This window comes from Balaenoptera musculus, chromosome 19 (genome assembly GCF_009873245.2).
Source record: "Balaenoptera musculus isolate JJ_BM4_2016_0621 chromosome 19, mBalMus1.pri.v3, whole genome shotgun sequence".
In the NCBI taxonomy this organism is placed as follows: Eukaryota; Metazoa; Chordata; class Mammalia; order Artiodactyla; family Balaenopteridae; genus Balaenoptera; species Balaenoptera musculus.
In genome coordinates this window covers 23408326-23480414 of record NC_045803.1, presented here as the reverse complement: position 1 = coordinate 23480414, position 72089 = coordinate 23408326, and the positions used below count along the sequence as shown (strand labels likewise).

General features: G+C 39.4%; 2 protein-coding genes across 2 annotated transcripts; both read left to right on the top strand.

Moving 5' to 3' along the window:
• Window positions 1–5812: 5812 nt before the first annotated feature.
• On the top strand, window positions 5813–5992 carry LOC118885841 (40S ribosomal protein S29-like). Its single transcript, XM_036834977.1, has one exon. The coding sequence runs from the start codon at window positions 5822–5824 to the stop codon at window positions 5990–5992; it is 171 nt and encodes a 56-aa protein (XP_036690872.1). The 5' UTR covers window positions 5813–5821.
• Window positions 5993–23599: 17607 nt separating this feature from the next.
• Window positions 23600–61916, top strand: SHCBP1 (SHC binding and spindle associated 1). Its single transcript, XM_036832304.1, has 13 exons — window positions 23600–23740; window positions 27114–27281; window positions 27457–27572; window positions 28995–29203; window positions 33585–33677; window positions 37320–37553; window positions 37645–37813; window positions 38126–38246; window positions 42959–43090; window positions 43766–43884; window positions 58595–58681; window positions 59049–59190; window positions 60749–61916. The coding sequence occupies exons 1-13, from the start codon at window positions 23632–23634 to the stop codon at window positions 61072–61074; spliced, it is 2025 nt and encodes a 674-aa protein (XP_036688199.1). The 5' UTR covers window positions 23600–23631; the 3' UTR covers window positions 61075–61916.
• The last annotated feature ends 10173 nt before the right edge of the window (window positions 61917–72089 follow it).

Below are 72089 nucleotides of genomic sequence, written 5' to 3'. Positions count from 1 at the left end.
CTACTTGTCTATAGATTTGTTTTTTCTGAGTATTTCATGTAAATGGAATCATACAACATGTGGCCTTTTGTCTGTCTTCTTTTTAACATAATGTTTTTGAGGCTCATTGATTTGTAGTATGTATCATAACTTCCTTCTTTTTTATCACTGAGCATTCCATTGCATGGGTATACCACATTTTATTTATCCACTCGCCAGAATGGACGTGTGGATTGTTTTCATTTTTTTTTGGCTATTACGAATAAAGCTTCTATGACCATTTGTATACAGATCTTTGTGTGATCTTATGTTTTCATTTCTCTTGGGTAGATACCTAGAAGTAGAATTGCTGGGTTGTATGGAAGTTTTAGGTTTAGCTTTTTAAGAAAAGGTCAAACTATTTTCCAAAGTGACTGCACCAGAAGTACTTGAGTATTCTGTTTTCTCCATATCCTCACCAACATTTACTATATCTGTCTTTTTTATTGTAGACATCCTAGTGAGTATGAATTAGTATATCATTGTGGTTTTTATTTGCATGTCTCTAAGGACTAATGATATTGAGCATTTTGTCATGTGCTTAATAGCCATCATATAGTTTCTTTTGTGAAATATATATTCAAATCTTTTGCCCATTTAAAAAATTGGATTGTTTGTATCTTTTTATTGAGTTGCCCATGTTCTTTGTATATTCCAGATTTAAGTCTTTTGTCAGATGTATGATTTATAAATATTTGGGAGATGGAAGTTTAAATCGAGAAGCTAATGGTTCCTACCTATTTCTTCATGCTCAGTGTGGGCCTTGGCATAACCTGGAAATGGTTAAAATCTGCTTTTCAACACTCTTACCTCCTGGGCTTATATCCTAGCAAGTTGTGTTTCCCTCTTCCCCAGAACCAGGTCCTTGCCTTAGTTTCCCTGGCTGCAAACAACAAAAACCAACTCTGTCTAAACTAAGCAAAAGGACATTTGTTGGAGGGACTTCTGGGGCTGTTGACCAAGCCACACTTAGGCCACATGCCTTCTCCCGGCTGTGCCAGGTGGTAAGGGGAAAGGCTTGGTCGCTTTGCCTTCTTCAGTGGGTGGTAGGATCCTTGATTTACGCTCCTACCAAGACTCCACACAGTGGAGGAGAGCTCATTCCCCAAAAGGAAATCAGGACATTGTTAAAATGGGGCAAGTAGATGCTGGGCAGCAAAAATGTAAAAGTGTCTACTTTACAGGATCCTCATCAGGGGAGGGCTGAGATTTCCTAGCAATAACTAGGCCACGTCTTGTAAAGAGGCTGGCTCTCTGCAGAGTTAAGAGGAGGCACCATTCTCTGGAACCTATTTCTCTGGCACTGGAGATTCTGAAAATAGTAAATATTTTTGGAACTTGAAGAAAATTCAATAAATAGAACCAATGAGCAGAGATTGGGGGGAGAAAATTTCCGCTCAGTGTAAGGATGGGATTTCTGATAGTCAGAGTTTTCCAATGATGGAATGAGCTTCCCTGGAGGCAGTGAACTCCCCAACACTGGAGGTGTGTGTAAGCCAAGTCTGGATGGGGTATTGCAGTGAGGAGAGGAATATGTCTTCTTATGGTTAATTTTATCTTTCAACTTGACTGGTCCAGATAGTTGATTAAATTATTATCCTGGGTATATCTGTGAGGGTGTTTCTGGATGAGATTAACATTGGATTTAGTAGACTGAGTAAAGTAGATTACTCTCCCCAATATGCGTAGGCCTCACCCAATCCATTGGAGGCCTGAATAGAAGAAAAGGAAGAGGAAGGGAGAATTCACTCTCTGCCTGACTGTCTTTGAGCTGGGACATTGGTCTTCTCCTGACTTTGGGCTTGAACTCAGACTGGATCTTATACTACCTGCCCTTCTGGTTTTCAGATATTCTTGCTTGCTGACTGCAGATTTGGGGACTTCTCAGCCTCCATAATTCCACAATTGCACGAGCCAATTCCTTCTTTTATAATAGGAGATATATAGATATACCTGGTTCTGTCTTTCTGGAGAATTCTAATATAATGTCACAGGCAAAATGGCAAGATGATCTCAGAGGTCTCCTCTGTCCCAAGAATCTCTGATTCTACAGTTTAGCTTCTGGAGCTGATTTGGCTTTGACAAGTGTGTTGCTTCCGATGTGTTCTCAGTCCTAGAGCATAATCAGAGCTCTGTTTCTGTTTTCCTTCCTTTGTTATGTATTTCTGAGTCTATTATTTCAAGACCTGTGCTTGAAATCACAGGGGAGGCTGTTTAGGAATACAGAGAGAAGTTGCTTGGCTCTGAGTCAGGCAAACAGGTGGAGACAAAAGCCTTTTGTGTTCTGTTATTTAGGGGGCATGAAAATGAACTTGGGTGAAGAAGCAGCTGTGGGATCCGCTGGGGCTGGAGTACAGGCTCAGTCCTCCTACATGTCCCTGGCTCTGTTGGCTTTTTCTCAGTCTCCTCTTTCTTCTCTGGCCCAGTTCAGCCTTAAGTGACCACCTCCCCTTCCCCCAACACACACACACTGGTTGCCTTGTCCCCAACTTGAGAGGACAGAGGTGAGGTAGGAGGCATATACCATTTCTATAAGAGGAGGAAGGAGGGGGGATGTGAGTGGTTTGGGTTTGGACTGCATTCATCCATGGGCCCTGTCCCTCTCATGATACCAACTGATGCCACTTTAGCCTATTGGTGACCTTCTAACTAGGCTCCAGTCCCAGCTCTGCCGCCAGTGAGCAATGTAGCCTCAGACAAGTCCCCTCCATTCTTTGAATGCTGATGTCTGATATGTACCAGGAGAGTTTTGAGTGGCTTTGAGTCAGTTCCACCTGGTGGCTAATTATGTGGGTTTTGAAGTCCTCCAGAAGAGGATTTCAGTCTTAGCTCTGAGATTCCCACCAGCTGTGGAACCTTAGTCACACTGAGTCTTAGTTTTTTCATCTGTAAAGGGGATGATAATAGAGGAATACTTCCCAAACGTGGCTGCTCACTTGGGGTTCTTAAAAAATACTGAGGCCTGATTCTCATCCCCAGAGTTTAATTGGTTTAATTGGTATGAGGTGTGGCTGGACATTGGGAGTTTTTAAAGCTCCCCAGGTGATTCTAGCATGCCGCAAAATTTGGGAACCACTGTAATAGTGGTTGGTTATGGGGATCGTATGTGAGAACCCGTGCAAAGCAGTTAGCATGGCACAGCAGCTCCAGCAAAGGCAGCTGTAGGAACAAAGAGATGACATCGTGTTCCACACAAAGCCTCCCCAAAGAAGTGGCCAACTGTGAGGTAATATAACATATGTATTGATCTCTGCCCCTGGTTCCTGGCTCAGAGCTCCTGAAACTCTTGTGACTTCCCAAGTGATAAGAGAACCGGGAGCATCTTTTGTTCTAATATTCGGTCTTTAACCCTGGTTCCTGATACAGAGCTCCTGAAACCCTCGTAATTTCCTTGGTGATAGGAATGTCTTTTGTTGTAATGAGGTGACTTTGGGTGGGCTCCTGGATGGCTCCTGAATGAGGGCTGGTCACCAGAAAAAACAAGCCACAATTAGAAGCTTGGAACTTTCAGCTCCACCCCCAACTCTCTTGAGAAGGGAGAAGGGCTGAAAATGGAGTTAATGATCAATCATGCCTACCTGACAAATCCTCCATAAAAATCTCAAGAGAATGGGTTTGGAGATCATCCAGGTTGGTGCACATGTAGAGGTACTGGGATGATGGCACGTCTAGATGGGGCACGGAAGCCTCATATCCTTTCCCCATATCTTGTCCTACACATCTCTTCCATTTGATGTTCATCTATATCTTTTATCATACTCTTTTAATAATAAAACTATAAACATAAGTAAACTATTTTCCTGAGCTCTGTGAGTGGCTCTAGCAAATTAATTGAGCCCGAGGAGGGAGTCATGGGAACCTCTGGTTTATAGTGGGTTAGTCAAAAGCACAGGTGGCAACCTGGACTTGAGATCGGTGTCTGAAGTTGGGATGGGGCAAGTCCTGTGGGACTGAGCCCTGAACATGTGGGATCTGATGCTATCTCTGGGTATACAGTGTCGGAATTTAATTAAATTGTAGGACACCCAACTGGTGTCACAGAGGAGTGCCAGTTGTGGGGAAAACTCCCTACACATTTGTTGAACAGCAGTGTCAGAAGTGAAGTATTTTGTGTGAATAGTAAAGGAGACACACAGAAGGGAAGACTAGGTGGCTTTATTCTTTTTCATTTCTTGTTTTCAAAAAAATATTTCAACTAAAATGTTTTTATTACACAAAATTTTATAAAAATTGAAAAAATACAGAAGTTATATAAAGTAAAAAGGGAAAGCTCGCTCTACCACCACCCTGCCTCCATACTCTTTCTATTCCATAGTACAGAGTTTGGAAGGTTTATTTTTTTGTGTTAAGTAGGTCATTTGTGTTTCCCGTTCTTGGATAAGTGGCCTTCTGTAGGAGACATTCTATGGGGCCCAGCAGCATGCTCCGCTCTGGTCACCAGAGCTATATGCTCTAGAAGTGACCCTATGTGGGCTGCATGGGCCCTTCTGTTGTGGTGGGGCTGAGTACTGTGGCTGTGCTGGTGAGTGGGGCTGGACCCCGGCCTGGTTGGCTGCCAGGCAGGCCTCATGCAGTGGCTACTGGCTCACTGGTGGGTGGGTCAGCTTCCCATGTGGCTGGCTGTGTAGCATGGGGGTCCCAGAACTGGTGCCATCCCACTGGTGAGCGGGTAAACCCCTGGTGCTAATAGTCTAGAGGGAAGACTCCAAAATGGCACTTTCTAGCACCAGTGTCCTCATGGTAGAATGAGCTCCCCAAAATGGTTGCCAGCAGCATTTATGTCCCCAGGGGGAGTCTCAGTTGTCTCCTGCCTCTCCTGGAGGCCCTTGAAGATCAGCAAGTGGGTCTGACCCAGGCTTCTTTCAAATTACTACCTCTGTGCTGGAACTCAGAGCCTGTGAGATTTTTTAGGTGACCTTTAAGAGTGGAGTCTCTGTTTCCTACAACCCTCTGGCTCTCATGTACTCAAGCCCTGCTGGCCTTCAAAGCCATCCATTCTAGGGGCTTGTCTTCCTGGTGCAAGATCCGTGGACTAGGGGGCCCAATGTGGGGCTCAGACCCTTTGTTCCTTGGGGGCAACCTCTGCAATTATGATATCCTCCAGTTGTGGGTTGCCAACTTTGAGGTGTGGGTCTTGATTGTACTGCATCTCCACCCCTCCTACACATCTTGTTGTGGTTTCTTCTTTATATTTTTAGTTGTGGAAAAATCTTTTTTGCTCGTCTTCAGGTCATTCTCATCAATTGTTGTCATTTAGGTGTGTCCATGGGAGGAGATGAGCTTGGGGTCATCCTACTCTGTCATTTTGGTCTCACCTCTGACTGGGTGTTTTTCTTCAATTCATCAACTGTTTTTCTTGCTCTGACTTTTTCACTGTATTATGCTGCTTTTCTTCTGCATTCTTAATCAGGCAGTCAGAACTTGTTTCCAAGGAAGAAGGTGGGGCTGTCTTTTAGAGAGGATATTGAGCAGGTGAGTGGAAAGGAACAGACTTCTCTCTGTCTCTTCACTCTTGGAATATGTTTTCCAAGGAGCACCAGCTCTATCTTAAATAAACTACCAGCTCTGTGTGTGTGTTAGCATCTGCCCCTGGAGAACAGCCTGTAACCAACAGCCCATGGAAGCCCAAAACCCTCTATACAGTTTCTATGTGGGACCTCGTGTCCTTTCTGCTTCCATGCCTGAAAATGTGCCACACTTTTAAAATTTGAAAGCTTGTAATTTATTATTTATTCAAATGCTAAATAACAGCTAATAATAAAAAAATCTTAGCACTTTTCCTCGTTGCAGCCGAGAGAGCAACATGGGTCACCAGCAGCTCTACTGGAGCCATCCGAGAAAATTTGGCCAGGGTTCTTGCTTTTGCCATGTCTGCTCAAACCAGTGCACTCTGCTCCGGAAATATGGCCTCAAGATGTGCTGCCAGTGTTTCCACCGGTACGCAAAAGACATTGGCTTCATTAAGTCGGACTAAGTGAACTTCCTTGAATGGGTCATCCAGGACATCTACCTTATGCAGAAACAATACTAGCTCTTTGTATATAAAATAAAAGTTTAAAAACTTCAAAAAAAAAAAAAAAAAGACTTAGCATAGTGCCTGGCACATAGTATGTATTCAATATATGGTAGCGTATTAGTATTATCATTATTCTGAGATGAGAAAGCCTAGTCCAGTTTGGAGTCATATATGTAAATCAAAGGCAATTATGACCTGAGAATGTTGCTGAGGGAAATATTTCTTTGAGGTTTTTGTTCTTTTAAAAGGGCAATTTGCACATATACGTTTTGACTTTGGCGTTTGAGGTGGACATAATTTTTTTAATGCCTATTCTAGACATCTAGAGTGGCATTTTGAGTGGCCTCTGCCCATCACAGCAGAATGAATGGCAACTGCCTGATTGAGGCTGCAGAAGAAAAGCGGTATAATACAGCATAAAAGTCAGAGCAAACTGTAGTGGGGCTGAGAAGATTGCAATTTAATGGGGCTCAATTATTTGATTACAATAGATCTTTCAGTTGCCATAGAAACAAAACACTGAAAAATGACACTGATGGGGCCAGGCAGGCACACATCTTTCAAAAAAAAAGACTAAATTAAATGATGCACAGAATGGCAACGAATGCTCCTGAAATTATTCTATCTGGATGGATAAATGAGAAAAGTATGTAGATAACAGGTAGGGTGAAAGGCAGACACTTAATGCAGGCTGATCAAAGCAACCTCTAAACTGCAAAACAAAATTGATGTTTGAATCTTGGGCTCCTTCTCTGTGACAAGATCCCAGGTGCTGGTTTCCTCTAGGACTGTGGATGAGTGAGCCATCGTGGGGGCTGGGGACAGAGTATCATCAAAACAGGAGTCTGGATGACATTGTGAGAGAGAGAGTGAAAGAGGGAGAGACAGAGACAGAGAAAAATTGAGACCTTGCTGTCAATACAGTTGACCCTTGAACATGGATTTAAACTGTGCAGGTCCACATATAGGCAGATTTTTTTCTATAGTAAATAATACTACAGAACTGACAAACTGTACTGAGAACCTTGAAGAAGTGCATAGCAGGAATTCTAATTTCAGGGATCTCTGTGCTGGGATTTTCATTACAGAGCCATTTACATTTGCAAAATTTTGAAGGAAAATACCCTCTAATGATACCAGTGAAAATTTATAGGTGCTTACTCTGGGTGTAAGCAGCTTTTGGCAGGAAAGAGCTCTCTGCAGGAGGTCCCTTTCTGTCTTATCCCTTTAGCAAAGCTATATTGTAACTAACCTTAAGCCAGGGGCCCTCATCCTCTACTCATCTCCAGCCAAAGCACACCTTTCAAGTCTTCTGATCACACAATATTTTGCCTAACCTGTTGGGTCTTTCCATAGACCAAAGAAGTAAAAATGAAGAATAAGTAATTAACAGATGACCAGATAGATCTCTTCCTTAGCTTCCCCTTCGGTAATCTTGTGAACAAACTGTGTGAACAAGATAGCATCTAAAGAAAGATCACAAGGAGTCAACAAGCCTGAACACAGTGGGAGACGGTGATGAATCTGATCTCCTATCTCAATGATTAACTGAGATTACTTCCCTATTCCCTTTAAAAACTATCACGACCAAGCAGAATCTTCAGAGTTGGTTTTGGGGACATGAGTCAACCTTCTCCCCAGATTGCTGGCTTTTCTGATTAAATCAACTTTTCTTTCTACCAACATTTGCCTCTGAAGTATTGATTTTCAAGTGGCAAACAGCCAGACCTGAATTCAGTAACAGTATTGGGTATTCCTGTGCCACGAGCTTCACATGTGTCCTCTTATTTAATCGTCCCGACAACCTAGGAGGGAGGTATTATTATTATCTCCATGCTACAGATGGGGAAACAGACCAGTGGAGGATAAGCAATATGCCTAAGGTCAATAAGTAAATGGTAGGATGTGAACTCAGTTCCATCTGAGTAGAGACTCTAAGCCTTTAACCATTGGCATTAAATGAATTATACTGTAATTATAAGGTAGAATAGTCTATAGACATTGAAATTATGTTTTTGAAGAATTTTAGTGACATAGGAAAATGTTTACTGTAAGTGAGAAAAGCAGGTCATAAACCTTGTATATTGCATAATTTCAACCATGTTATGTTATTTTTATAAACTTGCAAATGAAAAAGACAGGAAGAAAATTATGGCTTTTCTATACTGTCAAGTTTTTTTTTTTTTAAGTTTGTCAACTCTTTGCAGATCTGAGGCTGTGGGTATGGGTAATATCACGATATTTTATTGCAGTTAATTTCTTAAGACCAAACACATGTAAAGCCAGAGAAATGTTCAGAAACAAAAAGATCTTCTAAAGGTGGTGGCTCAGAGGCTGGGTGACTACCAGGATTATTTCCAGATGGAATGATGGTTACTAGCCAGGGGGACAGAAAGGGAAGGCTCTACAGCCTAGGGTGAACCCTTCTACTCAGGTCCCCAGGGCCCTCACAGCACCTTTCCTGATTCCCCCTCCTCCTCCTCTTTTCTCTCCTCCTCTTCTCTTCTTTGTCCTCTTCTTCCTCCACTCACTTCTTTCTCCTCCTCTACCCAACCTCTATTAGGCACTGAAGTCAGTCAATAGTTGTGAAATGGTCATCTAACTGAGTGGACGTCGCGTTTTTCCCTCCTCAGTATATATCTTTCCTCTTTCTGGTAACAGTGGGACCCTGAGTTCACTTTGCAAACTGTCTCTACCCACAGGGGCTGACGGGGTTGTCAATCAAGGTGCCTGCCCTCCCCTAGCCAGAGGATGGGCATGTGACTGAGCTTGGCTAGTTGAATCTGAATCTTGAGCAGATGACATAAGGATAGAAAATTGAGAAAGCAGATCATCCTGGAGAAGGCACCTCAAAGAGACTGCTCCCTTGAAACCCAGATCTTCCTTGGGACCTATCCTTCCTAAAGCCTTGTCCTTTTGCTTTTATGCAATTCCATAAGCTACCCCAGATGTTTCCAAGTTTTATTTCTGTTGTTGCTGAGTTTTGCTTCTGTTTGCCAGTCTGTTTCTGTTGCTCGCCACCACATAGCAACAGACATTGACTCAGTGGCTTTTTATACAGAGTCTCAATAACTTGCTTCAGACACACAAAGGAGAATCGGTTGTCATCTCCTCCTTTCTTCATTCTAGATCCTGTAGCCTGGACTTAATGGGCCTTGTTTCCAAATTGAGGAAAAGGTTGCAGTTTTGGCCACATATTGTCTGTTCACTGAGTGACCTTGTTCTGTGATCTCTCCTCTTGACTTTTTATCTGAAAAATTGGAACCAAGGCCAGATTAAGTGGTAGGCTGGCAAGGCAGCTGCCAATCTGGAGGGAAGTTACATCATTACCTGGAAATGTGGAACCAATGAGCTCAGGTTCCCCTGGGAGCAACCTTACAGAACTGGTGAGAAGCTAGTGAGTCTGCTCCACTGAGGGCAACATTGCCCTCTGAGTATGATTAAAACACTCTACCTTTTCTTTTTGGTGTTTTTGAGACACTCACATTAAAAAAGAAAAAGTCAGATGAAGTTTTTATTTCACATAATGCATGTCATAATGCCATTTACCTTTCACAAGTGATTCCTTTTATTATCTATTAAACCCTTTAATGTGATTCTATGCGGTTTTCTGGTTTGGAAAATCAGGAAAGAAAAAAGAACACTACAGGAAAGTGGGAAATGTTTTATTATTTCAGAGCCTTGACAATGAAGTGACTTGGTAGCAGTTAAAAAGAATGAGGTAGAATTCTAGGTACTAAGATGGGTTATCTCCAAGACATACTGCCCCAATACCAAGTTAAAGAGTAAGTTGTCGAAGTTATTTTCTTTTAAAAAAAATTAAAAGAACTCACACATACAAACAAATACTGTCCATTTTCTCAGGGTTTATATATATATAAATAAGAATTAAAGGCTTGGAAAGGTAAAACTCTTCCAAAATAATATGTTACCTCTAAGGGTGAAAAGAGGGGAATCAGAATTAGGAGAGGCGGTCAAGGGAACTTAACCTTGTTGGTTGGATATTTACAATGGGAATGTATTTATATGTTTCTGATGAAATTAAAAACAAAACTTAAAAAACAGTTAAAAACATAGCAGCTCTGGTTGAGGAGGAAAAAGTGCTGTACCCACTCCTGGAACTTTCTTGGATGTCTTTGGGTTGAGTTTAGTTCAAACTCTTTATTTTTCATTTGGGGAAACTGAGGCCAAGGAATTGTCTGAGGCTTGTGGTGTTATTTTCTTGAGATCAGACAAAACTCAGTGAAGGTTAGAGAAATGTCCAGAAACTCCCTCCCTTTCCCTGCACCACTTCCACCCTCAACCCTTTCCAGAATGGGACAGAGATTCTGATTGCAATGTGAGCAGACCTGCTTAAATTAAACAGGAGAATATTATCAGAGTGAAGGTTAGTGACCTAAAGATTAACAGCAGAGATGGAATTACCAGGAGAGGGATTGTGCTAGTTGTATCTGTTAATTTAGTGTCTCTGCATTGGAGAGATTAATGGGAGGAAGCTGTGCCCATCCTGTTTCCAGCTTGGAAGAGAGTGTGGTTCCTGCCTGCCCTCATCAACCCACAACCACAAGGCTCTCAGCAGAGTGACGAAGTGATGGGGAGTATAAATAGGGACCCAAGGCACTGTGGTTGGGCTGACGTCTGCCCTGGCAATGACGCTAACTGTTGTAGTGTTGGGACAAATTGCTTCCTCTCTCTGAACCTTAGTTTCCTTTTGGTAAAACATGTGGAGGAATATGTGTTTCATTCACTCTATGGTGATGGTGTGAGGACCACATGGGCTGCAAAGAAGCTTTGAAGAAGGAGTACGGTATGAGTCAGGACAGATGTCTTTGTTTGGAGGTGGCAGAAAACTGATTCAAAATTTGAAAAACAATATTTAAAAATGGAACTTATTGGCTCATGATATTAGAAAGATCATGTGTGTATGTTTGTGTGTGTTCATGCACAAGCATGCACGTGTGTGTGTGTGTATGTGTGTGTGTGAATCTGGCCTAGGCACAGGTGGACCCGGAGAATGAATTATTGTCCCTAGGAATCTTCTCTTTTTCTCTAGTTCTTGGCTTTGTTTTCTTCTGTGTCAGCTTCTCATTCAGCAGATTCTCCCATGGGCTGGCAAAGATGACTCTGGCACTGCTAAGCTTATATCATACTCACAGCTGGTGGTCCTAGTAAAAGGAGAAACTCCTCTTTCTGGATAGTTCTGGCAAAACTCCCGGGGAGAATTCTGACTGGCCAGATTTGATGATATCCCCATCCTTGAGCCAATCACTATGGCCAGGGAAATGGGGTTTCCCAAGTGGCTTGAGCTGGTTCGTGTGCCTATCCCCAAAGTGGATGGACTGAGCGAGGGTGAGGGGTGGTTCCCCAAAGAGGTGCTGAGCAGAGAGAAAACATAGAGCCACCATATGTCTGATGTCATGTCCAGCAAGAACTCATGGACTCTCCCCCTCCCCAATCTGTCCTGAGCCTGAGAAACGCCCCTCTCCCAGAGACCCAAGGCAACATTATAGTCTCCAATGATGAAGCAGCTGTTTAGCCTGCACAGTTTGGTCAGAGAGCTCTACTTGTTACTGTGGTTAGCTGGTCTGCCTGTTGCTGTGGGCTGGGAATACTCTTGGCCCCAAATGAACATAGAGCCCCCATGCTGAGCAAGAGTGTGGACAAGGGTTGTGGTCTTTACCCCGTGACACAGTTACCTGGCTGCCCATCAAAGAAAGAACATGTTGAAGATATGAGAGGGCATAACCATATTGTTTTGTAATTTTTAAAAATTATAACATTAAATATGATCCATCCTACTTTTTAAAGTAGATCGTTTTATATATAAAGCTGAAGTCCAACTACCACTCCTAATCTCATGACTCATTCCTATGACCAGTTTTATAAGTTTGACCTACTAAAAAAAAAAAAAATATATATATATATATATATATATAGCTCTGCCTCTGTCTTAGACTGTTTGGGCTGATATCCCAGAATGCCACAGACTGGGTGGCTTATAGACAACAGAAATGTATCACTCACAGTCTGCAGGCTGGAAGTCCAAGATCAGGGCACTGGCAGATTCAGTGTCTGGTGAGGACCCACCTCCCGGTTCATGGATGGCTGTCTTCTGGCTGTGGCCCCACCTGGCAGGAGGAGTGAGGATGCTCTCTGGAGTCTTTTTAAAAAGGGCACTAATCCTAGAACATGAGGTTTCTATTCTCATGACCTAATCACCTCTCAAAGGCCCCACCTCCTAACATCATCACACTGGTTGTTAAGTTTCAGCATGTGAATTTTGGGGGAACATTCAGATTCAGTCTATAGCAGCCTCTCTCAGTCCACCTTGCAGTCCAACATATAGCAGCAATGGTGCTGGTGGCCCTAGTATCATTGCTTTGGGCCTGGCTGGGGGCCCAAGCTGGCTGGGCCCCAAGCTTTCTTTTCATCTGACAACTCCTACTCCCAGTAATGCTGTCTGGTGAGCAGCTGGAGTCTCCCATATGCTATAAGAGGGCTCTTTGCTGGTCTGATTAACCACAGGCCCTACTTGTAAATGCTTTCCAGTGGGTAGGCAGAGGGGTGTGGCAACCACCTGATGGCCGCTCCTCCAGCCACTCCAGGTCCCCCCAGTTCAGCTGACAGGAGAGTCAAAAGTAGGAGAGTGTAAGCAGAGATTCTTAACCTCTTCTGTGCCATGGTCCCACTGGGTGGAGCTTCCTTTACAGAATAATATTTTTATGAGCACAAGTAAAATACATAGGATTACAAATGAAGCCAATTATAATGAAATGCAGTTATCAAATTGTTTAAAGGTTGTGATATAGTAATATATGTGCTATTTTCTTAACTCATCAAATAAGATCTCGAGGTAGTTTTAATGACTACAAAAAGTTCAGAGGAGAGCAGGCAAGGGAGGATACCTGGAGGATATGGGCTTGCCCTGTACCTTAAAGGATGGGTACGATTTGTAAAGACAAAGAGAATGGCTCATAAATACTGAGTGGAAGAGATGGGGTCAGTGTCAGAGAGGAGGTGACTCTGAGCTCAGGAGGACAGGACAGGACACAGAAACCTGGGGTATGTGAGTCACTTCAATCGGGGCCATTAAATTAATATTTTAACTGCTTTATTTTACTATCAATGCCCCTCAGTTACAAGTACCTGAAATAATGAAAAGGCATTCAATTAAAAATACTTCTGTCTCCAAATCAGATGCTTCATGAGAGTCTGCCCTGCTTTGGGATCATCAGATTGCATATGACACGTGGTGCTGCTCTGTATATGTTAGGCTTGGGCCAGTGCAGTGGGATTTCTTGGGGCTGAGCTAAAGGAAGGTGAAATAATGCCATATATCTGAGAACCAGAGAGCTGATAGTATAGATTCTGAGAATCAGGAGTGCTGAGGGTGGGAGAAGATCAGTATTCCAGCCCAGCACTCAGACAGAAGGTACTGCCACATTCTCTTCCCTTCTTCCACCTTCCTTCCTCCAAATCCTCCTTTCCTACTCCTTTTTGTTCTATTCAGGCCCTCAGTGGGTTGGATGATGGTACCCACTTTGGGGAAGGCAATCCTCTTTACTCTTGTGATTCAAATGTTAATTCTGGAAACATCCTCACAGACACATCCTGAAATAATGTTTAACCAGATATCTGAGCATATAAAACTGACACATAAAATTAACCATATCACAACTCCACCATTTTTCAATTAGGCACCCATACACAACTTCTGAAACCATACTTAATCTCCAAATAAAGGTAATAACAAGGTCATAATTTCATCTAACATGATACAACTATCTTGTGTACAACTGATAGCACACTAATCCCTTCCCCAGAAGAGGAGGTAAAGTCATTGAGTGATGTTTACTCTTCTTGCTATCCCATAACTTAAATACTATGATGTGAAAATAACAATATTTAAATACTATGATGTAAAGTCAATATATCTTATGTTACATGCTAGGGAATAGAAGAGGAAAGAAAACCATTTCTATATCTATATATCTATCTCTATATATGCACACACACGTGTATTTATAACAAAATAAGGAGGAAGTACTCATGATAATTACAGTCCTTGTTTCTGTAACTGGTCACACGGTCATTGCTGTTATTTATAATTACCTTCTTTCACTCTTCATGCCATATTCCTTTTGCCCTAAACAAACACTTCAGCTGGTTGTACTTCTTTACCTGGTGGGGTGACCCAAACGTTCATTCCTGAAGGATCTGGGTCAGTAGTAGCCCTGCCTAGATTGAGTTGTAGTTTTCCATTGACCCTAATTACAGGGCATGGTAAAAACTAAGAGACACCCAAGGGATCTCCTATATTCCAGACATACTCTTTTTTTTAAAATTGAAATATAGTTGATTTACAATATTAACTTTCGGTGTTCAGGAAAGTGATTCAGATAAATAGATAGATAGATAGATAGATAGATAGATAGATAGATAGATAGATAGATAGATACAGATAGAGATATACTCTTTCTTACTTCCATGGAGCAATAATGGAAGTAATCTCCATGGTGATCAGGATCAATCACCCCAGCCAGCACCGTAACTCCTTCTTTGCCTGTTGATTCAGAAGAATGAGGAGCCAGAAGTGCGTAGGTGGCAGCCTTAACTTCCAGTTCAATGGAATCATTGTTGTGTCTCCTGGTGGAAATATTCCTCCCTTCGGAACTAAGACCTCTAGGCCAGCAGAGAATAACATCATGGGAACAGGAAGCAGCAGAAGTTTTGCTAAGGGGTTGCTAGGTGTAATAGTGAGTGGTGCCACTGTCATGTCTACTCTTTCATTCCTGGACCCATGAATGCTGGCTATGGGAGAAATAGGACCATATATCAGATGCTGATTCAGAGCATATACAGCCTTCTGGAAACTTTGCCCCAGCCCTGCAATGTATTGTGCTATCACCTATCTTGTGCTGTAGTTGAGTCTTCATAAGGCCATTTTCTGTCAAACCAGCTGCTTCCAGATCATGGGGAACATGGTAAGAATTCCATGAGCATGGGCCTATTGCTGCATTTCTTTTGATGTGGAATGAATTCCTCGATTAGAAGCAATGCCATGTGGACTACCGTGATGGTGGATAAGCATTCTGTAAGTCCATGGATAGTGGTTTTGGCAGAAGCATTGCATGCTGGGAAGGCAAATCTGTATCCAGGATAAGTGTCTATTCCTGTAAGAACGAAATGCTGCCCCTTTCATGACATAAGCGGGCCAGTGTAATCAACCTGCCACTAGGTAGCTGGCTGATCGCTGTGGGAAATGGTGCCATATCAGGGACCCAGTGTTAGTCTCTGCTGCTGACAGATTGGACACCAAGCAGTGGCTGTAGCCAGGTCAGCCTTGCTGAGCAGAAGCCTATGTTGCTGAGCCCATGGGTAACCCCCATCCCTGCCACCACAGCCGCTTTGTTCATGAGTGCATTGGGTGTTCACATGAGTGGCTGGAAGAAAAGGCTGACTGGTATCACAGAATGGGTCACCCTACTCGCTTGATTATAAAAATCCTCCTCTGCTGAGATCACCCTTTGGTGAACATTCACATGAGACACAAATATCTTCACATGTTTTGCCCATTCAGAGTGGTCTACTCATAGACCTCTTCCCCAAATTTCCTTGTCACCAATTTTCCAATCACATTTCTTCCAAGCCCCTGACTATCCAGCCAAACTGTTGGCCATAGCCCATGAATCCGTACACAATCACAAAGTGAACCACAAGGTGCACTGCTTGAAGTCCTGCCTGCTGAGAGGGTTTCCCTTTACCACTGTCCTTCAGGGATGTCTGAGAGAGGGGCTGTTGTGTGGTGCCTGCATATCATGCAGAGCCATCTGTAAACCAGCCTCATGTCTTCTCTTCCATTGATAGTAGGGAGCTCCTCATGAAGCCATAGGTACAGGCTGGGAGAGAGAAGGCAGCTTAGCAGAAGTGGGGACCATGGGTATTTGGGCCACTTCTTCATGTAAATTATTTGTGCTTTCAGGGCCTGTGCAGGGCCAATCTGGTATATCCTGTTTCCTATTGATGATGTAGTGCTGCTGTGCACATCCAACTTTGTAGCTTGGTAGGTCAGATAAAAGTCAGTTCATGACGGGCAGCTCAGGTTGCATAGTAACTTGGAGGCCCATGGATAAGCATTCAGTCGCTACTAAGGCCTAGAAGTAGGCCAAGAGTTGTTTCTCAATAGGAGAGCAGTTATCTGCAGAGAATGGCAGGGCTCTGCTCAAACATCCTGAGGGCCTGTGCTGCGATTCACTTATAGGGGCTGTGAAGGGCTCCAAACAGCATCTCTATCAGTCGCTGACACTTCAAGCACCATTGGATCTGCTGGATCCTGAGGCCCAAGTGTCACAGCAGCCTGCATAAACAGCCTTACCTATTGCATAGTCATCTCCTGTTCTGGGCTCCATATAAAACTAACAGCTTTTCTGGTCACTTGGTAAATGGGCCCAGGTAACACACTCAAATGAGAGATATGTTGCCTCCAAAATCCAAAGAGGTCCACTATGCATTGTGCCTCCTTCTTGGTTGTGGGGAGGAGCCAGATGCAACAACTTATCCTTCACCTTAGACGGAATATCTTGATATGCCCTACACTATTGGACCCCTAGAGATTTCACTAAAGTAGAAGTTCCTTGAATTTTTTTATTGAAATAAAATTTATGTACAATATTATATAAGCTACAGGCAACATAAGTACTATATAGTGATTCACAATTTTTAAGGGTTACACTCCAATTATAGTTATTATAAAATATTGGCTGTATTCTCTGCTTTGTACAGTATATCCTTGTAGCTTATTTTATATGTAATAGTTTATATCTCTTAATTCCCTATCCCTATATTGCCCTTCCCCCTTCCCTCTCCCCACTGGTAACCACTAGTTTGTCCTCTATATCTGTGAATCTGCTTCTTTTTTGTTATATTTACTAGTTTGTTGTATTTTTTTAGATTGTACATATAGGTGATATACAGTATTTGTCTTTCTTTGTCTGACTTATTTCACTTAGCATAATATCCTCCCAGTCCATCCATGTTGCTGCAAATGGCAAAATTTCATTCTATTTTTATGGTTGAGTAGTATTCCATTGCATATATATATATATATATATACACACACACCACATTTTATTTATCCATTCATCTGCTGATGAACACTTAAGTTGCTTTCATATCTTGGCAATTGTGAATAATGCTGCTATGAACATTGTAGTGCATGTATCTTTTTGAATTAGTGTTTTTGGTGGGTTTTTTTTTTTTTTTTGGCTGCACTGGGTCTTCTTGCTGCGCGCCGGCTTTCTTTAGTTGTGGTGAGCGGGGGCTAGTCTTTGTTGCGGTGCTCGGGCTTCTCACTATGGTGGCTTCTCTTGTTGCGGAGCACAGGCTCTAGGTGCACAGGCTTCAGTAGTTGTGGCACGTGGGCTCAGTAGTTGTGGCTCACGGGCTTAGTTGCTCCTTGGCATGTGGGATCTTCCCGGACCAGGGATCGAACCCATGTCCCCTGAATTGGCAGGCAGATTCTTAACCACTGTGCCACCAGGCAAGTCCTGGAATGTTATCTTTTAAGGAGTTGTCTTGTTGATTATAGGAGAATGTTGCTCTTTATGGTTGAGCAGGTATTTCTGCCAAGGGGGGAGGTTTGGTCAATGCATAATGCAGATAACACAATGCGCAGTAGGAGGGAGTGAGGAGGCCAAAGGGCAGGGAAAAATTTTTATGTGTAAATTTTTTCTTGTCTCGCTATAAGATATGAATTTTATTTCACAATACTCATGTCCTGATTTACTTATTGATGAATGCTACAAACATTTATTGTGCACTGATTATGTGCCAGATACTGAGCAAGGCACTAGGAGTTAGTGATAAGAAAGCAAACATGTTTCTCGCCCTCATGGAGCTACTGTTTAAAAGGGAGAAAGGAATACAGAGGAGTGTAAATTGTGATAAATCTTATATAGGAAAAATGCAGGAGACTATAAAGTCAGTATTACTTTGATATCAAAACCAGACAAAGGCATCACAAGAAAACTACAGAAAATGTCTTATAAATATGGATGCAAAGATCCTCAACAAAATACTAGCAAATTGAATCCAGCAATACGTAACATGGATAACACCTTGGCCAAGTGAGATTTATCCTAGGGATGCAAGATTGGTTTAATATTTAAAAATCATTAACGTAATACACCACTTCAATAGAATAAAGGACAAAGGCCACATGATCATCTCAAGAGACACAGGAAAAGCATCTGATAAAGTTCAACACCCCTTCATGATAAACACTCAGTAAAACAGGAATAGAAGGCAACTTCCTCAGCCTGATAAAGTCAGGAAAAATCCACAGGTAAGATTATACTTAATGGTAGAAGAATGGATGCTTTCTCCCTAAGATCAGGAACAAGACATAGATGTTAGCTCGTGCCATTTCTATTCAACATTGTACTGGAGGTTCTTCTAGCCAGGGCAATTAGGCAAGAAAAAGAAATAAAAGACATTCAGAATGAAAAAGAAGAAGTAAAACAACTTCTATTTGCAGATGACATGATCTTATCAAGGAAATGCAAATTTAAGGCATAATGAGATAGCACTATATACCTACTAAAGTGGCCAAATTAAAAAGCAAAAAACAAAAAACACATGTTGGTGAGGGTGTGAAAGAACTGGAACCCTCATTTATTGCTGGTAGTAATGGAAAATGGTATAGCCACTTGTAATAGAGTCTCTATTAACTGAAATATATATATACATATACACACATATATATGTATGTATCTATGTATATATATATATATATATACACATACATATATATATGTATGTATGTATATGTGTATATATATATATACACACACAGGTCCTAAGATCTGCAGCGTGAGTCAGCAAGCTGGAGACCTAGGAGAGCTCACGGTAGTTCCACAGTCCAATTCCAGAGGCCTGAGAACCAGGAGAGCTGATGGTATAGTTTCAGCCCAAAGGCCAGCAGGCTTGAGATCAAGGAAGAGCCAATGTTTCAGTTCTGTCTTATCCTGAAGGTTTTAACCCAATACCCCTGCAAAGAGGGCCCTGCCTAGGATTCCCTCTAATTGGTGGCATTTATCCCAAGTCTGACTACACTCACTGGGTATTCTCTTGTTTAATATGCCTCTCCCCTGCTGGACCATGAGCTCCGTGAGGTAAGAGTTAGGTTTATTTGTTCCCTTCTAATCCCTGGAGCCTCGCAACAAGGCCCAGAGGCTCTAGAGGAAACTGGCTGAAAGGACTTCTCAATGCTTTACCAAGTGCTAAAGATTTATTTTGAAAGTTTAAGCTGCCCTCTAGTGGAAAATACAAGCCAAAATTCGGGCCTAGCTTTTATTCTTTGTTTTTGTCAATGGGAGCCCCAGACTCTCAGACCAGAGAAGCAGAGACCTAGCATCTCTTCTCTCCCTGCAGTGGAGTAGACATCGTGGGCTACCTGCCCACCTTGGACCCACGTGGAGCTCCCCACAACTGCAGATGGAAGGACAGGCCTCCCCCAGTGGGACCCCTCCCAGGATCTGGGGGCTCTCCCCACACTTCTCTGATGTTCAGAATTTGCACTGTCTGTCTTTGTCCTTGTCTGTGCTCAGAAACCCATTCATATGGATGTGGGAACACATTCTAAAGTGGGGCAATGGGGGCCATGCTGGGCTTCTGTCCCCCAGCGGTCAAAGTCCTGAGCTGCACACTTTAGAGAGTGCTTCTGTCCTTGGGGAGCTGGTGGGCTGGTTTGAGGGCAGAGGACCCCCAATACAGGCAGCATTCCCTGACCCTGACTTAGGTAATGGTAGTAATGTTGAATCTGTGGTTCTGGGTAGGGGGTCTCTGGGCAGCAGCAGCAGAAATGGCTCAGATCTGGCCATTTGACTCTGAACCTGAGCCTTTGGCTAATGGCATCATAATATTACACTATAAATAAAAGGAGCAGTATTAATTTAGCTTGTTCCTTTACTAAGTGAAGTTTAGTAGTAGTTACCAGCAGTACAAAGACGAATATGACATGGTACTTGTCTTCAAAGAACCACAGCCTCTGACGCAATGTCACAAGTAGACTAGTCTTCAGAAGTTGCAAACTGGTGGTCTACAGATATGTTTTATTTGGCTGGCACAGTGTTTAAGTTGTTAAAAATTGGTTGCCAATCTTTTTTTTTCTTAATTAACTTTTAAAAAAAAATTAATTTATTTATTTTTGGCTGCACTAGGTCTTCGTTGCTGCATGTGGGCTTCTCATTGCCGTGGCTTCTCTTGTTATGGAGCACGAGCTCTAGGCGTGCGGGCTTCAGTAGTTGTGGCACGTGGGCTCAGTAGTTGTGGCTCGGGCTTTAGAGTGCAGGCTCATTAGTTGTGGCGCACGGGCTTAGTTGCTCCGTGGCATGTGAGATGCCCCTGGACCAGGGCTCGAACCTGTGTCCCCTACATTGGCAAGCGGATTCTTAACCACTGCGCCACCAGAGAAGACCCGGTTGCCAATCTTTATTTATTTATTTATTTATTTACTTTTGGCTGTGTTGGGTCTTCGTTTCTGTGCGAGGGCTTTCTCTAGTTGCGGCAAGCGGGGGCCACTCTTCATCGCGGTGCGCGAGCCTCTCACTATCGCGGCCTCTCTTGTTGCGGAGCACAGGCTCCAGACGCGCAGGCTCAGTAGTTGTGGCTCACGGGCCCAGTTGCTCCGTGGCATGTGGGATCTTCCCAGACCAGGGCTCGAACCCGTGTGCCCTGCATTGGCAGGCAGACTCTCAACCACTGCGCCACCAGGGAAGCCCTCCTTGCCAATCTTTTAATATGGGAAATTTCTTATAAAAATCTAGACTTCTGGCTTCAATTGGAAAACCAACATGGCAACATGAGGTCCATACCCATCACTTCTCATGGGACTGGCACCACTGCCAACTTCTCTCCTTCTGTCACCCGCCTGGCCATTCCGGGCACTGCGTTGAGACCCCTGTGCTAGGAGTAGTGAGACGGGAGCAATTAATTCTGGAAGCAGGTGAGAGAGTGGGTGAGTCCTCTCAGGTGCGGTGACTTCCCAGGTGCCATCTCGACAGCCTGCATGGGAGATGGTGGTGGACACAGGGGCTGTGGCAGGGAGGGTGGGATGAGATGAGAGCCTTATGAGCTGGAGGATGGGCTGCACTTGGCTTTGCAGCATTAATGAACGTGAATCATGAATGAGAGTTCCAGGTCAAGTTTTCCAGCAGGAGATGAAACTGAAATAGCTGCAGGAGAGAACTCAGGTCTGAAGACCTTTGTATCAAACATGAATTATGTTACTTGAGGACTGGGGATCTTGTTGAAATGCAGATTCCAGTCCAGCAGATCTGGGGGTAGGGGAGGGACTCTGCATTTCTAACAAGCTCCTGGTCCCTGGACTGTACTTTGAGCGGCTGGGGCTTAGAACAGAGGTTCCAATCTAGTGGGCTGTGGGCCAAATTTGGCCTAGGAAATAAGGTTTTTTTCTGGGTTGCATAGTGTTTACATTAAAAAAAAAATAGTTGCTAACAGCTTAAAATCAGGCATTTTCACATAAAAGTCTGAATCTGTCTTCCCCACTCATCATTCTCTAGCACATCACTGAATTTTATTTTATTTTATTATTTTTCATAATTGAATCTTGCTTGTTAATTGATTTTTTACTTGTTCATTGTGCATCTCCACCGGGCTGTGAATTCCGTGCGGGCAGGCCCTTGTCTGCTTGTTTGCCCCTGCTTGCCTTGAGCCTAGAACAATGTCTGGCACACAGTCTATACTCTCTGTATTTATTATTTGTCAAGTGAATTAGCACATCTGCTTTCCTGTGTGCTCACAGTGAGTGCCACTGTCCACACTTGGCCTTCTTCACTCACTTCTGTTACCTCCCGAGGAAGGTGGACTCAGGATAATGCCCTCAGGAGTCCCCTAGGTTTAGGGGATCTGAGGAGGAGGAAGAGGAATGAAGGCAGGAAGGAGAACCAGAAGAGTGAAGGCCTGGAGGCCAGGGGAGGAAGGACTACGGAAGGGGATGCTGGGCTGTCAGTGCTGCAGCGGGCAGAGGGTGATGAGAGAGAGGGAGGCCAGGCCTCTGGAGGAAACTACTGGCCGTTGAGAAAGCAGGAGAGGAAAGGCACTACCCCAGAGCAATTTGGTGCTATCCAGAAAGAAAGTGTGGAGGCAGTATCTCAAGATTGCAGTTGGGCTTTGGGAAGTTTTTAGGGGAGGGCAGTAAGTTTCGAGCCCCTGTGTAGACAGAGTATAAGGACCTAGTGGTGAGAAAGAGAGTGAAGATATAAAAAAGACTGGGAATAATGGGTGCCACCCCACCTAAGGCAGGTGGAAGGCTGCGATGGGCTGCAGATGGAGGGATTGGAAAGGAAGAATTAAAAAACCCTTTCCTTAGGATAAGGGGGAGGGGGCAGGAAAAGCAAACTCCCAAGAAATGTGTGCTCCTAAAAGGTCTCCACTTAGGGGAAAACTCTAAAAACTTTCCATATAATCCATGCAAGCATAGGTTTGGAAAGGTATCCAGTTTAATAAGTGATTTGTCCTTAATTTCATTTCAGCTGTGAGGGATCTGAGAGACTTTAGCCCAAGGTTTTCCTTTAAGGCAGTAAGTGGAAATGTCTTCCCTGTGATAACACTGTCATGACCAGGCTCTTGTCCTTCTGTGGGACTCATCTTCCTGGTGTTCTGGTAACCTCTGCTGTTGCCGGCCATCTCAGGTCTGACTAGTCATGGCCTGGCAGAGTCATTAAAGCGTGGATTCAGGAATTTGGCTGGTTTTTAATACTGGCACTGCTGGGTTAAATTGGGCATTTCTTAATTTCTTGGTGACTCCATGTCGTCATCTGTAAAATGGGAATAATAATAATATTTCCTGTCTCATAGGATGGTTTTTGAAGATTGAATAAGATACTGCAGATAAAATATGCAGGGGCGTCTTGCACACAGTACTCAACAAATGTTAGCTATATCACTGGAGGTTACAGTTGTTGACTAATAAATGTGGGTAAAACATACTTACATTCTAAATATTATTTGACATTCTTTGAAAATATCCTCTGTGTGTAGGTAGTGAATGAAAGAGGGGGAGAGAGAGAAAAAGCGAGAGAGCAACTGATTTTTGGTGGTGAAAAGTTTGGAGCCATCTAGGCCAATATACTATTAGAACTGAAGATGCTCTTCTGAGAGGTGAAGTGACTTGCCCAAGGTAATACCAGTGGTAATGGAAGAAACAAGTCTAAATACTATGTTTTTTGACTCTCAAGCCAGTGTCTTTTCCGCTCTACCTCACTTCCAGGTATGGCTTGTTAGTTTTTCGGAACTCATCCCAAATTATGTCCTAATTCAACTTTGTCCAAGTTCGTCCCAGTAAACAAAAAGAGCAAGAGCTTGGACGAGAAGAGCAGTCCTTCCGGCCAGTAGATGGCGCCCAGGCACTGCCACCGGGGTGGGTGGAGGCTGAAGGGGCGGGGCTCGTGCGGAAACGGGGCGGGGGGGCACGCAAACTTTCCTTTAATTGGTCGAAGAGCCTCGGCCCACTATCCAATCAGAAGCGGCTGCTTCATCGCGTTACGGGGCTGGGCGGCCGCCCGCGGAAATTTGAAATGGCTGACGGGTTGCTGGCCGGTGTTGGGTTGGGGTCGGAGGCGATGGCGCGGGACCACGAGCGCACCGGCTGGGCTGTGGAAGAGGAGCTGGCGCCCTTCGGGAAAGGTGAGCACCCGTTGTGACGGGCCGGAGGAGCCGCCGCCTGCGACAGACCGTGTCGGCAGCGCGGGGGGCGTCGGGACTCTCCGAGGCCGCCTCAGGCGCAGGCCTTCCGGACCTTGCTGGTCTGGGTGGCGGCGGTGGCTGGGCGATGCCCCGACGTCGAAGTCGGGAGGTACCCAGGGCAACTCCCCCCGCCCAATCTGGCCTCAGCTTGCTCGAGACTGGAGGGAACTGGGCCGGCCCGGGAATTCCTACTTTTGCTGTCTGGATGGGGCCCCCGGGCTGTGTGCACGCGTTTGTGAGTCCAGAGTGGGCGCATTTTTTAAATGTGCATCTCAAAGGAGATCACGTAGCACACTTCCCTTTCCCGAAAGAGAAGAAACTTGAACGCTTGGCCTAGTTGGCTGCATCTAGGCCAGCACTGAGCGTTGAGGGCAGGTGACATGCCCGAAGGTAGGGGAGCCAGTTTGGGACAGAGTCTAAAAGTAGAACCCAGGTCTAATTCTCAGTCCTTTCTACCTCTTCATGGAGACTCCGTTTTTTCCCCCTGATATTTTAAGGTGGTTTTACTTTAACATTTTCAGTTGTATTGTGTAGTGGAAAGAGTCCTGGAGAAGTGAGAGAACATAGGTGTGACTTAACTCCTCTACCAACCACTCTTGTGAACTGGCAACAGTCGCTTGGCTTCAGTTTGCCCATCTGGAAAACAGGTAGTGGTGTTACGGAGTGGTGAAGGTGAAGTAAAATAATGTGTGAAAAGAAATACTTCCAAATTGGATCTAAAGAATTGTGCTGAAGTAAGGTATTCTTTTTAATTGTAAGACGCACGTAACAAAATTTACCATCTTAACCATTTTCAAGTGTACGGTTCAGTGGTATTAAACACATTCACATTGTTGTGAGGCCATCACCACCCTCTGTTACCATGATTCTTTTCATCTTGTAAACTGAAACTCTATACCTGTTGAATAATAAACCCCCAGTCACCCCTCCCCCCAGCTCCTGGCAACCACCATTATACTTTGTCTTTATGATATAATTTTGACTCCTCTAAGTACCTCATATCAGTGGAATTGCACAGTATTTGTCTTTCTCTGACTGGCTTATTTCACTCAGCATAATGTTCATCCAGCACTTGTCGTAATTTCCTTCCTTTTTAAAGCTAAATAATTTTAGCTATTGTGAATAATGCTGCTATGAACATGAGTGTACAAATATCTCTTGGAGACCCTGCTTTCAATTCTTTTGGAAATTGCTGGGTCATATGGTAATTCTATTTAAAAATTTTTGAGGAATCACCATACTGTTTTCCGCAGTGGCTGTACTGTTTTACATGCCTACCAACAGTGCACAAGGGTTCCTGTTTCCCCATATCCTCGCCAACACTTGTTTTCTTGATAGTTTTTCTTGTTGTTTTTTGGATAATAGTCACCTAATATGTGTGAGATATCTATGTTATGTGGTGGGTACTGTTGTAAGTGATTAACATATAGTTTATTCTCTTAATTTAATTGAAGTTGGCATACTGTTTTCATCTTCCTTTGGGTACAGAGAGATTGTTACACAGCAGGTGAGGTATTGTGTTCTCTGAGGCTCAGGTGCATTGATAATCTGTAAGCAGGAAGCCCTTCAGTACACCTTGGTCATCTTGTTGCCATGTCCAAACTTGTACTGCTCGCTGCACGACAGGCCAATAAATTGAGAGACGAGTTGTTGGGGCAAGGAATAGAGACTTTATTTGGAAAGCCAGCTGACTGAGAAGATGGTGGAATAGAGTCCCAAAGAACCATCTTGCCAAAGTTAGAATTCAGGCTTCCTTTATACTAAAAGGGGAGAGGTTGTGGCTGGTTGTTGCAAACTTCTTGGTGTCAGAATCCTTTGTTCTTGCAACTATCCAGGTAGGTCAGGTCAGGATGTTCCTGTAAACCTCCAACAAGACAAATGTTATTCTCTGTTTAGCAACTTTTTATCACTATATGATTGGAAAAGTGTTATACCTTTAAAGGTCAGAGCTTTGAGAAGGGGCTATCCTGTGTATTTCAGGCTATAGGCAACATTCTTGTATCAAAAGCAATAGGATACAAAGGGTAAAGTACAAGAAACAGATCCAATATGGAGTCGGATTTGTTCTTCCCTATTACAGTCTGTGGGGTCACATAATTCTGGTGGCCTAAACAGGGGCAGAGAAGTGGAAGGAGGGAGAAAAGGAAGGAGAAATATAAGGGGTGAGGGAAGAGAAAGACTGCTGCTAGTAATTGTCTCAGATACCCTTCCTGAAACCACAGGAAAGAACTTTGCCAGTCTAAATGCTACCCTCAGCATTTATTTAGTAGTCGTTTTGTCTATTAAAAACATCGTATTGCACAGAATTAGATATGTCACTGGCCCAATCACGCCTTGTGAAACATAATTACATACAGCCCAAACCTAATGCGATTAGCATTTTCTAATCCTTTCCTTAGACACAGGCATTGAAATTAGTCAGGAGGAACCTAGAAGCTTTGGTGAAGTAAACCTTATGCATTATTAAGAATCTCTCATCCTTGTTTATTGAGGGGCATTGACAAGCGATATTGTAGAAATTAGAGGGAGGTTTCAATTTGTTTGAGATGGAGTATAGGAAATCAGCTCCGTATTTAATGCAGCTTTATGGAATTGTTTTGGAAAAAAATGACTGTAAGCTATGTGACCATTATAACTTGCTAGCTCTAGTAATAATCATAGCTATGTCCTCTGAAGGAGAACTTGGGTGATTCCCACTTAATTAAAAACAACCCTCTTCCTCACAGAAGAGCAACAAAAACCTAACCCATGGGCTTCCCTGGTGGCGCAGTGGTTGAGAATCTGCCTGCCAATGCAGGGGACACGGGTTCGAGCCCTGGTCTGGGAAGATCCCACATGCCGCGGAGCAACTAGGCCCGTGAGCCACAACTGCTGAGCCTGCGCGTCTGGAGCCTGTGCTCCGCAACAAGAGAGGCCGCGATAGTGAGAGGCCCGCGCACCGCGATGGAGAGTGGCCCCTGCTTGCCACAACTAGAGAAAACCCTTGCATAGAAACGAAGACACAACACAGTCAAAAAAATAAAATAAATAAATAAATAAATAAATAAGTCAGGAGCTCTTTAAAAAAAAAAAAAAACCTAACCCATGAAGGATTTTAAGTCCTTATTGTTTTGAAGTAGAACTTGGATTTTGAGATATTTTTAAATTTAGAAAACTGTTTTTTTCTGACAATGATAGAGGTAAGTAAAGCATTATAGCCAAATCCTTGTTTTTATTTGTTTGGAATTTCTAAGCAAGTATATGATAATAGAAGCAGTTTATAAGCACTGGAAGTGTCTGGGATAGTTGAGCCTGCCTATTTTTGTTCTCTTAGGTTTGTTTGAAGATGAAGATTCATACAGTGATTGTAGCAATTATGATAAACCAGGTACTAGTTTACAAAGTTTTGTGCCAGAAGGAAAAACTAATTTCCCAGAAATGTTCCAGACAAGTCACCTTTTGTTCTATGAGCGATTCAGAGCGTATCAAGATTACATTTTAGGTGAGTAGGTCCTTTTTTTTGCTTCTTTTGTCTTTTAATTTATATGTATTCAATAGATGGTCTCAGTTCCTCAGACTGCCGTTTGTTGGTTCTGAGAAAGTAGATTTAAGTGGATTTATTAACTTCTCTCTCCTTTATGCAGCCCCAATTCTTATTGCCTTTAATTTGTTTGTAGCTGACTGTAAGGCCTCTGAGGTAAAAGAATTCACAGCTGAGTTCTTAGAGAAGGTCCTGGAACCATCTGGATGGCGGGCGGTCTGGCACACTAATGTGTTCAAGGTGCTGGTTGAGGTAAATTTAATTCTGTTGTTAAGACATTTATCTCTAGCTAAAAACACTTTCCCTCAGACTGTTGTAGCCACAGTGCTTATTTTTGATTAAGGTTTATGAGCTGATTGAAAATAGCGTGTTTTTCACATCTAACTGCCACGGTGTATGAAGTGTTCCACAAATTTTAAAGGCAACTGAGGAGGGGCTACCAGGGAATTGAGGTGGTTTAAGTTTCAGTGTCCTTTAAAAAGGGGAAATGGATTAGAAACCTATGAAGTGAGGGAGGTATTTGAGACCGTTTAAAAAACAAAGAGGCCTAATTATAAAGTCAGTGGGGTTTGAATTGATTTTTTACCTTCTTAGTTGTAGCCCATTAAAGTAGCTCAAACCAAGCAGGCATTTTAAAACTAGCCTATTTTTTGCCTAACAAATTTGTAGGTATGTGGTTAACCTCTTGATGTTCCATTGCAGAAAGTAAAAACAATCTTATTTTTCAACGGACTGGGCCTTTTACATTAAATTTGCACTCTAATTACAGCTGTGAATTTTTCTCAGTGTTTGTTAACCGGACCACAAAACCCCTGTTAAACTAAAATGGTAAACCAGGGAGTGTGAATGAATACAAGTTGTGGCTGCAGCCCCTTCAGAAAATGACATCACATGCTGCAGTGACTATATATGAGGCAATGGTTTGCAAGCAGCTGTTCCTCGTGGATTTTTAAATTTTGGGTTATGCTAATGTCTTTCGTTGCAGTTCAGACCTATTAATTTGATTATGATAGTAGCTCCCTTCCCCCAACACACCTCAATTCTCTAAAAGCAGTCAAAGTCATTGTTTTAAAAGAGAAATGTGCCATTCCTCTGCTTAAAAACCTCTAATGCATTGCATTTACCAAAGGCCTGTGTTGGCTTTATGGCTTCTCATTGTGCTAGATAACATGTAAGAGCCAAGCTCCTTCCAATGCCCTTCCTGTCCTGATCTTCTTGCCTCTCTCTCACCTCACCTCCTGCTGCCCGTACCTCATTTCCTTCCTGTGGTTCCAGCAAGAAACACTGCTTCTCTGCTTTTCCAGCTGCCAAGCTTGTCTCTGCCCCAGGGCCTTTTGCATCTTTCCTGCTCTTCACACGGCTGCTTCCTTTTCATCCTTTTCATTGCAGTTCAGAAGTGACTTCCCCTACCCTCCCAGTAAAACCAGACCACCACCCCTGCTACTTATTCTCTGTCACATACTTGTTGCCATCTTGTTTGTTTATTTGTCCTCTCAATTATAATGTCAGCTCCATGTGGGTACAAGCCAGGCCCGTCTTGTTTATCCTTTTATGTTATGGAAGAAGGCTCCCCACTCCCATTCCACGCTTGAAAAAAATCAGGCTGTAAGTAGTGTTTTAGATGTATCTTAATTTTGATTTGCATATGTTAAGTCACGTTATTTTAAATTTCAGGTCACGGATGTGGACTTTGCAGCCTTGAAGGCAGTGGTGAGGCTTGCTGACCCATACCTCTGTGAATCTCAAGTCAGCACTTTTACTTTGGAGTGTATGAAAGAGCTCCTTGATCTGAAGGAACACCAGTTGCCCCTGCAGGAGCTGTGGGTGGTATTTGATGATTCTGGAGTGTTTGACCAGACAGCACTTGCCATTGAGCATATCAGGTAGGAAAAGAGGTTGATAAAAGTAATCTTGTGGCCAAAAACTTTGGATGAAATGCAGTAATTCTGGTCTGTATTATACCTAGATTTAAAACTCAAACTGTAAACTTGGTCACTGCAATATTTTAAAATATTCAAAGACAGGGGAAACTTTTTAAAATTAAAAAAATGTTTTCAATGTTTAAAATTTTCATTTTGAGGTAATTTCAGACTTACAGAAAAGTTGAGAAAAGTAGTACTAGGGATTCCTGTATAGCCTTCTCTCAGTGTCCCCAAATGTTAACAAAAGATAGGGGATTTTTAAATTTTGTTTGTATATATTTAGAAACTGTCTTAAAAGTTCTGGATGCTAAGGCTATAGTTGGTGTACTTGAGTATAAGAGGAAAGGAAAGAAGGTAAATAAGGTGGTATACCATCACTTGTGCACTGATAAGACTGACGTACAGTGTTTTCAAGGATATGTCTGGCCAAAGAAGGTGTTTTGTCAGGCCACTTCCAGGATCCTTAGCGGGTATGTGCATGCCTTTCAACCTTTTTTGGCTTAGTCGGTTTCCACTTGCACAGGTGCATGCCTTGTCCCTTAAGTGAGAAGGAAAGCCCATACCTGCATTAATAGGTATGCATTTTTTAGTTTTTCAGATAACTTTTTTGTCGGATAGTTCCTGATACAGATAGTTCTTTTGAATGTTCTTTTTATAAGTATATTTACTAAGGAAGGCTTACTTTTGGCTATTTAAAAATGGACTTATATTCCTCCATGAACTGGAAGACTGGATAGTATAAAGGTCATGTTAATAATGTTGCTTGGTGTTTTGTAGTTCAAAAAGTACTTTCCAGTTTCTATACCGTTAGTGAGTTAGCCTGGTTTTGCTGAGCTTAATTTGATACTCTACAAAGAAGTAGAGCGTCTTGGGCCCTGCTTCTGACATTTCATAGAAAATTTCTAATTGTATGCAAAGACATTGGACTTGCATACAGTGCAAGGACTGTAGGTATTCAATATTAGGCCAAACAATATAAATCTAAAGAACTGGCTTATGTCTAGAACCAAAATAACTCTCTTATGTTTCTCTCACTTAAAAAATCTGTCAGTTGAGGCATATGAAGGTAAAGGGATAATTGACGAGTTTAGGAAATTAGGAATCAGGGAGCTAATCTCTTATGGGTATAGAAGTTGATAGAAAGACAAGTATCTGGAATTAGTAATAGTATTATTTGAAGGCGAGCCTGGCTAAATTATTCTTTATTTTGAGGTGAGGGCTCAGATTCTGGTCAGTGTCCAGAAAAGGTCAAATTATGAGGATTTTCATTTGTTCATTTTATTCAGTAAGTATTTCAGTGCCAGGTCCTGAGTTGAGGGTGAGATTTGACTGGTGCACAAAACAGACACAATCACCATCACCAGGGAGACCGTCAGTCTAAAGGTGGGAGATGAACCTTGATGAAATAATCACAAAAAGATATGTGTACGATTGGAAACTGCAGTGAGTGCTGTGAGGGATTACAGAGTGTTCTAAGACTAGGTCAGGTTGCTGTAATACGGTTATTTCCTGAGGAAATGGTATTTGAACTTGGGTCTGAAGGGTTGGCTAGGTGAAAATGGTTGTGGCAGTTTAGGGGAGGGAACAGGTTCAGGAACTCAGGGAGTTTAAGGAGCCGGAGGGCCAACGTGGTTAGAACATAGACAGTAATGGAAGAGACTTAGGAAACCAGCTTAGAGGTTGTCAGGGGTCAGAAGGTGCAGGGATTTGTCAGCCAACGAATCATTTTTGTCTGTAAGAGCAGTGGGAAACCGCTGAAGGGTTTTCAATCAAGGATGAATATGATCAGCTTTGTGTTTTAAAAGGTTCGTTCTGGCTGCGTGTAGAAAGTAAATGGAGGGGGAAGGGGTAGAGAGATCAGTTAAGAGACAGAGTGGACTAGGGTGGAGATATGGAGAGTACAGATTAGGCTTATTGAGAAAGTAGGATGGCTAAGACTTGGTGGTAGAATGGATATGGGAGAAGTCAAGGCTGGCTCCCAAGTTTCTGTCTTGAGAGAATAAACACTGGAGGAGGTGCAGATGTGAATGAAATGTGAATGCCCAGTACTGAACTGGTGAGGATATTTGAGCTGGGTCATGAAGTGTAAATATAAGCTTACCAGGTGGAAAAGGTGGAAGGCAGCCTGACCAGCATGTCACAGCAGGTTTGAAAGAGCTTGTGAAATTGGTAGTTTGCACACAGGGTCTCTGAGGCAAGAGAGGTGCTCTAGAGGTGGACTGTGAGTCCACGTAATATCACCAGGCTCAGGAATTTGGACTTTGTTCTGAGGACAGCAAGGAGCCAGCAGAGTTTTTTGGTTGAGTAAAGGCATGCTCAGGTTTGTTTTTTTTTTTGTTTTTAAGAGATGCACTCTAGAGGGTGAAGAGAATGACAGTCTAATCTATAAGAATTAAGAGATGGCTTCATTTTCACTGCTCCTTCCTTTTCAACTTTTTGACAAGTTATATCGTCTGTACTTCCTGGCATTCCACTAATGCTTCTACTCCTACAGTACCATTGAAATTGTGCTTAAGGTCACCCATATTCTCGTATCCAGTCGTCACTCCTCTGATCTCATCTTACCTTGACCTCTTGGTCACATTCTAATTATTTGCTCATTCCCATCTTCTTAACATACTCTAGTGTCTTCCCAGTTTCTGGGACACCGCTTTATGATAGTGTGTCACGGGCTTGCTTTCTTAGTAATCTTGGCCAGCTCTTCCTCTCATGCTCAAACTTCAGAATGTTGAAGTTACCCAGGGCTCAGGCCTAGGCTCTCTACACTTCTCTCTCTCTAATCAGCTTTGAAAGCACATTAGAATCTCCTGGAAATTTTCTTTATAGGAGTTCCAACTACTACATGAAGAAAGAATGATAAGATGAGAATATCAGTATTTTGCAACCCATAATAAAATAGGGGTTTCAGGCAATGATCCTCAATGGCTGCTACAGCCATTGGTGAAAAACTGATGGGGAACTTTGTGGCAGATAAATCAGGCTGACAATATCTGAATCCATTGATCATTCGTAAGCTCATCATCAAAAGAGATGACCAGGTATCATGTGCTTCGTGATGAAGCTACCTTATACCTCCCTTGAAGTATTCTTGCCAAAAAGTCTTTCCTAAAGACGATCAAGTCTCTCGTCCTTACTCTCAGTTTACTAGAAATAAAGGAAACAGAAGGACATGTTAAATGACCCCATGCGGATGCAATCAGTAAAATTCAGAGGGTGGGAAACTATTAAATAAATTGCAAGGTGAAAAAGAGGGATGGATAATCTATAGAGTGAAAGCGATTTAATTAAATTCAATGGCTGACCCTTGTTTGGACCCTGATGAGCAAGCCAACTGTAAAACAACAACAGCAACAACAAAAGAGATAATTAGGGAAAACTGAACACTGACTGGATACTTGGTTATTAAGGAATTAAAACTTTTTTTGTATAAAGATTTATTTTAGAGGCACATACTCAAAATTTATAGGTGATATGATATGTCAGAAATTTGCTTTAAAATGATCCAGTGTCAGGATGGTGGGGGTAGGAGAGCAGAGAAGTAAGAAGGTGGAGTAGAGGTGAAATAAGATTACCTGTGAGTTGATAATTGTTGAAGCTGGTGATGGATACATGGTATTCATGTTTTCATGTTTGCTCTTGTATATGTTTGAAATTTCCCATGATGAAAAATTTGTCAAATCACTTTGGGGAGCTTTAAAAAAATATGGATCCTGCACCCTCCCTCCCCCATCCCCCACCCAAGAGATTCTGGTTTATTGGTCTGGAATAGGATTGAAAATCAATTTTTAAAAGCTTCCCAGGGGACTGTAATGGGCAGCCAGGGTTGAGAACTACTGCTTTATTTTATGTCCCTGGATGATCTCATCTATTGCTCTAATGCCATCAATATGCTGACAGCTTCCAGATTTATGTCTCTAGCCCTGACCTTTTCCTTGAGCTCTGGTCTCGTATATTTATCTGCACTCTTGACATCATCCATTTGGAGTTCAAATAGGCATCTCAACCTGAACATGGTGAAAACAGAACTCTTTATTTTCAACCCTAAACTTGTTTCTCTCCCAGTCTTTTCTATCTTAACAAATGGCACTAATTTCCCCCAAGTTACAGATGGTCAATAAATAGTTCTTCTGATAAAAAGAAGGTCCTAATAGAATCAATGTTGTAGAAAACTTCTTTAGCCAATCCAAAGAAGTTCATGTGTGACTCATGACTATCAAATCTAGCAAATATTCAGTCTTCTCTATCATACTTGATAGACTTGTTTTGATTTACTCTTATTCCTCCAAAACCCTAACATTTTAAGCCAGTGATTGAATTTGAGTGATACTAATTTCCTTTTCAGGTTTTTCTATCAGAACATTTGGAGGAGTTGGGATGAAGAAGAAGAGGATGAGTATGATTATTTTGTTAGATGTGTTGAACCTCGATTGAGATTGTAAGTATTTATTAGTGGCCTTGTACATGTTGGAAAAAATAGCTATTTGTGATTAAATTTCACCTGTGTTTTGTATATACTGTATATATACTCCAGGGGCCTACAGATAGAAACAGACTGATATACAAATAATATAACCCACTGACAAGTTATTAAATAAAAATTGTACAGGTGCAGAGAAACCTACTTTTAGTGTTTATAAACCTACTTGTAGTGTTTTTAGAATCTAAAAGCAGAGAATTCAAGAACATGCAAGTTAACAGCTCACTCTTGTAAATTTGAATAAAACTTAATTGAGCTAATGTGTTAAAAAGAAACAACCCGTTACTAAACTCAATAAAAACAATTAAAGAACAGTGAAATTAATTGAATTATGGAAGACTTTTTTTTTTTTAGAGTACTTTTAAAGACATGGCTTTACTCTTAAGTTCTTACAGTAAAACATAGTAGGCTAAACAGACTTACCTCAGGATGTTTTGTCAAGTTCTTTTCCTTAAATCTTATTTGATAAATAGATGAAAATACTAAATAGTTAATATTGATGGTGAATAAAAATTTCCAAAATACCTAAATACATTCTACTGATTTATCACATTTTGGTAGGGAAAAACCCTTCCATTATAAAAATACCCCACCCAAATTAACCATGCAACCCAAATAGTTGTCCTGCACTGACTTTGTTAAATGTGGCTTCCACTAGATGGTGCTATAAGACCAGGTAACTTTTTGGTACTTGTGCATGGTACTTTAATACGCAGTGCCGCAATAAGAATAAAATTAGACCTTGCAGGCCAAAACAAAGAAAAAAAAAATTGTAGAAGGTAATTTTGTCCCTGTGTGAAAGATGATTTGGTTACATAAGATAAGGCAGTAACTCTTTACATTTCTGTGTAACCAATTTGATTTAGTAAGTTTCTCTTCATTTAAACAGTAAATCATAAGTAAAAAATACGTGAGAAATCTGGTTAAGGTTGGTTCTACCTGGTTTAAAATTATATATGTCTGATTTCAGCTTTTCATAAATTGGCTGTGATTTCTATTTAGCCTTTCCAATTTTTCCATTATGCATTTCCTGTTTTCTCATAGTGTATTCAATAAAATGCCAGAATTTCAATAAGCTTGCATATTTTCTAGTTTTGATATACTTGCTTTTAAAGAGCAATGGTTGGGTTTGATTGAAGGGAAGTGTAATGGTGGATGAATATCATGTATCTGGCAAATTTGATCTTTACTTGGAAAATAACTGTATTCCGATTTGACAGTCTTACATGTTCTAACAACAAGAAATGATTTACATACATATCTTATACATCACTGGCAGATGGGAAAGCATAAGGGAGGAATTGTTTTCAGTTATGGCGAAGAAACTATGGTACTTGATTGGGAAACTGGAATGTTATCAAATATAGGCAGACTCTTTAAAAGGTCCCTAGGCTAAGACAGGAGTAGAGCTATTCACAGGCAAGAGTTAAAGGGAATCAAACCATATTGTCTTGATTTTGTACTGTGAAGTAAATATTTTTCCTTTCTAATTCAAAACACTCTGCTTCAGAGCTTATGGGTCTGAGACACAGATGTTGGTTCATTACTTTCAGACTATGAAGTATCACTATAATGAGAAGAAATAAGCTGATTGGCATGGATATTGGAAATGCTAAGAAACTAATTTTAAAATTTGAGTCTTAATCTTTGTAACTTAATAGATCTGATCAAGCAGTCAGTGGTTGGGTCCCCAATTTCTTGTTTGCAAAGTGGATTTCTAGAATATCTTTAAATGAGTATGGATTAACCAAAGCAGACAAAATCCTTGCTTTTCAAGCTTCACCTAATTCATTTACTTGAAAAGTGGAAAAAATATTTTCTATTCATCTTAAATACTATTTAAATGTTCACTGTAACTTGATGTAAATTTGTTTAGGATATGGTTCTGTTTTTTTGTCCCTGTACCTTACTTCGAGCGTGACGAAGTTAAGAAGACATTATCTAAGGCAATCGTACTCAACCTTGGCTGCACATTAGAATCCCCAGGGAACTTTAAAAAAATACCCCTCTACTTTTAGAGACTAATTTAATTGGTCTGGATGGGGACCTGATCATCTGTATTTTTAAAAGTTCCCCAGTGATTCTAATAAGCAGCCAAGGTTAAGAAGCTCTGGCCTAAGTCAGTGTGCTTTCAACTGAGAAATAAAGCAATTATTTTAAAACGACAGGTAATGACAATAATATTGCAGTTTACCTTCAAATCCATTAATTTCATATCCATTAACTTGATTGTACATTCATAAATTATTGTATCTAGAAGTACTTTTTGTTCTGTCTATATATTTGAGAAGGTTTATAAATTAATAATAAACTTTAAGTGCCAACAAAGTTGTCCAATACAAGGTTATTTGGTTTTAATCACTCTCTAGTTTAGTAATAACACCTTTATTTTTTTCTCAGAATCGCAAAGGCTTATGTTTTTGAAATACTCTAATAATCTTCCTGAGGGAATATTCAGCAAATTTTGCCCCATAGTGCTTTATTTATTTATTTAATATTTTATTTATTTATTTGGCTGCACTGGGTCTTAGTTGCGGCATGTGGGATCTTTAGTTGCAGCATGCGAACTCTTAGTTGCGGCATGTGGGGTCTAGTTCCCTGACCAGGGATCAAACCCGGGCCCCCTGCATTGGGAGTGCGGAGTCTTAACCACTGGACCACCAGGGAAGTCCCCTCCATAGTGCTTTAAATGCAAGGAAGGGGGACTTCTCTGGTAGTCCAGTGGTTAAGAGTCTGCCTTTCAATGCAGGGGGCGTGGGTTCAATCCCTGGTCGGGGAACTAAGATCCCACATGCCGTGGGGCAACTAGGCCAGTGCCGCAACTACCACGCCCATGCACCACAGCTAGAGAGCCCGTGTGCCACAACTACTGAGCCCGTGTGCTCTGGAGCCCATGCGCCACAACTAGAGAGCCCATGTGCTGCAACTACTGAGCCCGTGTACTCTAGAGCCCCTGCGCCACAACTAGAGAGAAGCCTGCGCACCACAACGAAGGGCCCATGCACCGCAATGAAAGGTCCCACATACCGCAACGAAGATCCCATGTGCCTCAACTAAGACCTGATGCAGCCAAATAAATTTAAAAAAAAAAAAAACTAAACTAAATTAAAAATAAATAAATAAGTATAGGGAAGGACTAGATGATTTGAATCATTTAAAATTTTTGATCCTATAAATGTGGTAATCTTAAACATTGTTATGAAACTACTTGGGATACTATCCTCACCACCCCTACCTCCAGGTTGCCTTCTGCCACCCACTTATTAAGATTTTGAATCTAATGTATGAGAAAATAATTTCTTGTTAAGTAACGATTACAAATTGTACAACATGAACTCTCAGTGTTTCAAAAACACAGATGTTTGGATCTAAGGGAAAAAAAAAATAGCAACTCCTCAAAAGAGAAAAGTTAGTGACCTTAATGAAGTGGTCCTTAAAGCTTTCAATAGCTTTCACCTACTCAGTAAGACTTAACATGTTCCTGAGTTACATACTATGAAACACTTTTCTTATGGGGTCTTTGAGGACTAAATGGGTGTCTTGATGATGGGAAAATGTGTCTGAAAGGCAGTGGGTTTCAATTTGCTTTTAAACTTTCAGGCATTATGACATTCTTGAAGACCGAGTTCCTTCAGGACTTATTGTTGACTATCAAAATCTGCTGACTCAATGTGAGGAGAGTTACAGGAAATTTTTAAATCTGAGAAGCAGTTTGTCAAATTGTAACTCTGATTCTGAGCAGGAAAACATCTCCATGGTGGAAGGGTTAAAATTGTATTCAGAGATTGAACAGTTGAAACAAAAGCTAAAACTCATTGAGAATCCTTTGTTGAGGTATGTGTATCTTTGTTCTTCTCAACTAGTTGACATCTTTTCTAACCAGCTGTCTTACTGAGAACTGACAGGTCTGTTTGGTTTCTTTAAGATATGTGTTTGGTTATCAGAAGAATTCTAATATACAAGCAAAAGGCATCCGTCCAAATGGCCAGAAGGTCACCCATGTGGTCTCCTCCACCATGACGACTGGTCTGCTGCAGTCCCTGCTCAGGGATAAGCTTTGTCCAGAGCCTTGTAAGGAAGAAATAGAAATTCAGGTAAAAGGAGAGTTTGTTGCTCCAGGTGGCTTTTTTTTCTTCAGATTCACCCCAGGCTTTCCTGAATTCTACAAAAAGTTTTTAGGAGTTTCCCAGAGCTGGTTTTCTGTGAAATGGAAAGCAGTGAGAGCACTGCCTTTCTGCAGTGTTAGTCACTTATCAACCATGCACTGAGCTCAGTGCAGTAGCAAAGGAGATACCTACATACGCAGTTTTGGCTCCCTTTTCAAAATGAAACATGAAGGCACCTGGAGTAATACTCAGGTTGCATTTGAGGGGTATATATTTGCAATATGTTGTTTTGTTTTCTAGTTCCATAGTGATCCGTTGTCTGCTATAAATACCTGCTATGAGGGCGACACTGTTGTTGTTTGTCCTGGCCATTACGTGGTACATGGTACATTCTGCATTGCTGACTCCATTGAGTTAGAAGGTGAGTATGGAAGATCATACAGCCAAACTCTCGTGCATGATACGCTTAAGATAACAGTAAATCACTGATCTTGTTGAAGCTCCGAGAATTTGATTTAAACCCATTTGATTTCAAATGAGTTTCCTTGAAACATTAAGGGTTTTTGGAGTGTACAGGTTATTGACTCAGTGTTTGAGCAACGTGAGGTGTGATTCTTTGTGGCATTATAAATGTTGGGAAGACAAAAACATAGAGAAAAAAAGACCATTAGGAAGAAGTATAATTCCAGATTATAGGTGGTTGGTGAAAAGGAAATTCATTATTAGAATTAAAAAAACATTCCAAGCAATATTTTTTAATTTGTTGCTTCCTCTTATTTCATATATGTTGTGGACATATTGGTGCTTTTTTTTTTTTTTTTTAAAGTTAGCTTACTTTTGTGAAAGGTATAGGTCCAACTTGAAATTAGATGCAAAATCTCCATCTTAATTCTTTAAAAGCTTGTTGAATCTCGCAAATTCTAAAGTGTACTTTTGAGAACATTAATGTTGAAAGAGTCTTTTAAAAATAACTTTATTTATTTATTTAATTTTTGCTTGTGTTGGGTCTTCGTTGCTGTGCGCAGGCTTTCTCTAGTTGCGGTGAGCGGGGGCTACTCTTCGTTGCCGTGTGAGGGCTTCTCATTGCAGTGGCTTCTCTTGTTGTGCAGCACGGACTCTAGGCGCATGGGCTTCAACAGTTGTGGTAGGTGGGCTCAGTAGTTGTGGCTCGCGAGCTCCAGAGCGCAGCCTCAGTAGTTGTGGTGCCCGGGCTTAATTGCTCCGTGGCACGTGGGATCTTCCCGGACCAGGGATCAAACCCACGTCCCCTGCATTGGCAGGCGGATTCTTAACCACTGCACCACCGGGGAAGTCCTAAAAATAACTTTTTAGGAGTTAAAATCTTATTGTACATTTAGAGTGATTCCTAAATTTAGGTTACTTTACAGTAGTTCACCTTGGTCCTTTGTATTTCCATAGCGTGTCAAATTTAGATGCACCTGTTCAACTATTTACCAAAAGAGCTTCAAGTTAGCAATAAAGCTTGTCATGCAAAAAATCATATATCATTTTGGGACTGGTGCAGCTGTTCACAAACTGCTTAAGCTATGTTCTTTAATTTTATCTTGTCAAGAGTTCTTAATGGAAGCAAGGCTGGGAATTTAATTTCCTGCTGTTCACTAGTACACCACCTCATCCCCTTTTTTGTTTTATGTGTGTAATTTTTGTTCTTTTTCCTCTCCAAAATTTGATATATAATAGATGTGTGTTTATAAATAACACGTCTGCAGGATAAAGCACTGCAATAAAAACACTATTTTTTTGGCATAGTGCAAACAGCATTGCTATTACAGATTGTATGGTGGATAAGCATTCTTCCTAGATTGGTGAGGAAATTATAATGTAATTGCCAACATGTCATAAATAACCATATAGAATTCTGATAGTTAAGTGTAAGAATGACTGTAAATTTATGAACAGAGGGCATTTCTGAGAATTTGGGGAATCAGGTGATATCTCTAGTGTGAATATATGGAGTACTTGTTCACGAGTAAGATTAAAGCTTATCTGAGGGCTTCCCTGGTGGCGCAGTGGTTGAGAGTCCGCCTGCCAATGCAGGGGACACGGGTTCGAGCCCTGGTCTGGGAAGATCCCACGTGCCGTGGAGCAGCTGGGCCCGTGAGCCACAACTACTGAGCCTGCGCGTCTGGAGCCTGTGCTCCGCAGCAGGAGAGGCCGCGATAGTGAGAGGCCCGCGCACCGCGATGAAGAGTGGCCCCCACTTGCCACAACTAGAGAAAGCCCTCGCACAGAAGTGAAGACCCAACACAGTCAAAAATAAATATAAATAAATTAATTAATTTAAAAAAATGTACTTTAAAAAAAAATGGCTAATTGAGGCTCTTCCTTTAAAAAAAAAAAAAAAAAGCTTATCTGATAGCTTATCTGATCTATAGCTGACACTTACAACAAGAGATATATATTGAGTACCTGCTATTTGCAGGGTATTAACAGTACTTATAATAGGATTTTTCTTTCTGTCTTTTTTTAATTTATATTTATTTATTTATTTATTTATTTTTGGCTGTGTTGGGTCTTCGTTTCTGTGAGGGCTTTCTCTAGTTGTGGCAAGCGGGGGCCACTCTTCATCGCGGTGCGCGGGCCTCTCACTATCGTGGCCTCTCTTGTTGCGGAGCACAGGCTCCAGACGCGCAGGCTCAGTAGTTGTGGCTCACGGACCTAGTTGCTCCGTGGCATGTGGAATCTTCCCAGACCAGGGCTTGAACCCGTGTCCCCTGCATTAGCAGGCAGATTCTCAACCACTGCACCACCAGGGAAGCCCTGATTTTTCTTTCTTGTTTAGAAAATCCATTCAGTTAGGCGAGGGCTTTCTGTTTTAAACTGCTAAGATTACGTAACTTGTTTATGTAATAACTTGTTTATATAATGTAATACGGCCATTCTTTTTATATTTTTAATTTTTCACATGATAGAAAGCCATAGCTATTATAAAAATGTGCAAAGTACAGGTAGACACATAAAAAGAATCAGGGAAGGACTTCCCTGGTGGTGCAGTGGTTAAGAATCCACTTGCCAATGCAGGGGAAATGGGTTCGATCACTGGTCTGGGAAGATCCCACATGTCATGGAGAAACTAAGCCCATGCACCACAACTACTGAACCTGCGCTCTAGGGCCTGCGAGCCACAACTACTGAGCCCGTGTGCCGCAACTACTGAAGCCCACGCACCTAGAGCCCGTGCTCTGCAACAAGAGAGGCCACTGCAGTGAGAAGCCCGTGCACCACAACGAAGAGTCGACCCCGCTCGCCGCAACTAGAGAAAGCCCATGCGCAGCAACGAAGACCCAATGCAGCCAAAAATAAATATATAAATAAATAAATTAAAAAAAAAAAAAAGAATCGGGAGAGAAATTTACTCACAATCTAATCATCCAGAATCCACCACTGGTAGCATTCCCGTGTGTGGAGTCCTCTTGCATTCTCTAGAGTCCCCAAAGGCTTGTCTGTGCTCTTCAAGTGTAGAAAACTTTAGTGACTTTGCCTGTTTAATGTTGTCACTGCTTTCATTTACTCAAGCAAAGACTCAACTTTAGACAGTGAGAGTTATTTCTTAAAGCTTTGTCTATGTGATTCTGTTTTATGATAAAAGTCAGGCAAAGTTTTCTAGTTTTCTGATACTGCAGTTTTTCATAAGCCCATTCAGAGGTCTGGCCTGTATTATTAGTTTGATTAAGATTTGTAGAGAACAATGTTTTTTATTGGTTAACAAGGTAGACCTATTTTTCCAATAGCTAAAATTGTTCTAAGTCAGTTTGTCAGATTTTAAGTCAATCTGTTTAAGAGAATATAAAATTTAGAAAATCTTGAGAAATGCCTAGGCTTTTTCAATCCTAATTACGATAGAATAATAGAATCTTAGAGTTGGAAAATAAAAAACTTGTAGGGCTAAACGCTTTAAAGCCCTCTGACCCAGCTGTGAGTACTTAAGATGATTACTATTTTTTTAAACTTATTTATTTATTATTATTTTTTAACATCTTTATTGGAGTATAATTGCTCTACAATGGTGTGTTAGTTTCTGCTTTATAACAAAGTGAATCAGCTATCTGTATACATATATCCCCATATCTCCTCCCTCTTGTATCTCCCTCCCACCATCCCTAACCCACCCCTCTAGGTGGTCACAAAGCACAGAGCTGATCTCCCTGTGCTATGCAGCTGCTTCCCACTAGCTGTCGATTTTACATTTGGTAGTGTATATATGTCCATGCCACTCTCTCACTTGGTCCCAGCTTAGCCTTCCCCCTCCCCATGTCCTCAAGTCCATTCTCTATGTCTGCGTCTTTATTCCTGTCCTGCCCCTGGGTTCTTCAGTAGCTTTTTTTTTTTTTTTTTTAGATTCCATATATATGTGTTAGCATACGGTATTTGTTTTTCTCTTTCTGACTTACTTCACTCTGTATGACAGACTCTAGGTTCATCCACCTCACTACAAATAACTCAATTTCGTTTCTTTTTATGGCTGAGTAATATTCCACTGTATATATGTGCCACGTCTTCTATATCCATTCATCTGTCGATGGACACTTAGGTTGCTTCCATGTCCTGGCTATTGTAAATAGTGCTGCAATGAACATTGTGGTACATGACTCTTTTTGAACTATGGTTTTCTCAGGGTATATGCCCAGTAGCGGGATTGCTGGGTCATATGGTAGTTCTATTTTTAGTTTTTTAAGGAACTTCCATACTGTTCTCCATAGTGGCTGTATCAATTTACATTCCCACCAGCAGTGCAAGAGGGTTCTCTTCTCTCCATACCCTCTCCAGCATTTATTGTTTGTAGATTTTTTGATGATGGCCATTCTGTTACTATTTTTTTTAATAACAGTTTTGTAAGTGACTTTAGTGCTGAAACTGGTATGAGATGGTTGATAGGGGGTAGTCTTCCTGATATGCAGGCAAATTGAGGAGTTGTTATTATTAAAAATTGTATACGTTGGTAAAAATTAAGCAAGATATGTGGAGAGATAATTAGATTTTATTTAAATGTAACTGGGTTAACTGGTCTCAGATATCATTTGGAGTCATTTGAAATAGAGGAATCTATCATATAAATTTTGTGTTTAGACATTTCCCCTAACCTATCTTAAATGTTCTTGCTCTCTTCCTTAGGATATGGTCTAACAGATGATATTGTGATAGAAAAGAGAGGCAAAGGAGACACTTTTGTGGATTGTACGGGTGCGGATATTAAAATCTCAAGCATAAAATTTGTTCAGCATGGTGCCGTGGAAGGAATCTTAAGTAAATATCTGAATATTTCATTTATTATTTGTTCCAGACTTTGTAGGAAAACGGTACTTTCCCTGGAAGATAGAATTTAATAAAATACCACTCTTGAGTAATATGCAAGGCTGATTAATTATTTGTGTACATAGCTTGACAACTGAGGAAGCTTACTCTAAAGTGAAAAATAGTTCATTGTATTCTTGAAAATTTGTTAGTTTAATATTTGTTTCTGTGTGATCATTTTTTTTCTTTTAAAACATTCCAGTATTGTGGTCTGTGTTCTTTGTATTTGATTTAGCCCTGGACTCAAACCAACTATCTTCACATTGTGATAGTATTTATTTCCTGGGATTTGTATCACTTATTTTGAATTGGGCCTCCTTTTCTTCTCTCTTCTAAGATAGTCATGAAAGTTACTTTCTGATATTTTTTTTGTAATGAGAAGTGCTTTTTAACTTGATTTTGCATTTCTGAGGGCAAGTCATTCTTTTTTAAGAATGCTGCTTTTAGATTTTATCAATAGAAAATAACTCAAAATAGTCATTGTTTTATAAATTATGAATTCATAATTCCAGTAACAGAGTTTAAATGAGAAATATTTAGACTATCTAATATCAGCTCTAGGCCATTTCTAATATTGGAAAAGGCACATTACTTCTTAAAGTATTTGATTGCATGTTTTCATCATAGTTATTCACCGTGGCAAGACTACATTGGAAAACTGTGTATTGCAGTGTGAAACTACAGGAGTCACAGTACGAACATCAGCAGAATTTTTAATGAAGAACTCAGATTTATATGGTGCCAAGGTATGATAACCTCTTATGGGAAGTAGTTTAGGTTTAAGTTCTAAATAAGTAAATAAAATGTCCTGGGACAAGATGTAAATGCATACTCCTGTTCTCTTTCTTCAAAGAAGTTCAGATACTTACATGTACTAAGTCAACCAGACTCAATTGTATAAGGTTCTTCTTATTTAGCATTTTCAAAACAGAGATTAGGAAGAAAATAATAAATCTCACAGTTTCTCTGTCACACCTTTAAAAGAGGTTAGACCCTTTAAGTTGTAACTTTGTAAATGATGTAGCAACTGCGGCTGGGTTGATTTTTTTAAATTAAATTTTAATTTTGAGATTGTAGATTCACATTCTGTTGTAAGAAGTAATACAGAGGTAGTCTGTATGTGTATCCTTTACCAGTTTCCTCTAATTGTAGCATCTTCCAAAACTATAGTACAGTATCACAACCAGGATAAGATTGATTCAGTCAAGTTGAGTATTTCTGTCACTACAAGGATCCTCCATGTTGCCCTTTAAAGCCATATCTAGGTGCCTCTCCTTTTGACCTTCTCATTAATCACAGGCAAACGCTAATCCTTTCTCCATTTCTGTTATTTCATCATTTCAAGAATGTTATATAAATAGAATCATACAACATACAACCTTTTGGAATTGGCTTTTTTTCACTCAGCACAGTTCTCTGGAGCTTCACCCAGGTTGTTGCATGTACCAATAGGTTGTTCTTTTTTATTGCTAAGTAGTATTCCGTGTATGGTTGTTCCACAGTTTAACTGTTCACTTGTTGAAGGACATCTGGGTTGTTTCCAGTTTTTGGCTTTTGTAAATAAAGCTGCTATAAACATTGGTGTACAGGTTTTTGTGCAAACATCGTTTTCATTTCTCTGGGGTAAATGCCTAGGAGTGCAGTTGCAGAGCATGTGGTTAGTTGCATGCTTACTTTCTTTAAGAAACTGCCAAACTTTTCCAGAGTAGTTGCACCAGTTTACGTTCCCACTAGCAATGTTTGAGTGATCCAGTTTCTCCATATCCTAAGCAGCACTTGGTATTTTCACTACTTTTTAATTTTAGCCATTCTGATAGGTGTGTGGTTTTAATTTGCATTTCCCTAGTGGTTAATGATGTTGAACATTTTTCATATGTTTATTTGCCATCCTTATCTTCAATGAAATGTGTATTATGACTTTTGTCCTTTTTTTCTTTTTTATGGAGATGGACACTCTTTTTTTAAAATTTATTTATTTAATTAATTTATTTATTGGCTGTATTAGGTCTTCGTTTCTGTGTGAGGGCTTTCTCTAGTTGCGGCAAGCGGGGGCCACTCTTCATCGCGGTGCGCGGGCCTCTCGCTATCGCGGTCTCTCTTGTTGCGGAGCACAGGCTCCAGACGCACAGGCTCAGTAGTTGTGGCTCACGAGCCTAGTTGCTCCGTGGCATGTGGGATCTTCCCAGACCAGGGCTCGAACCCGTGTCCCCTGCATTGGCAGGCAGATTCTCAACCACTGTGCCACCAGGGAAGCCCTGTCCATTTTCTAATTGGATTGTTTGTTCTTTTTTACTGTAGAGTTTTAAGAGTTCTTTATAAATTCTAGATATGAATCCCCAATTGGGTATGTCATTTACAGATATCTTATGCTAGCTTGTAGCTTGTTTTTTCATCATTTTCACATGGGCTTTTACAGAGCAAAGTTTTAAAATTTGATGAAGCCCAATTTATCAATTTTTACTTTTATGTGTAAGAACTTTTTGTCTAGCCCTAGGGTGCAAAAATTTTCTCCTTTTTTTTTGTTTTTCAATTTTACAGTTTTCATTTTACATTTAAGGTCATGAACCATTTCTGAGTTAATTTTGGTATAAAGTGAGTTTTAGGTCAAAGTTCATTTATTTGCTTATGGATGTCCAGTGGTGACTGCACCATTTCTTGAAAAGTCTATCCTTAAATAAATTGGTTTTGTATTTTTATCAAAAATAATTTGAGTATGTTTTTGTGGGCCAATTTCTGGGTTTTCTGGTAGAATAATTCGTCCCACTCTCACTTGTCTTTTTTTTTTTAATTGTTTCAGCTATTCTAGTTCCTTTGCCTTTCAATATAAATTCTAGAAATATCTTGTTTGTATCTACAAAAAGTCTTGCTAAGATTTTAATAGGACTTTCAATAAACCTATATATCAATTTGGGGAGAATGGACATCTTTTTTTACGTTGAGTCTTCCAATCTGTGAACATGATATGTCTCTCCATTTATTTAGATCTTTGATTTCTTTCATCAGCATTGTGTAGTTACAACACAAGTCTTGTATGTGTTTTTATAGATTTGTACCTAAACGGTTCATTGTACGTGATATTGTATTTTTAATTTATTGTGCTTATTGCTAGTATATTGAGATACAATTGATTTTTGTATGTTTGTTTATATCCTGTGACCTTGCTGAACCTTCTTATTAGTTCTAGGAGTGTTTTCATAGATTTCATGGGATTTTTCTATGTAGACAGTCATGTCATCTACAAATAGAGACAATTTATTTCTTCCTTTCCAGTCTGCCTTTGGTTTCCTTTTCTTGCCTTATGGCACTGACAAGAACTTCCAGCATTACGTTGAATAAGAGTGGTGAGAGTAGATATCCTTACCTTGGTCTTGATACTGGGGGACTGTATTCAGTATTGTACTGTTAAGTATAAGGTGTTTTTTGCTTTTTTTTTTTTTAAATTTTTATTTATTTATTTATTTATGGCTGTGTTGGATCTTCGTTTCTGTGCGAGGGCTTTCTCTAGTTGTGGCAAGTGGGGGCCACTCTTCATCGTGGTGCGCGGGCCTCTCACTATCGCGGTCTCTCTTGTTGCGGAGCACAGGCTCCAGACGCGCAGGCTCAGTAGTTGTGGCTCACGGGCCCAGTTGCTCCGCAGCATGTGGGATCTTCCCAGACCAGGGCTCAAACCCATGTCCCCTGCATTGGCAGGCAGATTCTCAACCACTGCGCCACCAGGGAAGCCCAAATGTTTTTGTTTTGTTTTGTTTTTTTAAATTAATTATTATTTATTTATTTATGGCTGTGTTGGGTCTTCGTTTCTGTGCGAGGGCTTTCTCTAGCTGCGGCGAGCGGGGGCCACTCTTCATCGTGGTGCGCGGGCCTCTCACTATCGCGGCCTCTCTTGTTGTGGAGCACAGGCTCCAGACGCGCAGTCTCAGTAGTTGTGGCGCACGGGCTTAGTGCTTTTTTAAGAATTAAAAAAAATCCTTTTTCAGCTTTATTGAGGTGTAATTGACAGAAATTTTATATAGTTAAGGTGTCCAATGTGATGGTTTCATATAAATATACATTATGAAATGATCGTCACAGTCAAGCATTCATTACCTCACATCATTACCTTTTTTTTAATTCCCCATCCGCTCTACCCTTTGGCAACCACCTGTTTGTTCTCTGCATATATGACTTTGTTTCTGTTTTGTTTGTTTGTTTGTTTTGTTTTTTAGATTCCACATATAAGTGAAATCACACACTATTTGTCTTTCTCTGTCTAACTTATTTCACTTCGCATAATACTGTCTAGGTCCATCTTAGTCATCGCAAATGGCAAGATTTCATTCTTTTTTATGGCTGAGTAATATTCCATTTGTGTGTGTGCATGTGTGTGTGTGTGTGTGTGTGTGTGTGTGTGTGTGTGTGTGTGACACTACATCTTCTTTATCCATTCATCTGTTGTTAGGCACTTAGGTTGCTTCCATATCTTGGCTATTGTAAATAATGCTGCAACGAACATACATCTTTTTGAGGTATGTATATTTTTTTGAATCAGTGTTTTCGTATTCTCATATAAATACCCAGGTGTGGAATTGCTGGATTGTATGGTAGGTCTGTTTTTAATTTATAGAGGACTCTCCTTACTGTTTTCCATAGAGGCTGCACCAATTTACATTCCTACCGACAGTGTACTACGATTTCCTTTTCTCCACATCCTTGCAACACTTACTGCTTATTGCCTTTTTGATAATAGCCATTCTAACAGGTGTGAGGTGATATCTCATTGTGATTTTGATTTGCATTTCCCTGATGATTAGTTATCAGGGCACCTTTTCATGTGCATGTTGACCATCTCTATGTCTTCTTTGGTAAAATGTCTATTAGGATCCATTTTTAAATCCGGTTGTTTTGTTTTGTTTTTATGTTGAGCTGTATGAGTTCTTCGTATATTTTGGATATTAACCCCTTATCTGATATATTGTTAGCAAATATCTTCTCCCATTCAGTAGGCAGCCTTTTTGTTTTCTTGACAATTTCCTTTGCTATGCAAAAGCTTTTTAGTTTGATGTAGTCCCATTTCTTTATTTTTGCTTCTGTTTCCCTTGCCTAAGGAGACATATCTAAAAAATATTGCTCAGACCAATGTAAAAGAGGGCACTGGCATTGTTTTCTTCCAGAAGTAGTCTAGTTTGATTCTTTTGTGTGTAGCTGTCCAGTTTTCCCAACACCATCTGTTAAAGAGGCTGTCTTTTCTCCATTGTATATTCTTGCCTCTTTTTATTGTAGATTAATTGTCAAGATGGTGGGGTTCATTTATGATCTCTCTATTTGTACCATTGATCTATGTGTCTGTTGTGCCAGTACCATACTGTTTTGATTACTGTAGCTTTGTAGTATAGTTTGAGGTCAGGGAGCATGATACCTCTTGTTTTGTTGTTCTTTCTCAAGATTGTTTTGGCTATTTGGGGTCCTTTGTTTTTCCATACAAATTTTAGAATTATTCTAGTTCTGTGGAAAATGCCATTGGTATTTTGATAGGAATTGCTTTGAATCTGTAGAGTGCCTTGAGTAATATGATCATTTTAACAGTATTCTTCCAATCCATGAGCACAGTGTATCTTTCCATCTGTTTGTGTCATCTTCAATTTCTTTTATCAGTTTTTTAAGTTTTCTAAGTGTAGGTTTTTTTTTTTTTTTTTTTTTTTTGGCTGCACCATGCATCATGCAGGATCTTAGTTCCCTGACCAGGGATTGAATCCATGCCCCCTGCAGTGGAAGCACGGAGTCTTGACCACTGGACCACCAGGGAAGTCCCATAAATATAGGTCTTTTACCTCCTTAGTTAGATTTATTCCTAGGTATTCTTTTTGATGTGATTGTAAATGGGATAGTTTTCTTAATTTCTCTTTCTGATAGTTATTATTGTATGGAAATGTAACAGATTTCTGTATGTTAATTTTGTATCCTGCAATTTTACCAAATTCATTGATGAGTTCTAGTAGTTTTTCGGTGGCATCTTTAGGATTTTCTATGGATAGTATCATGTCATCTGAAAACAGTGATGGTTTTACTTCTTTTCCAATTTGGATTTCTTTTATTTCTTTTCTGATTGCTGGGGCTAAGACTTTCAATACTACAATGAATAAAAATGGCAAGAGTGGGCATCCTTGTCATGTTTTCCTGATCTTAGAGAAAACGCTTTCAGCTTTTCACCACTGAGTATGGTGTTAGCTGTGGGCTTGCCATTTATGTCATTCATTATATTAAGATATATTCCACCAATGGACACTTTGTTGAGAGTTTTTGTCATAAATGGATATTGAATTTTGTCCAAAATTTTCTCTACATCAACTGAGATGATCAAATGATTTTTTATTCTTTCATTTGTTAATGTGTTGTATCACGTTGATTAATTTGTGGATATTGAACCATCCTTGTATCCCTGAGATTAATCCCACTTAATCATGGTGTATGATCCTTTTAATGTATCATTGGATTCTGTTTGCTAATATTTTGTTGAGGATTTTTGCATCTATGACTGTCAAGAATATTGGCCTGTAATTTTTTTTTTTTTTTTTTTTGTGGTATCTTTTTCTGATTCTGATATCAAGGTGATGCTGGTCTCATAGAATGAGTTTCTGAGTGTGCCTCTTCAATTTTTTGGGATAGTTTAGGAAGGATAGGTGTTAAGTGTTCTTTAAATGTTTGGTAGAATTCACCTGTGAAGCTGTCTGGTCCTGGACTTTCGTTTGTTGGGAGCTCTTTTATTACTGATTCAATTTCATTACTGGTAATTGATCTATTCATATTTTCTATTTATTCCTGTTTTGGTCTTGGGAGATTGTACATTTCTAGGGATTTATCCATTTCTTCTAGGTTAGAGGATAGGTAGGTCTATAAGATAGGTAGGTCTATCTTATTGCCATATAATTGTTCCTTGTAGTCTTATGTGGTCCTTTGTATTTCTGTGGTGTCAGTTGTAACTTGTCCTCTTTCATTTCTGATTTTATTTGGGCTTTCTTTTTTCTTTGTGAGTCTGGCTAAAGGTTCGCCAATTTTGTTTATCTTTTCAACGAACTAGCTCTTAATTTCATTGATCTTTTCTATTGCTTTTTAGTCTCTATTTCATTTATTTGTGCTCTGATCTTTATTATTTATTTCCTTGTTCTACCTTTGAATTTTGTTTGTTCTTTTTCTAGTTCATTTAGGTTTAACGTTATTGTTTATTTGAGATTTTTTCTTGTTTTCTGAGGTAGGTTTGTATCACTATAAACTTCCCTCTTGGAATTGTTTTTGCTGCATCCCATAGATTTTGGATCATTGTGTTTCTATTTTCATCTGTCTCCAGGTATTTTTTTATTTCTTTGATTTTTTCAGTGATTCATTGTTTGTTTAGTAGCATATTGTTTAGCCTCTACATGTTTGTGTGTTTTGCATTTTTTTTCTTGTAGTTGACTTCTAGTCTCATACCATTGTGATCAGAAAAGATGCTTGATAGGATTTCAGTCTTCTAAATTTTTGAGATTTGTTTTGTGGCCTGTAGAATTGTCCATGTGCAGTTGAAAAGAATGTGTTTTCTGCTGCTTTTGGATGGAATGTTCTCTATGTATCTATTACGTCCATCTGACCAGTGTTTCCTTATTGATTTTCTGTCTGGATGATGTATCCATTGATGGAGTGTTAAGTACCCTACTATTATTGTGTTACTGTCAATTTCTTACTTTATATTCTCCAAATGTGTCAGTGCATACATATTTTCAATTGAAATATCTCCTTGTTGGATCTATCCCTTTATCTTTATATAATGTCCTTTGTTGTCTCTTGTTACAGTTTTTGTTTTAAAGTCTATTTTGTCTGATATAAGTATTGCTATCCCAGCTTTCTTTTCATTTACATTTGCATGGAGTACCTTTTTTCATTCCCTCACTTTCAGTCTGTGTGTCTTTAGATCTGAACTGAGTTTCTTATAGGCAGTATATATACGGGTCTTGTTTTTGTATCCATTCAACCACTCTATGTCTTTTAATTGGAATGTTTAGTCCATTTACATTTAAAGTAGTTATTGATAGATATGTACTTATTGTCATTTTGTTAGTTGTTTGGGGGTTGTTTTTGCAGTTCTTTATTGTTCCTTTCTTTTCTTTTGTTCTCTTCCCTTGTGATTTGATGACTGTCTTTAGCGTTATGTTTGGATTCCTTTCTCTTTTTTGTGTGTGTATCTATTATAGATTTTTGATTTGTGGTTACCATGAGATTTACGTATAGCAATCTTTATGTATATGTGATTATTTTAAGTTGCTGATCTCCGAATTTCAAACACATTTTAACAACCTTGCAGTTTTACTCCCCTCCCCCTACAGTTACTGTTTTTTTGACATCATATTTTGCATCTTTTTGTTTTGTATATCCCTTAACTACTTATTGCAGATATAGATGATTTTACTACTTTTTTCTTTAATCTTCCTACTAGCTTTGTACATGGTTGATTTACTACCTTTACTGTATAATTAATTGCCTTTATCAGTGAGCTTTTTCCTTTCATAATTTTCATGTTTCTAGTTGTGGCCTTTTCTTTTTTGCTTAGAGAATTCCCTTTGACATTTCTTGCAAAGCTGGCTTGGTGGTGCTGAATGCTTTTAGCTTTTGCTGTCTATAAAACTTTTGATCTCTCCATCAAATCTGAATGAAAGCCTTGCCGGATAAAGTATTCTTTTTTTTTTTTCCAACATATTGTATAAGTCATTTTATGTGAAATGTCCAGGACAGCCACATCTATATGGATAGAAAGTAGAGTAGTGATTGCCTAGGGCTGGGAGTAAGGTGGGGAAGAGGGGATTGGGGTAATAACTGAAGGATACAGGGTCTCTTTCTAAGGTGATGAAAATGTTTTAACATTGAGTGTGGTAATGGTTGCACAACTCTGTGAATATACTAAAAACCATTGAATGGTACATTAAACTTAAGTGGGTGAATTGCATGGTATGTGAGTTGTATCTCAGTAAGAAGGGAATGATGTAGCCAAGATGGTGGGAAACATCCTTTGGGCTCCAGCTTTCTCCTTGACCCTCTCTAGCCTCACTGTCCCTACAGGGTGTCTTCCTTCCCACCACGTTCCAGTCCAGGAGTGTCTTGATCTGTCCCTGGCCATCCCTGTTGGGTTTCTCTTCTTTTGGGTGGACCATGAAGTATGCTGGCCTTTCATTAGCTGGTGTCTGATATCAGGATTTCTTCTTTTTTGATTATTGATGTATAGTTGATATATGATATCTTTTTAGTTTCAGCTGTACAGCAAAATGATTCAGTTTTATATCTGTATATTTTTTCAGATTATTTTGCATGGGTGGAGTATTCTTGAGTTTAGGTTTTTCCCTTTTATCCCTTTAATATATTGTACCCTTTGGCTTTCAGAGTTTCTGCTGAAAAGTCAGCTGATAGCCTTATGGGAGATCCCTTGTACAGAACTTGATGCTTTTCCCTTGCTGTTTTTAATATTCTCTTTAACTTTTGCCATTTTAATTATAATGTGTCTTGATATGGTCCCTCTTTGGTTTGATCCTATTTGGGACTCTCTCTGCTTCCTGGACCTGGATTTCTGTTTCCCAGGTTAGGGAAGTTTTCAGCTTTTATGTCTTCAAGTATGTTCTCTACCCCTTTCTCTCTGTGTTCTCCTTCTGGGATTCTTATAATGTGAATGTTGTCCCACAGGCCACTTAAACTGTCCTTATTTCTTTTTATTCTTTTTCTGTGTTCAGCTTCAGTGATTTCTACCTCTCTGTCTTCCATCTAGCTGATTTGTTCCTCTGTATCGTTTAATCTACTATTGATTTCTTCTAGTGTATTTTTCATTTCAGTTATTGTATTTCGTCTCTGTTTGGTTCTTCTTTATATTTTCTAAGTCTTTGTTACACTTCTCTTTATGTTCATCCAGGTTTCTCCAGAGTTCTTCGATCATCTTTTGAGCATTACCTTGAACTCTTTATCAGGTGGATTGTCTATCTCCACTTCACTTAGTTCTTGTGGGGTTTTTATCTTGTTCCGTCTATTGGAACATGTTCCTCTGTCACCTCATTTTGCCTAATTCCTGTTTTTGGGTTGCCTACCCTGGGGGTGTAGGTCTTGACTGTACTGGGTCTCTGCTGCAGTTCCTTCTTTATAACTATAATTGTGGGAAATATTTTCTGCTAGTCATCAGGTTGTTCTCATTGATAGTCACTCTGGTAAATAGTTTAATTTTGGTGTGCCTGTTGGGGGAGGTTCTCAGGGTCTTCCTACTTCACCATATTTGCCACCAGTATAAGGTTAACTGTAGGCTTTTTGTAAATATTCTTTTTCAAATTAAGGAAGTTCTCCTTTATTTCTGTTTTCTGAGAATTTTTATAATAAATTTGTTTTGGCTTTTGTCAAATGCTTTTTTCCTGCATCAATTTTTGGTGGATTACAAGTAATTGATTTTCAAATTTTGAACCATCCTTGCATCCCTGGAATAAGCCTCACTTGGTCATAGTATATAATTCTTTATATATTGCTGAATTGTATTTGCTAATATTTTCTTCAGAATTTATATGTCTATATCCATGAGAGATATTGGTCTGAAGTTTTCCTTATTTGTATTGTCTTTGTCTGGTTTTGTTATCAGAGTAATGCTAGCTTCATGAAATGAATTTGGAAGTATTCCCTCTTCTGTTTTCTGGAAGTGATTGTACAGAATTGGTGTTAATTCTTCTTTAAGCGTTTGGTAGATTTCTCCAGTGAAATCATCTGGGCATGGAGATTTCTTTTTTGGGAGTTTAAAAATTATGGATTAAATTTCCTTAATAATTATAGGGCTATTCAATGACTTATTTCATGCTGGGTGAATTAATGGATGCACTCATAGGGTATAGAGCCCCTGTGACCAGGACCCAGTCGGTGGTGAAGGGCTTTCCTATTTGACAGCGATGGCAGCAGGCTGCTGGCACACCTGCTACATGCACCATGTTGCATGCAGGGGTGTTGCTTGCACACCCTGCCCCCCATCCTTTTAGGCCTCACACCAGCCTGGGGATTCAGGTGGACCATTTCTTCTTCTAAGTTGTCAAATGTATAGAGTTGTTTGTGGTGTTCCCTGATTCTTTAGATGTTTGCAGGGCCTGTGGTAATATCCTCTGTTTCATTCTTGATATTAATAGTTTGTGTAGTCTCTCTCTCTTTTTTTCCTTTTTTCTTTGTGAATCTTGCTGGAGGTTTGTCAATTTCATTGAATTTTTTTCAAAGTGCCAACTCTGTTTCATTGATTTTCACTATTCTGTTTTCAATTTTATTTATTTTTGCTCTTGTTTTTATTATTTCCTTTCTTCTGTTTACACTGGGTTTATTTTGCTCTTTTTCTAGGTTCTTTGGGTGAGAGCTTAGATTGTTGATTTGAGACTTTTCTCTTTTTGGATGTATGCTTTTAATGCTATAAATTTCCCTCTTGGCACTGATTTAGCAAATTTTGATAGGTTGTATTTTCATTTTTGACCCATGCAGTATTTAGAAGTGTGCTATTTTGTTTCCAAGTATTTGGAGTTTTACTGTTATCTTTTGTTGTTGATTTCTAGTTTGATTCCATTGTGGTCAGAAAACACACTGCATGACTTCAATTTTTAAAATTTTGTTGAGGTTTGTTTTGATGGCCCAGGATATGGTCTGTCTTGGTATATGTTCCATAGGCCTTTGAAATGAAATGGGGATTTTGCTGTTATTGAGTATAAATGTCAACTAGATCGGGTTGGTTGATAATGTTTTTGAGTTCTTCTGTTTTCTTTCTGATTTTCTGTCTAGTTGTTTCAATTTTTGAGAGATGGATTGTTAAAGTCTCTTACTATAATTGAGGATTTGTCTTTCTCCTTTCAGTCCTATTAGTTTTTGCTACACATATTTTGTAGTTCTGTTATTTGGTGCATACCCATTTAGGATTGCTTTTTTTTTTTTTTTTTTGGTGAACCAACCTATTTATCATTATATAATGTTACTGTCTATCTTTGGTAATTTTTTTTGCTTTGAATTCTACTTTATCTGATATTAATAGAGCCACACCTGCTTTCCTTTGATTAAAATTTGCATGGTATATCTTTTTTTTTTTCAAGATATTTTTGATGTGGATCGTTTTTTAAGTCTTTATTGAATTTTTTACAATAGTGCTTCTATTTTATGTTTTGGTTTTTTGGCCGTGAGGCATGTGGGATCTTAGCTCCCCGACCAGGGATCGAACCCGCACCCCCTGCATTGGAAGGTGAAGTCTTACCCACTGGACCAGCAGGAAAGTCCCTGCATGGTATATCTTTTTCCATACTTTTATTTTCATCCTGTCTTTATTGTTCTGTTTGAAGTGAATTGTAGACAGCATATAGTTGGATCTTATTTTTTAATCCACTTTGCCAGTCTTTGTCATTTAATTGGTGTATTTAGACCACTTACATTTAGTGTAATTATTGATGTTAAGTCTTTATTCTGCCATTTTATTTTTTGTTTTCTATTCTGTTTTTCATTTTAATATTTTTGCCATCCTGTGGGTTACCTGAACATTTTTTAGAATTCCATTTGTTTTTGAGTATATCTCTTTGTATGGTTTTTTAAGTGGTTGCTCTAGGTATTGCATTATATGTACATAACTCACCACAGTTTACTGATGTTATTTCACCAGTTTGAGTGAAGTTTAGAAACTTTACCTCCCTTAACGTCTCTTTACCATCCCCTGTCTGTAATATAATTATCTTCAGTATTTCCTTTTCAAACTTATAGACACATTAGACCACATTAGACAGTGTTATGTTTAATTATGATGTATCTTGAAATGGATTTCTTTGAGCTTATCCCATTTGGGGTTTTCTCAGCTTCTTGAGTCTGTAGGCTTAATGCCTCTTGCCAAATTTGGGAATTTTTAGCTATTTCTTCTTTGAATTTTTTTTAGCTTCACCCTTCCTCTCTTCTTCTAGGACTCTGATGACACAAATTTTGGATCTTTTGTTATTGTCCCATAGATCCCTGAGGTCTGTTCACTTTTCTTTTTCAGACTGTTTTCTCTCTGTTGTTCAGACTAGATAATTTCTATTGTTCTGTCTTCCGTTTCACTGATTCTTTCCTCTGTTCTCACCTTTCTGCTGTTGTGCCCATCCACTGAGCTTTTTATTTCAGTTACAGTATTTCTCAGTTCTGAAATTTCCATTTGGTTCTTTTATCTCTTTGATGAGACTTTCTATTTTGTTGTTCAGCCTGCTATTGATATTTTTCATTTAAGTATATTCATAATTGCTCATTAAAGCAATTGACTGCTTTAAAATCCTTGTTAGCTAATTCCATCATCTCTGACATCTTGGTTTTGGTTTTTACTGATTATCTTATTAAGTTTGACATCTTCTTGGCACTTGGTATGAGAAGTGATTTTCCACTGAAACCTGGACGTTTTATATTACACTATGAGAATCTGCATCTTCTGTTTTAGCTGGGTTTCTCTTACCCTTGTTACTGCCAGGTGGAGGTAGAAGTCCAAGTTCCCCATTTGGCTTCCATTGACATCCAAGTTGAGTAGGGAAGCTCCTTCTTACCGCTGGGTGGGGGTGAGAATTCCAGCTTCTTACATGTCTCCACTGATGCTCTGGCACATCTCAGTGGTCTTGTTACCACTGGCAGTGGTGAAAGTCTTAGACCCTCCACTGGGCCTGCTCTGACACCACTCCAGTAAGAAAGGGGTGTGGCACCTTGTTATTATCAGTTGGGGATACAAGTGCAGGTCCCATATGTAGTCTCCACAAGTGGGAGGGCCTTGTTACTAGCTGGTGGGGATGAAAAATCCTTGGCCTTAACTGAAAATCCCAGTGTGGGTGTTGGGGTGCCTAGTCATAGCCTCAAGAGGGTGGAAGTCTAGGCTCCCCTTGGCACTTGCCAGCATGGGTGAGGGTTGGCCAGTTTTTTTCCTATCGTGTTTGGATAGAATAGAGCTGTTATTGTTTCACAGTTTTCTGTCCTTCTAGGCTTGCCTGGTCCTTTGGCTAAAGAGAGCAGGCTTTTAGGGAGGCATTTCTGGTCTGTTCGGCCCTTATGGATTGCCAGCTTCTTTAGCTTCATGTCTGGGAATATAAGGCAAAAAGAATACCCAGGAAATGCACCAGTGTGTTGGTGTCATTCCTCAGGTGTTGAGGTGTCTAGCTGGTCTGCCTTTTCAATCATCTTATGTTTGTTTTATATATGATGTCCATGGTTTTTACTTGTACCATCATCTTAGAAGTGGCAGCCTTTTCAGTTTCTTTTTAGTTACTGAATATCTGTTCAGCTTCATAGCATATTTTGAACATGATTGTCCCATTTACTAAGTGGCTGTGGCTTAAGTTATTCTTCTCTTTAAGTTTTACATGATTCCTGATAATTTGATATTTAATTTTAACTATTTCATTGTATATGTATTTTTAACGTTATTGCCCCTAAATCTTATTTTGTATATAGCTATAAACTGAAAATCTTAGCTGAAGGCCTATTTCCCAGCTCTTTTGACCTCTCTACAGAGAGTTAGGTTTGTGTGTAGTGACCATCCCACTACATATAATTTTTAGTAATCCCTAAAGGGGAAAGTAATAATAAATGTTTTCTCATGGCACACTCCCATTCCTAGGAAAACAACTCAACATACATGCAATAGATGTGTCATAAATGGTTAATAGCAACTCTTCTTCATCTAGGATATTGTGTATGAAATTATTCCAAAAATGAATTTTTAAATAATCATAGAGGTTTGAGCCGAACCATTTTTACTTACTAAAGTGCCTAGCATAGCATCAGGAAATCATTCCTATTATTGTTACTTTTTTTGTTGGTACCATGTGGTACCAAGGGACAATGTGAGAGCATTGGGCCATGCATGAATTGTTCTAGTTACTCTGTAGGTATAAACAGGACACTTGAATTGGTTACTAACTTAACGTGTGTAGTAGTGGGGACCATTAATTATTTTAATTCCTGGAAGTGATTTTCAAGTTAGGTTGGGATATTTTTAAACTGGTCTGCTTTTAAAAATATAGGGCCTTATTTCTATCTACAACTTAACAATATTTTACTAGATTTGAACACTGTTCTCCAACTAACTGAGTATTTCTGAGAGAATGGTCATTTTTAATAAGTGTATCTTTCAACATAATTGTTAACTGTTTTTTGGCAGAATCAGAAAACTGATTTGTCCCAGATGAAAGAGAGTGAAATAGTAATCAAGTGTTGAAACTCTTAGCCATTGTTTTGTGTGTGTGTGTGTGTGTGTGTGTGTGTGTGTGTGTGTGTGTGGTATTTGAAAGTAATAAATGATAGACAACTTGCTGGAAATGAAACAAATGGAAATGTTGATTAGAAATACCTAATAAAACTTTCTATAAAATACTTTATATTTGCACTGCATTAAAGTCTAAGAAGTGACAAACCTTCTTTTATAGTCTTGCCTATTTTAAACTGATTGTCATTACCTTAAAATGTAACTTGTAGGGTGCAGGTATAGAAATATATCCTGGGAGTAAGTGCACCCTGAGTGACAATGGGATCCATCACTGCAAGGAAGGGATCCTCATTAAGGTGAGCACCTGCTGAGACACCCTCTTTCCAAAGGTTAGAATGGTTTTACCTAAGAAATAATTATGTTTTGTTAAATTCCCATGTTGTTCCTGTTGTTTTCTGGTTTTGAAAAGCATAAACGGTATGTAAATTTTAATAATATCAATAGTTGGTGGTTGGAAGTCTCTTGTGAGAATACTTTGTTATCTATAGATCTGCAGAAATGACAAAGGAATGCTGTGTCACTCAGAGCTCAGATTGTGCTACCACATACTAATAAGCATAACTTTCTATTTTATTTTTAGAATAGCCTGAAAAAAGTGAGATTTTTAAAGCAGGCAGTGTTGAATGTGACAGTTCCTTAAAATATTTGTTTTCAATGTCACAGGACTTCTTAGATGAACATTATGACATTCCCAAAATATCCATGGTGAGTAATGTCATACATAATAATGAAGGTTATGGTGTTGTCTTGGTGAAACCTACAATTTTCTCTGACCTGCAAGAAAATGCCCAAGATGAAACTGAAGGTATGGTATATTTAGTAATTTTCAAAATAAAAACCAGACCTAATTTATTGTATTTCAGCATTAAACTCTGATTAAAGGTCTTAATCTTCTTCTCCTCTTTAAAAAAGATAACTAGCATATGCTTAGGCATGGAGATAGAGAAGCTTGATAAAGCTATAACATTATGGAATCTTGGAGTGAAAGAAACTTTCAAGGTCAACTAGTCAACTGGTCAAAGCCTTGATGTGTGGTTTCTGTGGTCCTGCAGTAACCTTCTTACCATGCTTGGCTTTCTATAAATTTATAGAATAAGGATGGGCACATGATAGCAATGGTGGCTCCTGCTGGCATTTGTTAAGGATGGAGGCAGAAAAATGAATGTGCTAGGTTGAAGGCTGCATTTGACTGGAGGGGCTCATGGAGTTCACCTCTAGTTTTTATTTGTAAAATTAAATACCTCCCTGTCAGCTGTCTTTCTTGGCAGCAAAGCTGATGTAACACAGTGGGAAGTTCATGAGTTTCAAGCCATGACCCAGATTACTATGAAATCTCAGTCATGGAGAAGGATTGTGCATTGGCATAGGTGAGGAAAGTTTAAAGGATGATGAGTAGTCCTTGTCATCCTTCAGGATCCATTCCAGCTATCTGGTAGTTCTTTTTCTCCTCACAGTTCTGTAGGTCAGAAGTTAAGGTGAGCTTGGCTGGGTTATCTGCTTAGGGTCTCACAGGGTGAAAGAGGTATCAGCTGGGTGGGGCCCTTATCTGAAAGCTCTGGGGCGAGAATCTGCTTCCAAGTTCCTTTATGTTGTTGGCAGAATCAATTTCCTTAAGGTCATAAGACAGAGGTCTCTACTTTTTTTGCTGGCTGTTGGCTGAGGATTGCTCTCAGCTCGTAGGGACCACTCTTGGGTCCTTGCCCCATAACCCCCTCCATTTCAGCAACAGAAGACCTCCCTCAAAGCAAACCTCTCATGCTTCAAATCTTTTTCATGCTTTGAATCTCTTTATGCTTTTCTCTTCTTCATCCAGCCAGGGAAAACATTGCTACTAAAGGGTTCATATGATTAGGTTACGTATACCTGAGTTATCAACTGATTAGTAACCTTAATTACATCTGCAAGGTCCTTTTGCCATTTAACAGTTATGAAAATAACACCAAGTGGCAGATGACCCTGCATCATGGGGCCATCTAGAATTCTGCCATCACAGGCAGTCACTTATAAAGCTGCTAGATTGGGAGTTCCTTTAGGGAAAAGAGCAGTTATATTTATCTTTGCATCTAGCTTCTAATACAGTGCTTAGTAAATATCCAGGAGCGGTCTGTTGAGTAAATGAGATCTAGGATAAAAAGAGAAAATTCAAAATTGGTAATCTTGTATTAGAGTCAGGAGACCTTGAAGACTAAGACACCTGCTTGTTGAGATACTTATGGCAGAGAGTTTGTGAAGTCCAGTCAGATGACAGCTGGAATCCTTAACAGAAAAAACTTGAAAGCTCTGATAGACTGTAGAAATACATGTTTTAGTTGGGTTAGTTTGTATATTTAACTCTATTTGTTATAATTTGTTTGTTTCTTCAGAGAATAAAGCACTTAAAGTTCAGACAAGTGGAGAGGCAGATGTAGCTGAAAGAGTGGATCTAGAAGAGCTGATTGAATGTGCAACTGGTAAAATGGAGCTTTATGCGAGAGCTGACCTTTCTGAGCAAGTCGAAGGCAATTGTGAAATTGTAAATGAACTAGTTGCTGCCTCCACACAAAAAGGCCAGTTGAAGAAGAAAAGGTTGAGTGAACTGGGGATCACACTTGCCGATGACAACTTAATGTCACAGGAGATGTTTGTTTCAATTGTGGGGAACCAGTTCAAGTGGAATGGGAAAGGGAGTTTCGGCACATTTCTCTTCTGACCACTGTGATGTAAATAGCAAAATATTGGATTTTGCACATGCTGCCCCCAAGAATCACTGCTGCTATCATTACTTTGCTTCATGTCTATATTTTGTATCTGATATATTCGATTGGGTTTGAGTGAAACGTAGATTTATTTCTGTCTGCAGGTGTTGCACATAAAACACTCTCTTTATAAAGAAGGTCATAAAAACATAAAATAGAAAATATTTGGAGATTTCTTACCTAGAAAGTCTTGCTTTTTCAAACACATAGTTCTCGTATTAAGTCTATTAATAACTTTCTAGTATAAATACACTTTAGCACTTCAAAGAGGAGGAACGAAGGCAGGGAATGCAAGATGAGCGCACAAAAACGCAATAGGCATCAATGTGCAGTATTCTTATAGTTGTCTTTTTAATCCCAATTATAGTGAGTCTGATATCCATGCTTTATTTGCATAATACTTGTCTTAAAAGCTTTTATGATTGGGAGGTTATCTCCCTTATCAGGCTTATTATTGAGAATCTTAGTGGGAATGCCTTTTTATGTTGAACTATGTAATCATCAAAACAGTAATAGCATAGCAGGTTTGAAACAGAAATGAAACGTGTTATTCAGAGCCAATGCATATATAGAGCATTTTCACTGTTGCTGAATATGAATGATTAAAAAGAAGGTGCTTTTCTTTCACCAACAGTATTCTGATCAAATTTCTTACATAGTCAAAATGATTACCTATACAACCTGTATCAGCTCTGTGTTCTTGATATCATATTGTAAAATACAGCTTTTAAAAGTATTTATATTTTAAAAAAGTGTATGTGACATTAAAATTCCTACTGATTAAAATTATAATGATGAAGTAATAAACTGAATCTTGGTATATTTTTCCAATTGCTTTAGGGGCCATAGTGCCTGTGTAGCATGTGTGATCCTTTGAAATACATACAATATTTTGGTATCTTTTTAGTGCTTCAGAGAGAGTATTAAAATTTTTCCTCAGTGAAGTCTTTCCTTAAATTTGAATAAATTATAATTTTATTTTTCAGATGCTACTAAATATGGAAGGATTTATGTTAGATTTTTTTGTTTGACCATTGAAAGACATTTTTCTTTTACTCTTGAAATCCTGTTGCAAAAGTAATGCTAATTAATTCTGCATCAACTTGAGCCAAATACTTATTTAAAAACCATTTATTCAACTTAAAAAAATCAAATTGGTTTTCCAATTAAATTTCCTTTCTATCTTAGAGTTTAGACTTTGTATATTTTCTTGTAACTTGCTGGAGTGTCAAGAGAATGACAAGTAACTAGGTAAGTTACTTGTTGTTCCTTATTATAGGATGATGGTTTTTCAGATTTCATTTCTATCTTAGTTTAAATCTAATCTTACATTAATTTTTATTCAAATTATAAACTATTAGTGAATAGGCCTAGAGTATTCTTATTTAAGTCACGTAGAGTACTTTTGCTTATTGGGGAGAGTTGAGCATCTCAGATGACTTAGTCCAGAGAGTATAGAGAGAGCCCTGGAGGGATGTGGATTTGACAGTTGAGGTGAAAACACTGACATGGAAAAAGTATTTACTTGAGTTTTAAGTATTAACGTATAGTCAAATCTGCTCTTCTGGGTCTTGTGACTTGTTTACATAGGGCTTGTCTATTACAAGATTATAAAAATATTTTATATTATCTTCTAGTACAAGTAGGCTTGTTTAAATTCACATTTCTAATCCATCTGTAATTTGGTTTTATGTGTGATAAGGTGTAGAACTCTTTTTCTCTAAATGGTTATCAAGTTCTCTTGATATTGTCTATTGATTAGTTCATTTTTTCCCCACGTAATTGGAATCACGCTGAATTCCCGTGTTTGCCTACAGTTGACCCTCTGGCTTAAAAACTCCTGTCTGATAATCTCCAGCTAAATGTATATTCTGTTACTAGGATCCAGCTCACTAGCACTCAATCACATTTGACTAGAAAAAATGTTTTCTAGCCACCCTGCATTGTAGCAAGTTGTTTTTCCTCCTAGTGACTTGAGGAAAGTGTAACCTCACTTCCATTCCATTCTTATTTTTCAAAACCTTCTTGGCTATTGAGCTGCTTTTTTTTTTTTTGTTAGCATTTATCAGCTTTTTTGATATAATAAAAAATCATCAATTTTAAGTCTACAATTCTGAGTCTTGACAAATATATATAGTTGTGTAACTACTACCATAAACACAATATTGAAAATTTCTGTCATCTTTAAAAGGTCTCATTTTTCTTTGCAGTCAATCCCCCCCTCCCCAACCTTGGACCCTGGCAACCTCTGATCTGCTTTCAGTCACCATAGTTTTGCCTTTTCTAGAATTACATATAAAAAGAATGATGACTCATTATATAGTCTTTTGTGTCCATCTTCTTAAGCTTAGTATAATGCTCTTAAAATACATCTATGTTGTTTCCTGTGTCAGTAGTTTGTTTGTTTTTATTGCTGAGTAGTTTTCCATTGTGTGGATATTGAGTGTTGTGTATTCATTCACCCATTGATGGGCCACATGGGTTGTTTGTAGTATTTGATTATTATGAATAAAGTTGCTAAGAATATTTGGGTAAAGGTTTTTGTCTGAACATATTGTTTTTATTTCTCTGGTGGTAAATACCTGTGAGTGGGATTGCTGAGCTGTATAGTAAGTGCACATTTTACTTTATTAGAAAGTTCCAAATTGTTTTCCAAAGCGGCTATCCCATTTTGCTTTCCTACTAGCAGTGTATGAGAATTCTAGTTGCTCTATATCCTTGCTGACACTTGATATTGTCATTCTTTTAAATTTTAAGTATTCTAATGGATGTGCAGTGATAGCTCACTGTGTTTTTAATTTGCATTTCCCGTATGATTAATGATGTTTAGCATCTTTTCATGTGCTTCTTTGCCATTTCTATATCTTTGGTGAAGTGTCTATTCAAATCTTTATCCTATTTTAGTCCCCCCAAATCAGGTTGTTGTATTGAGTTGTAAGGTTTGTGTGTATTTTTTTTTTAATTCTGGATGCGAGTTTTTAATCAAATATATGTTTTGCAAATATTTCCTTTCTTCCTGTGGCTTGGGTTTTAATTTCTTAAGCAGCAGAAGTTTAAATTTTGATCAAGTCCAATTTATCAATTTTTTTTTTTATGGTTTGTGCTTTTTATGTCTTATCTGAAAATCTTGTTTTCTCTTTTCCTACCTTCTTTTGGATTGAGGGTTTTAATTTTTTTTAAATGGATCCATTTTACCTCTACCCTTGGCTTATTATATATACATATATATATAGAATATATATTATATATTTTATAGTTTTGCTTCAGGGCAGTAGTTCTCAACCAGAAGCAAGTTTGGCCCCCTACCCCCATCCCAAAAGGACATTTGCCAAAGTCTGGAGACATTTTTGGTTGTCACAGCTGTGAGTGAGGTGCTAATGGTATTTATTAGGTAGAGACCAGGGTTGCCACTAAACATCTTACAATGCACAGGACTACCCTCACATCATGGAATGACATTTTGGGCAAAAATGTCAATTGTGCCAAGATTGGCTCCTGCTCCAGGTCAGGGCTTGGCAACTTTTTCTGTAAAGAATCAGAGAGTAAATATTTTATGCTTTCTATGACATACATGGTCTCATATTTCCTTCTACCCACCCTGTTCCAAAATGTAAAAAACATTCCTAGCTTCTGAACTGTACAAAAATAAGTAGCAAGATGGATTTGGCCTATGGCCTGAATTTGCTGACCCCTGCTCTAGAGTTTACAATAGATACAAACTACCTTCAAATATTTTATCACTTTATATGTAAGGTCCATTTTCCCTTCTATCCTTTGTGCTATTGTTGTCAAACATGTTACTCTTACATATGTTATAAGCCCCTCAATATTTTGTGTCATTTTTGCCTTAAACTATTAGCCTTCAGAAGGATTTTAAAATGGATCTTTTATATTTATTAACGTATGGACCATTTCTGGTACTCTTCATTCTTCATTGTATAGATCCAAATTTCTATTTGGTATCATATTCCACCTGAATAACTTTCTTTATCATTTCTTTTGGTATAGGTCTGCTGACAATGAATTCTTCTATATTTCGTTAGTCTGAAAATGCCTTTATTTTGTCTTCAATTTTGAAAGATGACTTTTTGCTGCTTAGAAAATTCTAAATTGACGGTGTATCTCAGTATTTAAAGATGTTGTTCCACTGTCATTTTGCTTACATAGTTTCTGGCAAGCAGACTGTTTTTAAGATTTTATCTCTGGTTATCAGCAATTTCATGATCCTGTATATTTGTGTGGATTTCTTTGTTTATTCTGCATGGAGTTCATTGTACTTCTTCATTGTGTGAGTTTATTTTTTCAGATGATTTTTCTGTTCTACTCTCTCTCATCTCTCTTTCCTTAACTCTAATTACATGCATGTTACTCTGGGTTTTTTTTGTCCCTAAGGTCACTGATGCATTATTCATTTTTCAGGTTTTTTTTATGTGTTTCACTTTGGATAGTTTCTATTGCTATGTCTTCAAGTTTACTAAAATTTTCTTCCACACAGTTTAAACTGCTGTTAATCTCACCCAATGAATTGTTCATTTCAGATATTACATTTTTTAAATCCCAAGATGGTTTTTTGGGGGGACTCTTTATAACATCTTTCCCTTCTCTCATCAACATGATTGTATTTACTTCTACTTCCTTGATCATATAGGACATATTTATAATACCTATTGTAGTATCCTTATTTGATAGCTTTATCATCTCTGTTGCTTCTGTGTCTGTTTCTATTGATTGATTTTTCTCTTGGTTGTGGGTCATATTTTCCTGTTTCTTTGCTGGCTGCTTATTTCTGATTGGATGCTAGTCATCATGAATTTTATGTTATTGCTGTAATTTGTTTTAGTCCTTTAAAGTGTTGGCTTTTTTTTTTTTTTTTCCTGGAATGCAGTTACTTGGAATCAGTTGAATACACCTCCCTTCCCCTTTCTAGAAATCTATCTGGTGCCCCATGTATTATGAGGTCTTTTCACTCTGGCTGGTAGGAGTGAAGTTTTTCCTGCTCATTCTTTTCTGGTGACCCTTTCCCCAGCCTTGTGTAGTTTCTTCTCACACATATGCAGGTTGGTACTCAACCAGTACTCAAGGAGACCCACTGCAGGTTTCTGAAGCTCTCTTTCTGTGCATCTCCCTTCTCTAGTACTCTGCCTTGCAAATTCTAGGTGCCTTGGCCTCTAAACTCTAATTTCTGTTTCCTTACCTTAGTGAATCAACTGTGCTCTGTTCCCCCTCCCTGTATGGAGGCCTGGAAACTGCCTCCAAGAAGTAAGCTGCTATAATTTTGTTTCCCTTATCAGGTATCACAGTCCTGTGTTATCTGTTATCTGATGTCTGGAAAACCATTGTCTCATATGTTTTGTCCAGTTTTCTAGTTATTTAAGGCAGGAGGGTAAATCTGAAACTTGTTACTCAATCTTGACTAAAAGTGAAATTCTTCTTGAATCCTCCAGGTTGGAACCATTTCCAAAGGACATGGAGGACTCTATGTTAGAACCAGTTGGTAACCAGGTCAAATTTCTGAGTTTCTCTAGCTTATTTCTGTTGAAATCTTTACTAGACTGGTTGGTATTTGACCATAAAAACATTTTTGGCACATTTAAATAAAGGGGAGTGTGGGTGGTGTGGTGTCACAGGCCATTAACTTTTTCGGTTGAACACATTCACATTCTAGAATCTTAGCCAACCCTAATTTGGTTTGCTCACATCCAAAATTAGGAGTTTTCTGCATTCAGACTTATTTGTGTGGGTGAGGTCAAGGCTGATTGGTAAATAAAATCCTGTCTTATTAAGAAGCCTGTGTGAGCTTACCATGCATGCATGCTTTTGGAGTTCAGCTTTTACTGCCTTCAGGCCAGGTGGGCTGACAACTTTCTCACTGAAATAATCTTGGTGTATAGCTCTTTAAAGGCCATTTTGAATAAAATTGGACCAATTTAGCAAGCAATTAAAAACTAATTAGAATCTTTACATTATTTTCATGTGAAGCACAATGCATTGCAGTTACCTGTGAATGTTCTTGAAAAATCAAGTATCCCTAATTTATAGTTGGTCCTTGAGCTAGAGGCAACTCTCCTAGGTGATAGCTGGTGATATTTTCCATCAAGACTCTTAGGAATTCACATACTGTTTTATTTTAGATTGCTCAAAAACTTTCTGAAGGTGTTAGGCATATTAACATTAATGTGGCTTTTGGTACATTAATAAAATGCTCCTGCACTTAGCTTTTCTTCAGTGCTTACAAGGTACCAAATGAGCTGTAAGGAAGATGAGCAGACAGTTTAACACTTTCTAAAGTAATATTAAGCTTTATAGCACTAGAAATCTATTTAATTCCCTTTCATTGCTTCTAAAATGCATTTCAAATCTGTTGTCATTGATAAAATGCTCAGAGACATTGGAGAATTATTTTTGACTTGATGTTTATATCTAAAATTTGCTAGTGAGACAAATCCTCTCTAGTGCTGGAGGAAATTAACATTTTGGCTTTTCAACATAGTTATCGATTAGGTTAGAGTTTACAGTTCCCTGGAGGCTTTCAATTTTATGGGTTTAGAAAGGCTAACAGATTTCATACTCCTTGGTTTTGGAAAGTCACATTGTCTTGATCACAGAGTTTTCCTCTAAACCCAATTTTCTGTTCTTTTAAATAACCATTTTGTTAAGCCAAGTCTCTGTAATTCCGTATTACGTAGATGTTGTCCCTTAATTTGAAAAGCAGAATCAATGGCTATAATTCTCTTTTTAATCAGTGAAAAACGCATTTGTCTAGGCTGTAATTGACTATTCAGCAGTTGTTAAGGGAGGGTTCTGGCTCTGTGGAATGTAATACCTAATTTGCTGATGGCATTATGCTGGGATGAGGGGAGAGAGCAAATGTGCTCTGCAGAACACTACCACCTAAAGGCTTTTCTGGAGGGGAGGCTGATATGTACTAGTAATGTTAGATAAGTGCTTACACTATGAAATCAACTGCATAATGTCACATGGAAAGATCTGAGAATATTAAAGCAAATATTGACAATAGTAAAGCCAAGTCATTTTTCCCAAGACAGAAATGTTGGTCTACAGGTATTTTTCTGTAACATGTGTTAGGGCATCTAGGTGCTTGAGGAAAGAGATTGGGTCTTTTCCGCATCCAATTTTTGAAGATGTTAAGGATGTAGAAAATGGCAGGAGTATAGGAGGCTCTCAGAAGATACTATTTTAGAGATCATGGAAATGTATGAATATCTCATGTTTATCCAGCACTTCTAGAGAGTCTAAGGGTAATTTCCACAGGACATGGAGGTGGAATTATTTCAAGTTCAGCACTCATGGTGTTGGTTGTGAATGCATGTGAGTCTGAGTCTTCCGGTATTGCCCAGCCATTTCTAGAGACCAAGCATGTAAGGTCATCATTTCAGCCCCTTTATGTTTCTTTTTCCATGCCGGTTCTGTAAGATAACAAGGCTAGAGTACTAGAGGATGATTCTCAGCACTTAGCTGCACATTAGAGTCACTTGGTGCACTTAAAAAAAAAAAAAAAACCTTATGGGGGACTTCCCTGGTGGCGCAGTGGTTAAGAATCTGCCTGCCAATGCAGGGGACACGGGTTCGATCCCTGGTCCAGGAAGATCCCACATGCCACGGAGCAACTACGCTCATGCGCCACAACTACTGAGCCCCCGTGCCACAACCACTGAAGCCCACGCGCCTAGAGCCTGTGCTCCACAACAAGAGAAGCCACCACAATGAGAAGACCTCTCACTGCATCGGAGAGTAGCCCCTGCTCGCCGCAACTAGAGAAAGCCCATGTACAGCAATGAAGACCCAACACAGCCAAAAATAATAAAAATAAATAATTAATTAAAAAAAAAACAAACACCTTATGCATAGGCACCCCCACCCTCTCAAGATTCTGAAATAACTGGTCTAAATCAGTTCTGGCATAGATAATTTAAAAGAAAACATCTGTTACATTACTGCCTGGTGGTCATCTATGCAAGAAAGCCCAGAACTCTAAATGTCTAGAATCGTGTGAAAATTCCTTTTTCTTGACTTCTGCCACCAACTACCCATACAATTGTGTACCAGGGCCAGACCAGGGCTCGAACCCGTGTCCCCTGCATTGGCAGGCAGACTCTCAACCACTGTGCCACCAGGGAAGCCCCTATTTTTGGTTTTTTAAGGAACCTCCACACTGTTCTCCATAGTGGCTGTATCAATTGACATTCCCACCAACAGTGCAAGAGGGTTCCCTTTTCTCCATACCCTCTCTAGCATTTGTTGTCTGTAGATTTTCTGATGATGCCCATTCTAACTGGTGTGAGGTGATATCTCATTGTCGTTTTGATTTGCATTTCTCTAATAATTATTGATGTTGAGCAGCTTTTCATGTGCCTCTTGGCCATCTGTATGTCTTCTTTGGAGAAATGTCTGTTTAGGTCTCCTGCCCATTTTTTAATTGGGTTGTTTGTTTTTTTAATATTGAGCTGCATGAGCTGTTTATATATTTTGGAGATTAATCCTTTGTCCTTTGATTCATTTGCAAATATCTTCTCCCATTCTGAGGGTTGTCTTTTCATCTTGTTTATAGTTTTCTTTGCTGTGTAAAAGCTTTTAAGTTTTATTAGGTCCCATTTGTTTATTTTTGTTTTTATTTCCATTACTCTAGGAGGTGGTTCAAAAAAGATCTTGCTGTGATTTATGTCAAAGAGTGTTCTTCCTAGGGGATTCCCTGGTGGTACAGTGGTTAAGAATCTGCCTGCCAATGCAGGGGACACGGGTTCGGGTCTGGGAAGATCCCACATGCCGCGGAGAAATGAAGCCCGTGCACCACAACTACTGAGCCTGCGCTCTAGAGCCCGGGAGCCACAACTACTGAACCCACGTGCAACAACTACTGAAGCCTGTGCACCTAGTGCCCGTGCTCTGCAACAAGAGAAGCCACCGAAATGAGAAGCCTGCACACCACAATGAAGAGTAGCCCCCGGTCTCCGCAACTAGAGAAAGCCCGCACACAGCAATGAAGACTGAACATAACCCAAACTAAAAATAAATAAAATAAATAAATTTATTTAAAAAAAAAAAAGAGTGTTCTTCTTATGTTTTCCTCTAAGAGTTTCATAGTGTCCTGTCCTACATTTAGGTCTTTAATCCATTTTGAGTTTATTTTTGTGTATGGTGTTAGGAAGTGTTCTAATTTCATTATTTTACATGTAGTTGTCTAGTTTTCCCAACACCACTTATTGAAGAGACTGTCCTTTCTCCATTGTATATCCTTGCCTCCTTTGTCATAGATTAGTTGACCATAGGTGCGTGGGTTTATCTCTGGGGTTTCTATCCTGTTCCATTGATCTATATTTCTGTTTTTGTACCAGTACCATATTGTCTTGGTTACTGTAACTCTGTAGTATAATCTGAAGTCAGGGAGTCTGATTCCTGCAGCTCCGTTTTTTTCCCTCAAGATTGCTTTGGCTATTCAGGGTCTTTTGTGTCTCCATACAAAATTTTAAGATTTTTTATTCTAGCTCTGTAAAAAATGCCATTGGTAATTTGATAGGGATTGCATTGAATCTGTAGATTGCTTTGGGTAGTATAGTCATTTTCACAATATTGATTCTTCCAATCCAAGAATATGATATATCTCTCCATCTGTTTGTGTCATCTTTGTTTTCTTTCCTCAGTGTCTTATAGTTTTCTGAGTACAGGTCTTTTACCACCTTAGGTACGTTTATTCCTAGGTATTTTATTCTTTTTGTTGCAATGGTGAATGAGATTGTTTCCTTAATTTCTCTTTCTGATCTTTCGTTGTTAGTGTATAGGGATGCAAGTGATTTCTGTGCATTAATTTTGTATCCTGCAACTTTACCACATTCATTGATTAGCATTAGTGCTTTTCTGGTGGCATCTTTAGGATTATCTATGTATAGTATCACGTCATCTACAAATAGTGACAGTTTTACTTCTTCTTTTCCAATTTCTATTCCTTTTATTTCTTTTTCTTCTCTGATTGCCTTGGCTAGGACTTCCAAAACTATGTTGTCTAATAGTGGTGAGAGTGGACATCCTTGATTTTAGACAAAATGCTTTCAGTTTTTCATCATTGAGAATGATGTTTGCTGTGGGTTTGTCATATGTGGCCTCTATTATGTTGAGGTATGTTCCCTCTATGCCCACTTTCTGAGGGGTTTTATCATAAATGTGTGTTGAATTTTGTTGAAAGCTTTTTCTGTATCTATTGAGGTGATCGTATGGTTTTCATTCTTCAGTTTGTTAATACAGTGTTTCACATTGATTGATTTATGTATATTGAAGAATCCTTGCATCCCTGGGATAAATCCCACTTGATTGTGGTGTATGATCCTTTTAATGTGTTACTGGATTCTGTTTGCTAGCATTTTGTTGAGTATTTTTGCATCTATATTCCTCAGTGATATTGGTCTGTAATTTTCTATTTTTGTAGTATCTTTGTCTGGTTTTGGTATCAGGGTGATGGTGGCCTCGTAGAATGAGTTTGGGAGTGTTCCTTCCTCTGCAATTTTTTGGAAGAGTTTGAGAAGGATAGGTGTTAATTCTTCTCTAAATGTTTGACAGAATTCACCTGTGAAGCCATCTGGTTCTGGACTTTTGTTTGTTGGGAGTTTTTTAACCACAATTTCAATTTCATTACTTGTGATTGGTCTGTTCATATTTTCTATTTCTTCCTGGTTCAGCCTTAGAAGTTTCTAAGAATTTGTCCATTTCTTCCATGTTGTCCATTTTATTGGCATAGAGTTGCTTGTAGTAGTCTCTTATGATGCTTTGTATTTCTGCGGTGTCCATTGTAACTTCTTTTTCATTTCTGATTTTATTGATTTGAGTCCTCTCCCTCTTTTTCTTGATGAGTCTGGCTAAGATGAGAAGACTCATCTTCTCAAAGAACCAGCTTTTAGTTTTATTGATCTTTGCTATTGTTTTCTTTGTTTCTATTTCATTTATTTCTGCTCTGATCTTT

Excerpts from the sequence above, each read along its gene's own strand:
- LOC118885841 (XM_036834977.1), top strand. The coding sequence starts at position 5,822 with ATGGGTCACCAGCAGCTCTACTGGAGCCATCCGAGAAAATTTGGCCAG.
- SHCBP1 (XM_036832304.1), top strand. The coding sequence starts at position 23,632 with ATGGCTGACGGGTTGCTGGCCGGTGTTGGGTTGGGGTCGGAGGCGATG. Across the intron at positions 43,885-58,594 it reads CAGATTTATATGGTGCCAAG|GGTGCAGGTATAGAAATATA; the intron begins GTATGATAACCT and ends TGTAACTTGTAG. Across the intron at positions 59,191-60,748 it reads TGCCCAAGATGAAACTGAAG|AGAATAAAGCACTTAAAGTT; the intron begins GTATGGTATATT and ends TTGTTTCTTCAG.